Source organism: Carya illinoinensis, chromosome 9, assembly GCF_018687715.1.
Source record: "Carya illinoinensis cultivar Pawnee chromosome 9, C.illinoinensisPawnee_v1, whole genome shotgun sequence".
NCBI classification, from domain to species: Eukaryota; Viridiplantae; Streptophyta; class Magnoliopsida; order Fagales; family Juglandaceae; genus Carya; species Carya illinoinensis.
This window is the reverse complement of record NC_056760.1, coordinates 26,923,987-26,996,075: the sequence shown is the minus strand read 5'-3', so window position 1 is coordinate 26,996,075 and position 72,089 is coordinate 26,923,987. Positions and strand designations below refer to the sequence as shown.

Sequence of the window (72,089 nt, the reverse complement as noted above, 5' to 3'; positions counted from 1 at the left end):
GAGATGTGATAGAATCGTCCATAAGTCAAGGGATTTAGGGTTCTGAAACCCCAAAACTCTTGGCTTCCCCATCCATGCATGTTAGGTTGTGGATTGCCCTTAGGTAAATACCCACTCCATTATGAGATGCACCAAAACTCTAACATCTAGAGTCAAAAGGAAAGAAAGAGAGCCCCATGAACTCTAAACCGAGCATGGCTAAACGCTAAACCAAATAGCTAGGTTATGAAATCCTAAAACTAAGTATGGTCTAAACCCTAAAACTGAGCATGAGAGAGGCCCTAAACTTAGCATTATAGAAGCCCTAAAGGCTAAAACTGAATATGATAAAAGCCGAACCAAGCATGATTCAAGCCTATAACCAAGCATGTCATGAGCCTTTAAACCGAGTATGTCATGAGCCCTAGTCCTATGCATGTCACAAGCACAAAGTCAAGTATGTCACATAGTTAGAAGCCCCTAAGTCGAGCATCATATGAGTATAAAACCGCTTGCCTAGCAAGTATCAAGTAGGTATAGTGATAGGTAAAAAATAGAGACAAACAAAAGATCTATGTACAAAGCATGCCATGCGATACCCCATATGATAAGGACAAATGTAAGTAATATATGTGATCCCATATTGCTTGAGAAGGAAAAGTTCTTGCTCTTTATATGGTTCTAATGAGACTCCAAATTGTATCACTAACTAGTCCTTTTAGAGTATAGACCATATAATTTGGGCCTTCATTGTGGTGTTACAACTGGTATCAAAGTCTATCATAACTAGAAATGTGGGACTTGACACTTCAAGAGTTATACCCTTTTTTGGCGAAATCATATAGCCGGAAAAAGCTACTAAATAGCCGGAAATAAATAATTCCGGCTTAATTTTTATCGCCGAACATTAGCCGCTATTGACTAGCGCCAGAAAGAAAATTTCGGCTTGTTTTTACTGTTATCGACAATGCATTTTACCGGTAGCCAAATCTCGCCGCAATAGGTACACAAAGTAGCCGGAAATAATATGCACAAATATTTAGTTTTATCGCCAGTATAATTGATATTTTGTGGCGATAATATGTTGCCGCAGGAAAACTTTATTGCTTACATTAATATCTGGGATTGAATTGTTATGGCTATTTTGTGTCTCCGGTAAATGTCATTCCCAAAAGGAATCAGAAATCTTTCACGGCTACAATACACACCTCCGTAATAAAATATTTCACCATTAGAATTAGCTTTTAGGCAGCAATAATCATGGCTACTTTTAACGCCAGAATTAATTTATGGTTGCAGCCATGCAGTGTAAAAGTGAATTTTGCTTTTTGATTAGAAATGGGTAGGCGGAAAAAATGATCTTTTTGCAATACCCTATATAATATCATAAAATAAACGCCTGCTGATTACTTATAATTAGGGACCGATACAATCAGGAAATAAGGCATAATATCATCACATTCATTCAAATTGATAATTTCATCGCGCATTGATAATTCTATAATTAATATCCAATACAATATTCACTCCCCATCAACACAATAACAATCATGATGATCAACTATCTATATATCCAAAATACATCCAGGTTCTTCTAATTAACTTATACACATGCCAACATTATAGGTCTGCTGATATTTAAATTAAGGCCATAACTCATCTTTCTAACCAATGTTCCTAAGAGCAAGCCTTCAAACATTGGCATGTTGATGTAGTGTCAATCTGGGAAGCTATGTCCATCCACTTTTGAAATTCACAGCTCTTTACAAACCAGTTTTCCTCTTTACAGCTTGGCAAACAATCAAGCTCTTTATAGGTCCACTTTGTCAGAAATTATGGCATCACAAATTCCTACGTATAGATGATATATAAATAGTTGATGAGTGATATTAACAATTAGTATATATAACTAACAATCTGTAATTAAAAAGGAAGCTATAGAAGGTGATATCTATTGCAATTACAAGATGTAAACAGTTGTAATTAATCAGCATCTTACGTACATACCAATCACCATAACCAGACAACTAATAGAAATGTAGATATTTTCAAACTAAATACTAATATAGACAATCAATGACTACTTTTATTATTTGGTAAATGGATAGTGGGTACATATAGATGGGCCAACCTAACTAATACTATATACTCATTCATGCATAACCAGATATACATATATATATATATGCATTAACAAAAAACACATTTTAAGTCCTAGTTCCAATGCCAAAATTTGCATTCAAATAACTTACCTTTAAACATGCATCCTGCCCTACCAATTCAGTGCTCCTCTTTCGGGAGATCTGTATATACAAATCTAGCCTATCAATCATGTTGTCTGATCTATTGTCATCAAAGTCCTTTGTACCAACGAGTGTCATCATGAAAATTAGCTCAACCAATGATCAGTTTTGACAAGGGAATATGAATATTCCAATATATATATTTATATATATCTATATAAAAGAGGCTAAGGATTGTTCACATGATTGATGCAACTCATATGCAGTGTCTGATCTCATTTCCAGGGCCTCATTTCTTCCTGCTGCCCACATCTCCAAAAAACTCTTACAAAAAATCATTCCAACCTCATTTCTTCTTGTTTCCCACAGCTCCAAAAGACCATTACAAAAGATCATTCCATGTCCCACAATCTGACAAGCATCAACAAAATGTTAGCATATATTCCTATGATTTTTTTTATATTATATTACAATGAATGTAATCTTCTTACCCAAAATCACAAAAAACTTATCTTTAATAAAAAAAGCTAGCTATGCAGGTTCCTAAGTCTCTCTATGAGACTCGCCTTGGTTCTGCCTCTCTGACATATATGTATTCATAAACTTGTCCTATTCTTGTTGTCGCTCCAAAATTACTTCAACATTCCCCCTTAATTCATCAAGCTGCCTCTTGTATTACTTAACATCTTTCTCATGCCTCGCAGCAGTTGTTGATAATTTAGCAACTCTTTCATTTGTGCGTTGTCTAAAAGACTTGGGAATGACCATCTCGCTCAGTCCCCTTGCATATCCTGACCTATGGCCTAGGACCTCCCTAAATACTTCTGCAGCTGCCTCCTTAGTCCGCTTCTCAGGCTCAAGTTCAGACATCTTGGCTGCCATCTTGTTCTAATCATGCACGCAAAAATCACACTTTGGGTTAAAGAACTTTGTACAATACAATTTGATACATTGCATAGCAAAATAGGAAACACACTCACATGCATTTCTTCCGTCATGGGAGTCACAAATGTCCCCTTCTTCTTTGACCACCTCACCTTTTTGAAAAAATCAACCAAATTATCACCATCATTCTCTGACTACAACTAGAACCAGCTTGCATTAATTAAACTAATCAATAACAAATGCTACGTTAATACCAACTTTTAATTTTACAAACCACTATCTAATTCTTACCCTCATTTCTAGTAGCCGCACAAATGAGGTTCTTCCAGTTGTGTGGTTAGTTTGTTGCTTTTCCCTATTACATTTATTTCGCTCAGATATCATCTGCAACTCATAAAATAATTTTGAATAATGAGGAAGACGCACATCCAGAAGTAGGATATAAAACTATAACTAATCCATTAATCATCACATTATGACCAATATTAACTTTAGCTAAAAGTGGACTTACCTTAAACCCCTCACTTGACCATCTACTACATAACTTCACCCAATTTTCTAGGCTCACCAAATGGGGGCCATTGGCTAGCGCTTCTTCATTAGTCGCATACTGCTTGTATTTTTTATGCAGATCATACCGAATGTGATTGAACCTCTTCCTCAAAGCCTTCGTTACAGTGTCGCAATGATTTTTCTTTGTCCAATCTAGGATAAAGTCAGCCTAGAGACAAACAACTTGTATCTATTAATGTTCATTACTAGAAATTAACATTTAAATTAACAACCTCAAATCCATTCAATTAAATTGGAACATGCATGTAGTTGGTGTTGTATTACCTGAACACGACTAATCAACTCTTGCTGTTCATTATCTGGTACATCATGCCAACTAGGATGACTCAAGTCTCCATGGTGCTTCAATATCCAAGTAACCCTCGTTGTAAACACAACATAGTTTTCGTAGCAAGGTGAAGTCTCACCATCTTTTATCTTCAATGTTATCTTCCCATGCTTGCGAAACTTCTCAAACTCCGTACTCTTAGCTAGTCTACGCCCACGTTTTCGAGTAGGCGGTCCTAACATATATATAATAAGCCACTATATTAATTGACACCTTTGCCCAATCAAATATCTCACCAACTTATTTGAACCAAATTAACAAATGTGTATAGGCAAAAAATTAAATAAACCATCACCATTCGTGTTTCCAGGTGAATCAACATCTGGTGGGGAATAGGGTTCTATACTCGGGACGACATCCAGTTGCTGGGTTGAGTCGTCCGAGCTTAAATTACCATCATCTCTAAGATTGAGGGTAGCAATAGGTGTTGTATTCCTTGCTCCAGTTGTGCCTTCTAATCTACGTCGTGTTCTGCCTCTACCAATTAGTAGCATGTTCTACAAGTTGATATAAATATTTGTTATTAACTACTGAGCTATCAATTTGTAGAAATACTGCAAATTTAGAGCATTTAGGGCACCATCTAAGGTGCAAGTCACAACAATAGGAGGTAAGAATTAAAGTGGCTATACTCAAAGCCTGAAACAACATGGAGTCAAGATTTAACCTTTATAGCAAAATTAAAATTTAATGACAAGTAGAAGCATTTAAGAATGTTATATATTTTTGGTATATATGTACGTATATGGACTTAGTGAGGAGCAACTATATAAGTCTATCGGTGATGATCATTATGTAAACACTCTTGATGATAGAATATGTGTTACATGCACGACAAATTATTTACAAGTATTTATAAAATAGGATCTTTAGTGCTGCACAGAATGATATAGAATACAACATCAACTTCATGAAAATTTGAACATGGAGTTACTATATACTAATATTTCTAATATATATAAGAACCACACGCCACATCATAGCACTTTTTATGACAAATTAACTACAAGTATTTATAAAACAGCATCTGAAAAGTTGTATGGCACACAAACTGATCAATCCTAATGTGAGAATGATGGTGAAGAACTCAGATCCCAACCTAGCACTTTGTTAGAAATAGTTTTAAATATCTCATAAAATCACTACCTCAAATTTGCCCAACAAATCACTATAAACTAGCACATAAGTTGAAAGAGAAAATACAATAACTATTTCAAACAAAAAATGAAGAGACAATAACCCCTATAGACTAACCTGACGTGAAAGAGACCCAGGAAATTACCCTATCATAAAGCAATATAAATTAACCTCCTCGTATGGGAAAAACCCTTACTCGACAACAAGGATCAGGACTTCAGTTTCAAATTTGCAGCTTACGCCTAGGCTTTTGTATTGAACCTACCAAGCTCTAATTGATCAGCTCTTACATAGCAAAGTGACCAAAAATTACCGCTCCAAAGATTTAGGTCATCTCATGTTTGGGAACTAAAAGTTTGGAGAGATATGGAGCTGTGAACTAAGTACACGGCCTGCTGAAAGGAAGCAAAATATCCTTCTCCTGCTGTCTCGATCTCCTACATGTATTGGGACTTTGAATCTGAAAAGTGTAAAAATTACCCAGTTGTCCCCCAATCTTGTTACTTCTCGCCTAGCCCATCCCGCCAGATTTTTGTCTTCAATACTTAAAAGGATTATCTTTTTTTTTTTTTTTATGCCATTTTATTTACTTTTCTACTTGTTATAAATTTATGCCCAAGTTCAATCCATGGGTATTCGAACCATGCATGTGCTATACAGATAACTTCCAAAATCCAAAATTGGCATATGATCACTGCAATAATATCCATTTATATATACTTATCAAAAAATAATAATAATATCCATTTATATATATAACCTTTAATCATTCATTTTGCACGAGATTTTGTATCCATCACGAAATATAAAAATTAATGTATGTAGGCAGCAAAGGGTTATCTTTTTCAAATATGGTGGGTTATAAAATTGGCCATGATTATGACTATTTCGGACCATTTCAGGAATTGGACCTGTGCATATCATGTTCACATTATTTTTTATTCCATCAATATCTCCTCTTCATTTAGCTAATAAGTTAAATACAGATAGCAACCCTGCCTTTTTATGCCATTTGACAAATATCATCTGAAATGATTTTTTTTAGAATTTATGATAGCTAAGCAGTAGCTATAGCTTCTCTCATTTGCTTAACACACCTAAAACTTGTATGGAAGAATTTATCCATCATGATTGATGAGCCGCTGGTGACTCCATCAAGCTATGTGGATTTGAGTCTTGAACAGACTCTATCTAGTCATAACCTGAAAAAAAAAAAATTAAAAATCACTAACTATATTTAATACTCAATAAAATAAGTCAAGAGAAGGAAGAACACCCTATAGCAGCAGCTAAAACAGTGTTTGTTGCTTACCTCAATAGTTACAACAAACACTATATCCACATGAAAATCGCCTAGGATGTATTCAGCTCCAACATTTAAGTATACAGGATCAGCAGCATGTACACTTTATAGTTCATTTGAAAATTTACTCAAAGTAACACCCTATATGCACAACATAGAATGGAATGTTAATAATCTTGCTATTTATGTAGGTACAAGAATAAACAAACCAGGGTAGAATATATTTACCTTGTCAATTTCCATCATTAGAAACAGTAGATATTTGCTGCTATTTTAAACTTGTTTCAAGACCTGAACAATGCTTTCTTGGCATAGCACTGAACCATATCTACCACTGGGCTAGTTTGTATCTTCGTCTATTGACAGATTATCATCATCTGTTGAGGGATTATCTCCTTCCGTGCTTTCCTCATGGTCGGCACTGTAAGCCGAACTGGTATCATTGTTATCATGATTGATAAAAGTCTGATCATCATTGTTGCGATTAGCATCCCCCATGATTGACGCATCAATCTGAGTAGCCTCAACATCGAGCCTGTGCATTGGAGTAACAATACCATCGTCATCGAATTGGACCAAGGCATATGCAGCAGATGAATTATCCTCTTCGTATGCATCAACATCACTAGCCTCAGATGCATCATCATCAGAATTAGGTGCTCGTGGAATGTCATATACATTTCTATTTGTAACCTTTTGCACGACATACCAATTACCAGTGAGGCTGCTATTTTTTAGGTAAAACACTTGTAAAGCTTGACACACTAAAACAAATGGCTCATCCTTATAAAATGTTCGGGACATATTCACACTTGTTAGATGATCGCCCACATGAATCCCTCATCTAGGATCAGAGATGTCGAACCATTCCCATGTAGCGAAATTCCAGAATGTCTATTAGTACACCATAGAACTCAACACTTTGGGTGCCTAGTTCACCCATAACTAGGACACCTGAATTTTGGGTTCATCGATGTTTTTCACTTTGCCTCGTGTGAAATCGTATGCCATTCATGATGCAACCAAAATAGGATGCAACCCAAGGATCAGGACCACACGCTAGAGCATATAGATCTTCCGAGACTTCACCAGGATTGGAAACACGCAGATTTTGAATCTACCACATGTTGCAACAAGGAACATCATCAAACAACAACTTTTGACTATTGATAAAACAAAATACTTTTGTTGAAAAATGTTCGGATTGGTATTATAAACTTGCATGACATACACGTGTCTTGAACCAACTTGGAAATTGCGCAGCATCCATACAATCATTATTTTCTAAATACTCTTCACTAATTTGCATATAATGCTCACTGTAGAAAAGTCGAGGTACAGTTAATAAGATAGACAAAAATAATGGTACAATTAAAATAATTAACATGGGTTAGTAGTTGAAGTAACTTACTTGAGGTATTGCCCAATCTCTTCGCAATTGTTAAGCACATACCAATTAGTTTTTATAAAAAGCTGCCTGTCAAGTTGGTGACGTGATGCGCCACCCATGGGTCGTACCTTTTGTCTAAAAATCCGTAAGCCATCTTGTACACCATGTTCTCCCCCATCAAAGTTCCGTTCTTGTGGATTTAACCTAGTTTCTGTGGAGGTACATGGAGCAAAATTTAAGCATTCTACATGGATATACACCTTTGCTATCGACCCTTCTGGACGAGCCTTATTCTTAACATACTTCTTGAATTTGCCCAAATATCTCTTGAATGGGTACATCCACCTATATTGAACTGGTCCTGCAAGTAAGGCCTCACGTGGCAAATGGTAGGCTAAGTGGACCATTACATCAAAGAAGTTAGATGGAAATATCATATCAAGCTTGCACAAAATGATAGCAATATCAGCCTAAAGCCTTTCTAAGACATCAACTGTACACGTTCTAGCACACAACTCTTTGAAAAAATTGCTGAATTCAGTTAGTGCCAATCGTATATCTTATCGTAGGTATCCAGAAATTGTAACAAGAAGTAATCTTTGCATGAAGATATGGCAATCATGACTTTTCATACTAGAGATTTTACAATCAACAACACTAACACATCTCGCAATATTAGAAGCAAAGCCATTAGGAAATTTAACATCATGCAACCAATTACATAAACATGTCCGCTCAACTCCATACAAGGTAAAACATGCATGTGGCATAGTGATGCGCTGTCCATCTTGATTTAGTTGTAATTCCTTCCTTATATTAAGATTGGAAAGGTCATGGCGTGCGTTGACATGATCTTTAGTTTTTCCAGTTATGTTCATCAACGTTCCCAAAATGTTGTCACATATGTTCTTTTCAATGTGCATAACATCTAGATTATGTCTAATCTTTAGTTGAGACCAATATGGCAATTGAAAAAATATACTTTTTTTCGTCCAATTCAACTCCTCAGTGGTATGTTTTCTTTTTTTATTTGCTTTGCCAAAATCAGCATTGAAGGGAATATTTTGTATCTCATTGATGATATCTTCAGCTACCAAGTATGCAGGTGGTTCACGATATTCTACACTGCCATTAAAAATATTCTTCTTTTTTCTCCAATTGTGACCCAATGGCAGGAATCAACGATGACCCATATAATAGTGCTTTCAGCTATATGTCAACCACATCAAATCTATTTCTTGCCTACACGATGGACATGCCATTTTTTCCTTAGTGCTTCAACCAGAAAGGTTACCGTATGCAGGAAAATCATTAATTGTCCAAAATAAAGCTGCATGTAATCGGAACGTCTGAGCTGTCGCAGCATCGTAAGTATCAACACCATTTTCCCATAAATCAATTAGTTCATCTATTAGAGGTTGCAAGTAAACATCGATCTCATTGCCTGGTGACCTCGGTCTGGGAATCAGGAGTGAAGTCATGAAAAATTGATCTTTCATGCATAACCACAGGGGCACGTTGTAAGAGACAAGAATAACTGGCCATATGCTATATGGTTTACTCAAATTATTAAATGGGTTGAAACCATCACTAGCTAGACTAAGCCTAACATTGCGGCTATCTTGAGCAAACCAAGAATATTGTTGATCAAATGCCTTCCAGACCTCAGAGTCAACAGGATGTCTTAGAATACCATGCTCATTGATGCGCTGGTCTCTATGCCATCTCATTTCAGCTGCTATTTTTTGGGACATAAACAGTCTTTGTAATCTTGGCTTCAGTGGGAAATGTCACAGGACCTTCTAAGGAATACTTTTTTGCTTACTTTTGCTGAATATCCACCTTGACACCTTACATTTTGGGCACTCTTCTTTATCTGGATTTTCTTTCTAATAAAGAATGTAATCATTCAGACAAGCATGGATTTTAGTGTAAGTAAAGCCCAACCCTCGCAACAAGCTACATGACTCTAGATATGAGTTAGGCAAAAGGGCATTGGGAAAAGCTTATTTCAATAATTGTAGAAGCATGTCGAACGACTTCACACTCCAACCACCCAATGTCTTAATGTGCAACAGCTTGACAAGAAATGAAAGTTTTGAATACTTTGTACAACCTTCATAAAGAGGACGACGTGCATCAACCAACAACTGATCGAAAGATTTGGTTGACTCAGGTTCGACTGAGCTTGTACCCCCACCATTGAATGACTCGTTTGAAGGCACACCACTAAATCTGCCAGCCTGAATGTCTTCTAACATAATATCAACGTCATGAATGTATTGATCATCATGTGGGGAATCATGAAGATTATCATCATCACTTAAAGATAAATATTCCTCATCGCCGTGAAATATCCACACTGTGTAATTTTTATCAATACCCCTAATGAACAAATGTCTTTCAACCTCGCTAAAAGGTAAGAAATAATTATTCGAGCATAGGTTACATGGACAATGAATTTCATCACTACCGTTAGCATGAGATCGGGCCAAAGTAATGAATTCTTTAACGCCATTGGCATATTCACTAGACCTAAGTCTATTAGTGATTAGCATCCAACTTTTGTCCATCTACAAAAGTCGTACATATGTCAAAGAAAAGAATAGGCAAAAAATGCAACTCAATGCCAAGTATTCAGAATATATATTTTATCAAAATCTTAGCATTTTAAATTTATTTATACCATCATGCCGCAATTTCAAAAGTTTATTTGTTTATTCATTTAATATAATTTAGTTTAATTTAATGTTTCTATTGTGCAAAGAGCATGGATACTTGCAAATATATAACCCATCTAAAGACCTCTTGGACATGGCTAGAACTTTACAGTTGTATAAATCAATGCTATGCATGTTTGACAAGATTGGTTTTTCACCACCTAAGCTGCTAAAGAACTAAAAAGAGCAACTTTAGCTAATTTGGTTGGAAGAAGAACCCACCTAATCAAGAACAAGCAACATTTACCTTGCATCCCTAAACCAAATCACAAGACAAAGTCAAAACATATATGATAATAGCGAGTGCATCAACATATTTAAGTGGTGATTTGGCCAATAAATCTACAACCTTGATTTACTCACATTATCTTAATTTGAACAATACTTAGTACCATATAGCCTGACACAAAATTGTGCTACATGTGCCATATATTATATTGTTTACTGTAATTTTAGATTTAACTTTTAGTATAGATTTCAGGTTATATTTGTTTTTATAACTCTCAGCTAATCTTATGCAAGGAGGCAAGTGTTAATCCATTAAATAAACTCTTCCTGCTCAGTAGCCTTATGATATGTGATTAACACCTCATGATTTATACAGGGGATTGAATCCTCATACTCCTAAGTCGCTTATCAAATGAATAATACAACCCAACAAGTCCACTTATTTGCCTTTTATTTATGTATGTTAAAGAGATGTCATTTATAACCACACTTCACTTCACAGTCCAGGGCAAATATGCAACCAAGTTAAATCATAAAGTGTGGTGTGATAACAAATGGTACCTTATGCTGTATGTAATTTTTTTACAACAAAGTTAATATAATAAATCACATTAAGTCATTATAAGTAGCACAAAATTTATTTTTGTGAGATTATTTTATAGACAAATTAAGCATTTGTCATTATCACTTTTTTAAATAGTACTCTTCCATTGCTTTGCATATACTATATGACTATAATCGATCCATTCATCTTTCCAAACAATCTAGCATCAAAATATTATAAGGACCAAAAAAAAAAAAAAAAAAAACGAAAACCCAAAAGCAATTGCAAAATTCAAGGCTTGCCGTGATTAAATTGCCCAAGTGCGGCTTTGGCTAGATTAAACAAATTGACCCTTGTCGTGATTAACTTGCTAGATTAAAGACATATTAATATTTTTCGCAATCACATGTCATACCAGGTGCGGCTCTTTTGAGAAAATTCACAAACACCTCTGGACATAAACACTTTTCATTAAAGGTTTGTTGTAATCGAAATACCCAGTACTTACTTAGAACAGATCCAAATACACTACGTATCCTAACAATCTTTTATATCTTCACAATAATTTAGCAAGAAATATGGCATATGAAAAGCATAAATATATACCAGAAGACAAAAGCCACTCATATGTTTTGCTCAATAGAGAGAGAGAGAGAGAGAGAGAGAGAGAGAGAGAGAGAGAGAGACTAAGATCATGGTAGAGAGAGACTCACTAGCGTTGTGAGGGGGAGAGAAGGCTGCAGCAGGCTGTGGAACGTTGTGGGAGCGACAATCGTAAGAAATACTCACAGGACAAGGGACAGAGTAGAGGGGAGGCATCGAGGGTCTTGTGTTCTGGGGTTCTTTCCCCTTCATACTATTACACAGGTTTTTACCTTTTACTGTGCCTAGATATTGCCATAACAGGTCAAAACACTAAATCTAATTACTTACCGGTTACAATAATATGCACCGATTAATATTGGCGTGGTTTAAAATCGCCGTAACAATTTCCATATACGTAAAACCAGTTTTTTGCTACTCTTTTTTTTTACGGTGATAAAATGTAGCCGTAACATGTAGTTTTAAATGCTTTTTGTGGCTCGTATATTTATGACGGCATTTTCTCGCCATAAAAAGTGGTTATTCCAACTCATTCAAAAACTCAACAGATGTTTTTTTCCCAAACAGTAAATTGGTGTTTTTGCGGCTACTTTTCGATCGCCAGAAATAAATCTAGCCGCAAAAACAGCTTTTTCTTGTAGTGATGAGTTGTGCCACCTACGACGAATTGGCCCGACGAGGACGTTGAAAATTTAAGGCGAGTAGATTGTGATACCCTATATAATAAAGATAAGAGTAGGTGGTGTATGAGATCCCACATTACTTAAAAATGAGAAGTTCTTGGTCTTTATAAGGTTCAATGGGGATCCAATTGTACCATTGACTAGTCCTTTTGGAGTATAGACCATGTGATTTAAGCCTTCCATTCGGGCGTTACATACCGTGTATAATGCATAAGGATTTAGAAAGTTTACATAATTGCTTAAATTGTTATAGGATCTAATTGAAAGGTTAGGAAAAACGAACAAATAGTTTTTTTTGCATAAAGATCGAGATAAGTGACTATTATCATATTCTTCTACACATCACTTTATACTAAGCTATACAAGTTCTTTTGCAAAAGTATATATGTGTGTGTAGTAAATGTATTCAAAAGTATATATGTATGTATAAGCACTTTCTTTCATAACCCTTTTTTATGAACCTAATGTATGGATGTTAGAGTTTTGCATGACAGATTAATTGATTAAATATTATATTTCATAAGTGTTTATTCCGGGTTATTCGGAATTGCCAGTTTTGGCATTCTGCCCCAAGTTTGCTAGGGTAAGGCCATGGAGGCCACCCTCACTCCTCCTTTGGCAGGGTCTGCTATTGTGGCTTAGGTTATGAAATCGTTTTCTCAAGCAGTTTCTAATCAATCGGTGCAATCCTCGCTTAGGTTGCCGATGAGATATACTGTGAAGGTTGATGGCAAGCAAGGTTTTATTTTCTCGGAGGTTGAAATGTCTAAGGTTGCAGAGGATTTCAAGTTTGCTCTGGTGCTAAAGTTCTCTGGCACGAGACCTTCCATTGATGATGTGCGTTGGCACGTTGCTAAATCGTGGGGTCTAAAAGAGGTTCTTGTGGTCAGCTTTATGGACGATCTACATGTTCTTGACCAGATGAGAAGTGAACGTGATTTTTTGCATGGATGGGCTTAGGAAGGCAGTACAATAGGTGGTTCGACTTTTTGGTTGTTTAGATGGACAAAGGACTTTGACTTGTCAAAGGAATCTCCATTAGCGCCTTTGTGGATTTTCCTACCTAGTTTGCCAATGCATCTATACCGAACGAATTTTTTGCATATTTTGGCATCTTGATTTGGCCGTTATCTAGGAACCGATAATGCTACGCTTTATAAAACAAGGGCATTTGGGGCCAGGATGTGCATTGAAGTCGATTTATCACAAGAGTTGGTGTAGGGTTTTCTAATCGTTCTATCCGCAACAAGGAAGATGTGGCAGAAGGTGAAGTATGAGAAACATGGTTTTTATTGTTCTAAGTGTCATCGTCAGGGTCACACGGTGGTGGTGTACAGGATGAGTGTGAGAAAAATAGAGGAAGACAAGATGGAGAGGAGAGTCCCTAAGCTGGCTTGTAAAGGGAAAAATAAAAGGGAGGTAATTGGGGTGGATGCAGTGAAGAATGATTGAGTTGTTCTAGAAATGGAAAGGAAACATATGGGAGCAGTGCATGTTCTGAATAGCGTAGGTTCTTTTATGGTTGTTGTTGTGGATGTCGAGCTAAAGTCGAAGGATGAGTTGGTAAATGATAGTTAGTTGATTGAGAAGGATTTAGAGGGGGGGAGGTTTGTGGGGAAATTGAGTGTTATGCAAGCCAAACAGATAGTGAGTGTGTGGATGGTTTGCTAGTCGACAATACTACACTGGTTATAGCTGGGGACAGGGTTGAGGTAGTAGTGGTTCATGAATTAGGAGAGGCCAACAGAAGAGAGGTGTCAATAGGTGATGATTTGGTGTGCAGGCAAGTAGCTGATTCATGTAGGGAGGATTCTATCTCGGTTGATAGTGAGTGCGATTTGCAGGCAGCTGTGGTGAGGATGGAATCTGCTGATGTGTTTTTGAATTCTAGTGGCCATGAGGTGGAGCACTTGGAGATTGTAAATTAAACTTTGGCTTTGGAGTGTTCAGTGCATGTGAGACTTGCAACAAAGTCCCCTGGGATAGCATTAGATTATTTATCTGAATAGGAAAATGAGGGATCGTTGAAGTCGCTTGCCAATAACAAACTGTATAAGTTGGACACTGAGGTGCAGGCTAGCTCAAAAAAATCTAAAGACAAACCTCTGTAGGGAACTCGACAGTTAATGCAGGTGTCCACCCACATTACCAAACTTAATTTATGATAGATACAATTTTAGTGTGAAATGTGAGAGGGTTGCGTAGGTCACGAAAAAGGTTGAGAGGGTTAGTCTAGAGGAAAAATTCTTTTTTGGCTGCTATTTCGGAACCATTTACATGTGTTGATCGTATGCCGAGATTAGCATCTTTCTTGGATTTTCCGTTGTTTTGCTCAAATGCGGACATGGGTGGTAAGCTTTGGTTATTTTGGAAGGAGAATACGGTCTCCAATGTTATGACTAAAATGGATCAGATGATTACTGGGTGGTTTTCTTTTTTGGGCTCAAAAGTTCTGGTGACCTTCATATATGCTAATTGTAGCCAGGTGGAGCGTCGGGATCTGTGGCAATCTTTAGAGGATATTAATGTCAAAAGTTGTCCGTGGCTGGTTGTGGGTTATTTTAATATCATCAGGAATGATGGTGAGTAGATTGGTGGACTCCCGAGAGCCACTTTGGCAATGGATGATGTTTAATTCTTGTTTAGAATTGTGTGATTTGCTGGATCTTCCATGCACTTGGGGTTGAGTGTCTTGGTGTAACTACCAGAGGGATCTTCTTGGAGGTGGGCTAAATTGGACAAAGTTGTTAGCAACTCTAGGTTCTCTAGTGAATTTCGGGATGATTGGTATGAGTGCTTGCCAAGGAAATCTTCGGACCATTGTCTGAAGGTTCTTAAGTTACACAGGGATTGACAATGGTATGACCCTTCTACCTTTAGATTTCAAAATATATGGTGTGAACGTGACTCTTTCAGGGAGTGTGTGGAGACAGTTTGGCGCGCACCAGTACAAGGTTTGGGCCTTATAAACCTAACAACTAAGCTAAAAATGTTGAAGGTGGCCTTGCGTACGTGGAATAAATCGGTGTTTGGCCAGGTGGAGGTTTATTTAAAAGAGTTAGAGGGCCGGTTGGAGGGGCTGGAGAGGCAATTACAAGATGGTTTTTCTTCAGAATTAGAGGCTAATTACTTTGCTACAAAGGTTGAGTTAGAAGCCTAGGAATACATGGAAGAATTATGCCTTGCTCAGATTGCTAAGAAAGCTTGGATGTTTGATGGTGATCAAAACTCAAAGTTCTTTCATATTGTTGTAAACCAATGTAGAAAGACTAATTTTATTTCTTCCATGACTCTGGTGGATGGCACGGTCCTTAGCACTCCGCAGCAAGTTCATCATGGTACAGCCTGCTATTTTCAGAATTTTCTTTCGGGGGTAGCAACTAGTGAGGATGATGATCTCTCTTCTCTCTTGGACAAGGTAATTAAGGATGTTGATAATTTTATTCTTTGCAAAGAGCCTATGGAATTAGAGGTCAAGGAGGCTTTAATGTCTATCCCGAAGCAAAATAGCCCCGAACCGAATAGTTTTGGCTCTGATTTTATTAGTAGTTGTTGAGAGCTGGAAAAGGAGGATGTGGTTGAGGCGGCAAAGGTTTTTTTTCCGAGGGTTCCCCTACCCTGGTTTTATATGTCTCCATTCATTATTCTTATTCCGAAGGTGTAAGAGCCAAAGAGTTTTGATTATTTCCGGCCTATTAGTTTATGTTCGGTTACTTATAAATTTTTTTCTAAGATCTCGGTTTGTCGATTGACGAAATTTATTCCGTTGATGATTTTACAAGAACAAGGCGCCTTCATTCCAAAAGAGAATATATTTGAGAATATTATGTTGGCGCAGGAGATGGTCCATTCATTGAATAAAAAAAAGGAATGGTGGCAACCTTATAGTCAAGATGGACATGTCCAAAGCCTATGATTGGGTTGATTAGAATTTTATTTTACACGTGCTTGAGTGTTTCGGATTTTCTTCTCAATTTCGTGTTTTGGCGGGTAATTGTGTGCGCTCACAATGGTTCTCAATTATGATGAACGGTTCTTACAAGGGTTATTTTCAATCGACCCGGGGGCTTCAACAATGTGATCCCTATCTCATTATTCATTTCTCATCATGAAGGAAGTGTTGTCACGGCTTCTACGAAGAAATTTTGAGAGTGGAAGGATTAAGGCTTTTTCCCATCCCTCGGGGGCGCCTTTGATTTCCCACCTTCTATATGCCGATGATCTTTTGATTTTCTTAATAGGGAAAAGCGATCCTTGTGAAAACTTATAGAGGTGTTGGGATGCTATGAGAGGTGGTTGGGTCAGTTGATAAACAAGGAAAAATCAGCGTTGTTCTTCTCTGATCATATCACTAGGGGAAGGAGAATTGGATTGAAGAGGTTATCAGGTTTTGTGGAGGCAAAGTTTCCGGTGGTTTATCTTGGTGTTCCCCTGGTTGTGGGGTGGCTTAAAGTGCAGGACTTGGAGCCTTTAGTTGCTAAAATTAGGAGCAAAGTGGTTGGATGGAAGTATCAGTTACTTTCGCAAGGGGGTCGTCTTGCGCTCCTTAGACATGTTCTATCGAGTATGTCTATGCATCTTCTAGCTGTTCTCAATATTCCGAAAGTGGTGCATCACAAGAATTCCAAGTTATCAACATTCTTTTGGAGTGCTTCGGATGGCCATCGTAAGAGGAAATGGCGTTCGTGAGGTCATTTTTGTAAACCAACAGGAGAAGGGGGTTTGAGTTTGAGGAATTTGTTAAAGGTTCAAAGGGCTCTTTATATGAAGTTTGCATGGCGTGTATTGTTTGGAGATAGCCTATGAATAATTTTTTTCAGGCCAAATACGTCAAGAAGGGTCATGTGGTGCTGTCTAGTAACAGTGGTTCGTGTTTCTGGAAATCTATCATGGAGGTCTTGCCAGAGGTACTGGATAATGTTCAGCTAATGGTTAAGGAGGGTTAGGGGTCGTTTTGGTATGATCGTTGGCTCTCTAGTGGACCGCTTAGTCTACATGCTAATGTGAACATGAATCCAGCTTTGTGTATCAAGGATTTATGGGTTGAGAATAGATGGGATAGAGATACGTTGGTGGAGCTAGTGGGTGCTGCCAAAATAGAGGAAATAACTCAGACTATAGCAACGAGTAGAAGTGGTAAGGATGTTCTGGTATGGATGCCAAGTAAAGATGGGAAGTTTTCTTCAGTGTTCGCATGGGATCATATCAGAGTCAAAGCCCCTCAAGGTCTTGAAATGACATGGATTTGGCATGGTTTGCTACCTAAGAGAGTATCAGTTTGTGTTTGGAAAGCCCGGTATAATTGTTTGCCAATGGATGAAAATATTCGTTGTATAGGGATACTGCTTGCCTCCAAATGTGATTGCAGTGCTTCAGGGCAAGAGGAAATGCGGGACCATGTGTTGAGCTCTAGTGAATTTGCAGGAAAATTGTGGGCACTTGCAGAGGCAGTAGTGGGATTTCGATAGTGCCTCATTCATGGTGGTTGAGAGTCTCTCAATGGTGGTCTTTTGTGAAAACGTCTTCTACATAGGAAAATTACTTGGAATCCTACCTCGTGTGATAACATGGAGGATTTGGATACGTAGATGTAAGGCACGAATGGAAGGTAGACAAGAGACTGTGGAATGTGTGTGGCTAGCAGTAAAGACATGGCTTAGAAGCATTTCAGAAAGTATGAAGAAAGGGGGAGCAATTGCTAGTGTTGATATTGCAATGTTTGAGGCTCTAGATGTCGATTGTCCTCTAGTTGTTGAACGAAAACCTCAACTGGTAAAATGGAGGAGACTGATGATAGGTAGAGTGAAATTAAATTCAAACGGCAGTTGTAGAGGGAATCCGGGGAGGATAGGTGGTGGGGGAGTTATCTGTGATTGCAATGGCCAGTTTTTAGCCGCGTTCTTAGAGCATTTTAGTCATGACACTAACAATGAAGCCGAGCTAAGGGCCTTGATGGAGGGGGTGATGCTGTGAATGGATTTGGGTTTTACACATGTTGAGATTGAATGTGATTCAAAAATTGTGGTTGATTAGGTACAAGCCAAATGATGTACGCTTTGGTATTTGTGGGATTTTTGAGAGGTGTTTATCGCTGCTGCTAATGAAATTTCTTTCTCTATCTCTCATCAATTTAGAGAAGGGAATATGGTCATCGAATTTTTGGCATGGAGTGGAGAGGGAGGGTGTAGTAGGAGGTATGAGGCATATGAATTGCTTCCTAAGGAGTTGAAGGGAATAATGTGTTTGGAGAGGTTGGGTTTGCCATATTTGTGATATTAGGCTGGAAGGGTCACGTTTGGTTTCTTTGGATTTTTATATTCATTTAGTATTTGTGTGCATTCTGGTTTGGGTTGAGATATTTTACTCATTTGTTTACACAGTTTTCCTCTGCCATAAGTGAGGTTTTTTTTTTCAATAAATTTTGGAGGTGCCGCCCTCCTTCTTAAAAAAAATAAAAAGTAAAAATAAAAATAAAAAATAAAAAGGTTAATGTAAAGAAAAGAGAAAGAAAGTATGAATGCTATAAGAAATCTAAAATTGAATGGAAAAATGGTAAGAATTGAGAGGCCAACTTACCTTCTCCTTCTACTTCATTTGATTTAAATAGTACAGTATCAATAGAGAGATTACAGCTTTACAACAGTAAATATGGAAATGTACAGAATGGAAATAAGACTTTTAGCATGATACAAGTGAAAGAGCAAATCAAGGAATATTGATCACACCGGTTCTGGAAGAGATTGGGTTGCAGCTATAATTTTGGAATGTCCATAAATACTTGGTCTAACACCCCCCCCCCCCCAAAAAAAAGTGATGGGGGTCAAAATCACCATTAGTTTGGACCATAGGAAAGCGAACCTAGGAGCAGTTTGGCCCTTGGTGAAGAGATATATAATCTAATCTTGTGTAGAAATGTGTTTCACTTGAATGTCATTGTTAAGAAATTTTTCTCTGATGAAGTGGTAGTCTACCTTAACATGTTTGGTCCGAGCATGAAACACCGAATTAGATGCCAATGCAATGGCTCCAATATTGTCACACTGCCAAATGATTGTAGTGGAAGGTAGGAGAATGCCAAGCTCCTTCATAAGCGTCTGTATCCAATATATTTCGGCAGTAGCAATGGCCAAATTACAACACTCCGCTTTTGTACTACTCTTGGATACAATGGGTTGTTTCTTTGCTGTCCATGTGATGAGATTATGTCCAAGAAATATGTCATAAACTATTGTCATTCGACGGTCATCCAGATTGTCTGCCCAATCAGAGTCACAATCCAGGAGTAAAGGCCGTAGTCAATACTACCCTTAAGGTAGCAAAGCACATGCTTTATAGCAATCCAATGGAGCTCACGAGGATTATGCATAAATTGGCACAATTGGTTTACAGGATACACAATATCAAGATGCGAGATTGTACAATACTGAAAAGCCCTAACTACACGTCTATATTCACTAGGATTAGACAATAAATCACTATCTTCAGAAGAGAGTTTCGGACTTGAGTTTGTTGGACAGCTAAGAGGCTCAACATCTACCATTTTGGTGCTTTCAAGAAGATCAATTATGTATCATGTTTGGCATAGGTGGAGCCCATGTTGATCACAGCTAGCCTGGACACCTGGAAAAAAACTCAGGTCACCTAGATCTTTAACAAGAAATGAATCATTGAGAGATGAGACAAATGAATCAATTGTAGTCTTGCTAGAACCAGTGACCAGTATGTCATCAACGTAAACCAACACATACAACTTCACAGAACCAGTAGCATAGATAAAAAGAGAATAATCAGTAGTAGACTCAATGAAACCATACTCCAATAGGGATTGTGAAAGGTGTCGAAACTAGGCACGTGGTGCTTGTTTGAGGTTGTATAGAGGATTATGCAATCTGCAAACATAATGTGGATGATTCTCATCAACAAACCCTTAAGGTTGCTCCATAAAAACTGATTCATCTAAAAACCCATGCAAAAAAGCATTTGAAATATCTAATTGGTGTATATTCCAATTAAAAGAAACTGCTAAAGCAAGAATCATGCGAACTGTGGTGTGTTTCACTATTAGTGAAAAAGTTTCTGCATAATCAATTCCATACTGCTGATCAAAACCCTTTGCAACTAGATGCGCTTTACAGTGTTCAACACTACTGTCAGAGAGCTGTTTTATCTTAAAAACACATTTATTTCGAATAATATGCTTATCTGGTGGGTAAGGGCAGAGTGACCAAGTCCCATTGACCATCAATGCGTCAAATTCAATTCCCATTGCAGCATGTCATTGTGGAGAAGAAGTAGCTTGTGTGTAGGTGGAAGACTTAGTATCGGTGATGACCGTGGAGAGTACCTGCAGGGGATGCTAAGTCGAGTACAAGACATTAAAATCTAGGAAGGTTTTGGGTTTGAAGTTGTCAGTCATTGAGCGGGTTGTGACACGGCGTGGGTTATGGGATTGGATGTTGGGTAGGTTTGATACTGACGTATTCGGTGGTGAGGGGATGGTAGTTATAGGTGGATCAGTTGGGGAAAGGGGCGGACTCGTAATTTCTTCGTAGGGGACAACGTGTTCATTTTCAGGGGTGGAACAGGTTTGGAAAAATGTAAAGGCCGGAACTAATAAAGGAGGAGGAGACATACCTGGGGAAAATTTACTCGGCGACGCAGGAGAAGACCAATATTAAAAATTAAAAATTTTGTTCATTAAAAATTACACTGTGCAACCCACACACGACCAATATTATAGCCAAGACATCTATACTCTCGTTGTTGGCTAGCATAGCCGACAAAAATGCATTCTTTACTGCAAAAAGATAGTCTGTGAGGTTCATAGGGTTTGAGTAAAGGAAAACATGCAGCTCCAAAAATTTTAAGGTGTGAATATTTGGGGACCATTTTATAAAGCATGCAGAAGGGTGTTAAATTGTGTAACACTTTGGTTGGGAGTCGATTTATGAGATAAATAGACCTGAGAAAAGCATCGGGTCAATATGTATTCAGCAGATGGGACCGAGCTAGAAGTGTTAACTTGGTTTCAACAATATGACGATATTTTCATTCAGTGATCCAATTTTGTTAAGAGGTATGAGGGTATGTTAATCGTTGAAATATGCCATGTTCTTGTAAAAAAGATTTGAAGGCGGTGGAGATAAATTTGCCACCGTTATCGGTTTGTAATTGTTGAATTTTACAAGAAAATACATTTTTGACTAGAGCCTTAAATTGTTTAAAAATTGCAGAAACCTCATTTTTAAACTTAAAGGGATATAACCAAGTGAAATGAGAAAAGTAATCAATAAAAAAAACATAATATTTGGATCCACCAATTGAATACATAGGGGATGTCCATACATTTGAATGAATAAGTGCTAAAGGCCAATTGCTTTGACAAGTTGAGTCACTGAAGGGTAATTGTTTGGATTTCCCTAAAGAGCACGATGAACAAAACCCTTGTTTATTGGATGTGGAAACATCTAAATATTTGGAATGAAACAATTTATTTGAAATAGCTTGAGAGGGGTGGCCTAGGCGATCATGCCACGTGTCAAGAGTGGTGGACGCATTAAGTTTGGTTGTAAAACAAGAAATTTTATTTGAACAAAATTTATTGTCTACAATTGGATAGAGTCCGTTCTTAACAGAATTCACCCCGTGTTGTTCTCCTTCATTGAAAAATCATTTCCAGTTAATACAAAATAGAAATCATTATCCAAACGAAAACGGTTAATAGAGATCAAATTTGAGGATGCATTTGGACATGGATAGAGTAAAATTGGAATGATTTGTGGTAAGAGATGTGGTACCCATATTTTTATTACCAAGCCTGAGCCATTTCCAACCATGATAGTTTCTTCTCATTCATATGGCTGCGAGGTGGTGAGATTTACCGTATTACTGGTAATGTGAGCATTGGCCCCATTGTCCGCATACCACATATGTTGAGCATAAGAGGTATTACCTTCAGTAGACATAGCAGCTAGGTTTGACGGTGGGTGGCAGCCTTGATAGGAAAAATCAAACCGGTGATAGCAATCAAGAGTTGTGTGGCCCTTTTTACCACATATTTGACATATGGGCCGGTTGTCAAGGGAGTGAGGTGCATCGGGCTTGTTGTTGGAGGAGACCACATGAGTAGGGGACGATTATATTGGTTTGGCAAACGGGGTTGGGATGAAAAGCCGGGCCCTTTAGTTTTCTTTAGGGATGTAGTTTTGGAATGGGTTGCCACAAATGCAAAATTAATCTCGGTAGGTACTGAGGAGTTTGAGGAGTTTGAGGCCTCCATTAACGTCTCAAAGCTCAAAACTTCTGTATGAAAATCATCCAAGGTAAACTCTTTGTCTCTAGTTGCAAAGGTGAAGGTAGTGACAAAAGGCATGACCTACGGCTTGAGCCTACTCAAGAGGTATGTAATGAGATCTTGCTCCTCCATGGGTTTGCCAATAGCAGACAGTTGATCGGAGAAGAGCATGGCCTCTTCAATGTAAGAGAGGCAGGATTAGTTGCCCTATGAAATGGTTTGAAGTTTCCTTTTGAGAAAGGCAATGCAAGACCATGAGGTAGAGGAGAAGCGGGCTTGAAGGGCATCCTAGACTTGCTTGGAGGTCTCCGGATTGAGAACTGTGGAGACAAGTTTTTCAATAATAGAGACATAGAGTCAACTGAGAACACTATTATCTTGTTTAGACCAATGGGTGTACTCTGGATTTGGACAGTCATCAAGCAGAGTCTTGGCTGGAGTAGGGTTGGTGCCATCAACTAGTCCAACCATGTCATGACTCTTCAAAAAAACTAGAAATTGGATCTGCCAAGTAAGGTAATTAGGGCCATCCAATTTTAGAAATTGAGGTGTAATTTGTAGGAAAGAGGCCATTGTGTTTTGTTATTGTGGTGTGGAAGTGTGGTTGTAGGATTGTATTTGTTGGGCGTGAGCCTTAGAGAGCTAATACCATGTAAGAAATAAAAAATTGAATGGAAAAATGGTAAGAATAGAGAGGCCAACTAACCTTTTCCTTTTACTTCATTTGATTTAAATAGTACAGTATCAATATAGAGATTACAACTTTACAAGAGCAAATATGGAAATGTACATAATGGAAATAAGATTATTTAGCATGATACAAGCGAAAGAGCATATCAAGAAATATTGATTATGCCGATTTTGGAGGAGATTGGGTTGCAACTATAATTTTAGAATGTCGAGGATTACTTGGTATAACAAATGCATGAGGTTAATGAATTGAACATATGAGGTTAAGGACGGTGCCATAAGGTTGGGATGGATGGTGACATTGGAATTCATCAATGGCAGTGCACCTAGTGATGACTTATTTATTAGGTTCGGTTCTTAAGCCGGTCGCTCTGGAAGAACTATCGATCGCGAGTTGCTAACCCTAACACATGGGGTCAACAATGTGTAATGACCATAACGATGAGGTTAAGGTATCAATTGATTAATAATATCAAAGAAAATAAATGCTTATGCTTGACGATAAGGTAAAATAATGTTTATTAATGCTTTAAAATTATTGTTTTTATTTATGATGATGTTTTGTTATACTTGAGTAAGTTTTCAAAATAAAGATGTTTTAAATGAAAATCCTATATTTGTAGTTGACGTGGACATAATAATTATAGAAAGGAAAATTATATGTACCATATCATCATTCAACTTGCATCATACTAAGAAAAATGTGTTATAGTTACTACTATTGAAGGATCATTTATTACATACTTCTTTATCATCAAATGGTAATAAATGTATCATATCATTTATAGTAAGATGCAAGTGAGATAGTGGTGTGATATATAGTATAATCATATAAATTTTTAATAATATATTCATTCTCTTTTTGAAAAAGAAAAAGCTATATTCGCACAACTCGTAACTGTCTAACATTACTATTTTGTTTTATTAACAACATAATTTTAAGAAAATGTGTTTATATTGTTTATGTGCTCTCTTTCGTGTATCTTTTTCGGAAAAATATAGTTGCAAGTATAATTGTACATTAATCTGTATACCAATATGATGTAATTGGTGAAAAAGTAGATTTTATTAAAAACAGTGTTAATTTAAATTTTAAGTATGAATAAATTAGTATTGGTATATAAATTAATACGCGACTGTACTTATATATAGCAAAACTCATCTTTTTCACAACGTATCTATCTATTCTGTGGTTATCAAACGGATCTAGAGCTCAACCCGCTTCATACCCAAACCCGCTCGAATACCATACTGGGTTACTTACTAACTTAAGTCAGAGATAACGTCCCCTCCACCCCTTGCTCTCGAACTCTTTCTGGACGCTAAAATGGCGACTTCGGCTCCCCTTTTCAATCACGTTCAAATCAAAGGTATTTATCCGTTGTTTTATACTTTTTGCCTTTCCATTCTGCGAGTTCTGCCTTATTATGTTCCTAAGATTTTAGTGGTTTCAATTAGCTTCCACTGTTGGTTTTTCATGTCTTTTATTTTTGAGTTGTGTCATCAATTTTTCCTAGGATGGCCTGCAGTGTTATCTAATCGAGGAAATTTCCATATTTCTGTAAGTGCCAGTTTTTTTTTTCTTCTTTTATTCCCCTTCTCATACTTTATATTAAATTGTGAGGAGTCTTCTAGAAATGGACATAAGAGAATAGGTAACAAGATAGAGCTATTATGCAGAGTTTCAGTCTTTCCTTATTTATTTCCAGCTTCGGCGATTGGAGCCTGCCCTTAGTGATTTGTTTATAACTTATCTGATTGAACTCAAAATTCAAATGGGCATGCTTTTTTGTTTATATTTTCACTGAGGATACATTAAACAAGCTGTAGCTCGAGTTTTCATCCCTAGGCTTTGTGCTAAGCCAATTTGGTATCAAAACGCAGCTTTTGCCAAAAAACTTGTAAAAAACAAGCGTATATAGATAATTGTTGAACTGCCAATTTTGTGAATTGCATGTTGTTCTTGATTCTGCCTTTGCATGGTTTATAAGTTGTTTCATTCTGCTAAGCAGATGTGGTGAAATTTTCTATGAACTTCTTAATTTGCATCGATGTCACTGATAAAAAAAATTGCATCGTGGTGAGTGATTAGTACTTTATTTCCAATTCCATAAGTCAAGTTTTTATGGATGTCTAGTAATATGAATATACATATATATTTATCCACTCGTTTTGTCCTCTAGTTTTTTAGGGTCTTTCATATTTATATTTTTGAACCCTAGGCCCCGTTTGGATGTTGGAATTTTTCATCTCATTTCACCTCAACTTCCAAACATCTCTCAAACATAAGTACTTTTTAAATTCAAATCTTTAACTTTTTTATTTAATCATTATAACTTTCCCAAACTTCCACACAAAACACAAAAAAAAAAATAAATAAATAAATAATAAATAATAATAATAATAAATAAATAAATAAATCAACTTTTTCAAATCTCCAAACAAAAATAATATTAAAAAATTATATTCTAACAATATTTTAACTTTATAATATTTTTATTCAACTTTTTCTATCTCTTTTCCCAAAACCCCATAAAATATCTTAACTCAAACTATTTCACTACTATTCACAAACAATTTCACTACCATTCAAGATTTTTCATCTCATCTCAACATCCACACAAATTGCTAAGTTGCACCATCCACTATAATTTTCATTTTATTGGCATTGGGTGTCGAGAAAAAGGTCCCAACTAATCCCAAGGGTGTATAGGCTCTTTGCAAGGAGTTTTCCACTAATGCATCTAGGGCAATTTAGGGGGAATTTCCCCCAATCCGATGGTCCCTATAAATGTTTACACCCAAGTGGTCAAACCCCTGTGGGTTACTTTCTGCTATAATTCTGTCAGGCTTTCTTTGTTTCTTCTTGTTTTACCTCATGTGTTCAACATAGTGTAATTTCATTTGGACAATTGTAATGTAAAATTATGGCTGCTTCATAGTCGGCTCAATGTGAACCTAGGGGTTTGACTTATGAGGACAAAAATATAGGTCCTGATGTAAGACACTAAAATGGTGCTTCCAATACCACTAATGAAAACTGAAAGCTAAACCATAAGGATCAAATGCAGAACATCGTGTCCAATATTTGCAATTTTTTCTAGAGAAATGAGACTTATGTTGTTCAATTTCTCAATAGCGTATTCTTAAGTTGTGGCTTGTAACATTTTTCCTTAATAGATGAAAGATTATTTCGTGATAAATGAGTCTGAGCAAGACAACATCACATAAAATTCTTTTTAAAAAAAGAAGATTTTTGCTATGTTGAATAGTGCCCAAGGAAGCTCAAAACTCGTGTACAATTAAGCTTATATAGGTAGGGCATAAGGATAAAATAGGATTAAGAAATCTTGTAAAACACACAATCAAGCAAATTAACTCAACCACATTCTACTGCATCTGGCGAAATCCTCTAAAAATGTCGCTCAACAAAGGATTCTATATGCGTCTAGCAAATTCTATATTGCAAGTGTTGGTCAGCTGAAGGGTGCATGGAAGGTCTAGCGTAATCAATTTGGCATCTGACTAAATTTCTGTCCAAACTCAATCAACAGGTGTCTCATGGGAGGTGAAATGTTTTTACATTAGCAATATCCCCTCTTGGCATTGAGAAAAAACATATATAGAAATGCCCATATACCAGCAAAAATCAAAATATCAATCTAAAAAGGATATCATGATGTCAATAAATACATTAGATCGAATTAGTTTTTTTTTTTTTTTTAATTTTTTATTGGCATCGATTGTCCGGGAATAGCGTCCCATGGTGCACAGGCCCTCAGCAAGGAGTTTCCTGCAAGTGCACCTCGGTAATTCAAGGGAAAAATCCTATAGTCTGATGGCCTGTAGAGATTATTTGCACCCAAGAAGAGGATTTGAACCTTAGACCTAGGGGAGCATACCCCTAAGCGCAAGACCTTTAGCACTTGAGCCAACCCCTAGGGGTTTCAAATCAAATTCTGCATGACGAAATATTAGAACAAAAAATATACATGGGTACACCAATTGTCAGCTCTCATCTCTCAACTCTCCTCTATTTGACTCCTTTGTACAAATCATAGTGGAACCCTTTTGGTCACAAAATGACAAAGGGTACAATCCAACAATATTAATCATTAGCATCAGCAAAATCAACGTCAATAGTATTTCCGTTAGCCTCCTACTAGTCATGAATGTCAAGTGACTGCTCCATATTATACTAGCTGCTTCAAACTAATTAGCTTCTGGTCCATACAAGCCAAAACATCCATTCGAGAGTCACTGATGCAGGTCTTGCAGAAGAAGATGAGCCAGAAGAACTTGATGGAGGCATCTTAGGTGTAGGATCAATGTGATCTCCTTGTCCTGTGTTGTAGCCTTGGGAGGTACTTGCTCCAAAGATATGAAAGACTCAGCTCAAGGGTGATGTACCTAATAGCTTGTGGATGTCTAGCTTGGTAATTGCCGCAAGGAAGATGGACCTGATGTGCTAGAGCTATCTGGATGTAAGATATTGAAATGGAAGGCAAGCGTATGTAATGTTTCTATGAAAATCTTCTAGAATGACAATGATCTTATAGAAATCTATTCCAAAATCGATAGAAACATCCGTCAGCAAGGCATAAAGGAATCTAGCACTAGGCAGCCCGATGTCACTGATGTATCAAATCGAGTATGGTTTACAAAACATTACATGGCCTGTTGCAAAAGTATTGTCTGAAAATTTGGAAGTAAAAATAATACAAGTACATGGAGAACCAAGATGTGTCACAATGACAAATGGGAGTAGCCTGATGGGTTTGGTAGGATGGCTTCGATCATGCAGCTTACTCTATGCATAATCAACCCTGGGGTGAAATAGATGTCTGATTGGATGTGACCCCGATTGGTTTAATCTGGCTTTCATCTTCACTTTTCTTTCCGAATTGAGTTAATATGGATTCAAAGTATAGTTCAAGTTCATTCAAAATTTTGATTTCCATCACAAGTTTCATTCAGTCTTCATGAAGTGATTTCTACATCTTAGGTGTTTGGTACTCTAGAGATTCTAATGTTGACCTTGGTGGCTATTCTAATGTGGATTGGGCTGTTAATGCTAGTAATAGATAGGCAGAAATCTTGTGGCTTGGATGAGTAAGAAACAAAACTCAATATCCTTGTCTATGGTCGAGGCATAATACATACCAGTGGGAAGCTGCTACACTCAATTGCTTTGGAGGAAGCTAATGTTGAGTAACTATGGGATTTAACAAGGCACTATGTCCGTGTGTTGTAACAACACATGTGCCATAAATATTTTTAAAAATCCCATTCGACACTCTAGGATTAAGCACATAGATGTACAGCATCAGTTTATTAGTGAACTGGTGGAGACACAAGACTTCTCTCTTGATCATGTCCACACTCATTGTCATATATGTTTAGATGCACAATTCACAGTAATTTAGGCATTGACTGATTTTCAGGAAAAAAGCTATTGACACTAACTCATTAAGGGACCAGTTAGTGGATCAATTTGAAACCAAATTGACAGCGTCAATGTGTTTAACTGCATCAAAGCTTGTTTATGTCGATGCAATAATTATACATATTCAACTTGGAAGTTAAAATGAGAAACCAAAAGTGCGATATATGATTTTTAAAGTAAACCTTGTTAGATGAATTAGTAGATGAAAAAAGAAGAGAAAACTGTTTTAGTTGATCATTGGTTACTTTTGTTTTCACTAATGATCAACCAAAACAGGTTTCTTTTGTCTTCACTAATGATCATTAGTTACTTTTTTCTTCATAGTTCATAACCCCTAAGGTTGGCTCAAATGGTGAAGACTTTGGGCTACTTGCTCCCCCCAGGTCTAAGGTTCAAATCCTCTTGAGTGCAAACAATCTCTAGGGGCCATCAAATTGGGGGATTTTCCCCTTGAATTACCCGATGTGCACTTGTGGGAAACTCCTTGCTGAGGGCCTGTGCACCCCCGAGATTAGTCGAGATGCTGTTCCCCGACACCCGGTGCCATTAAAAGAAAACGTTACTTTTGGCTTCACAAGACCTTATAATAGATTTATGTAGAAAAACAACACACAAAAATTACTTGACGAAGCTTGTGGGGCGTCTGGGACCATATTGTTTTGTCTTGTATCAATAATTTAAGATCATGCTAATTTAGTTACTATATTAGTTGCTTGGTTGCATATGGAAGCAAACTGTAATTGATTTCAAATCTAGTGTCCATTTGGTTTCATGAAAAGTCTTAAGGGTTTTATTATTAGGATGGCATTTTTTGGTTTTATGATGACTTTATCTCAAATTATTGACCATTGTCTCATACTGTAACTTTATTTTAAGACACAGAAATGCTGGAATTTTTGCAGTCCCCTAGTGTACCTTCACATTACAAAGAAATTGCAGAAGTATGTCTGCTTGTTTGCCCTCAAACAAAACTTGTAGTTTCAATGATTTATGGCTATTTGATCCTGGATGCTCCTTAACTTTGGTACCTGTTAAGGGGATAAAAAATATATAAAAAAAAAAAAAAGAAGAAAAAAAAAAAAAAAAAAAAAAAGGAAAGAAAGAAAAAAGAAAGAGGCAAGGACCCCATCCTGCTTACTTGGCTGTTTCTAGCACTGTTAACAGAACTTTTGTGAGGCATATAAAGTGTTTTCTTTGGACGAAGAGGTCAGATATACCCATTGTGGCTGTTACAAACCACAAGGGCAAGATACCCATGGTGGGACATTGAAGGTTGATACATCCCCAAATGTTAAAAAAAGAACACTGTCCTTTTCATGCTGTTTGTAATTGAAGTCCTATCCATATTGGCTATAACTTCTCTTGTGGCAGGAACACTTCAGGAGCCTAACCAAGAGAAAGTCAAATCGGGTTTCACAACTTGCTCGATGTAGCTCGTGTTTTATGAAAGTTGTCGCTTTCCCCAGCAATGAATTGTCACAAATAGATGCATCTCTTTCAGGAGTGCCATCCGATGTGTACACAGTTGCAGAACTTCTCAAGATCAGCATACCAGAGACGTCATCATCAAATGCTGCTATAGATTTTATGCAGAGATTGATATTAGCTGACTTGGACCCCGCTACAGCAAAACTCGCCATTGCATTTCTAGGCCCCTTTCTTCCAGCATTCGGCTTTCTGTTCATTATTAGAATAGTGATGTCCTGGTACCCAAAGCTTCCTGTTGGAAAGTTCCCCTATGTAATAGCCTATGCTCCCACTGAGCCACTTCTCATCCCTACCCGAAAGCTGATACCACCCCTTGGCGGAGTTGATGTAACTCCTGTGGTCTGGTTCGGATTGATCAGTTTTCTTAATGAAATATTGGTGGGCCCACAAGGGCTTCTTGTCCTTCTTTCTCAACAAGTTAGCTGACATTTTCGAAAGATGTAGGAATGAAGGATGCTTATATATTAACTACTTTTCTCTGCTGTGAAATGAGGGAGTTTTTCACCTTTTGGAGTACAGTACTAGGAAGTGTTTTTGGTTTCTTATCCATTTATACGTACTCTAATGGTTTCCAATGTTTGGTTTAATAAACCATTTTGGAAATCAAATACTTGGAACTTTTTAATTAGATTTGGTGAAATGTCTTCAGTTACAATCAACATGAACTCTTTTATATTCTCATAATATATGAGGAGAATTAGAAATGACCATGGGAGTTTTCAAAAGAACAACATGAACTCTTTTATATTCTCATAATATATGAGGAGAATTAGAAATGACCATGGGAGTTTTCAAAAGAATTGCGTGACGCTTGTGTACTCAATAACTGTAATTATCATTTTTCATATCTATTTGAGCCTTTTAAGTGATGATCAAAGTTATTGTGATATTTCTACTATACAAATAGCTCGCGGTCCGTCTCTTGATCACTCAAATAAAATTTATGAGGTTTCTAGTTACAATCATAAAAATAAAGAAATAAATAGATATAATATGTGGATATGATTTGTCTCAACTGCGAGACAAATGAACCCTTTACGTTGCACAAATATGTACCTAAAATATCCTTCCGTTCTATCCTTCCAAAGAGCCAACCATCGGAGCCTGTTAAGAAAGAAAGAACCCCCCATTTTGGATTATATAAGAAGATAAGGTTGTAAGCAAACGCCTAGTTTTGAGAGAGAGAGAGAGAGAGACAGAGATGGCAGAAGCTTGCCGTCTGTTATCGGCAAGAAACATCAACCCAGGTCCCAGTCACCACCCAGCTGCTAAGGCTAAATCCCTCAAGTCCCCCCCATCTCAGTTTTCCATAACCAGAGCTACTTCAAAAAGAAATGACATCTCCCTGGTATTCTGAAAACTCTATAGATTCAGTTACGTGTTAATAATACTTCTTCTTTATATGAATTCGCTCACTGCAATCTGTTAAGAACTTGCGAAGTATCCCAGAATCATCTTCCTCCTGTGTGAGTGCGTGTTTCTGTTGCAACTGCAGATCCAACATCAAACCAGCATAAATACGTAGATACGTACATACATATATATAGCTTGATAATTAAAACTGTTGTCTGTTTTTCTATTTGAGCAGTAATGTTTCTCTTCTTCCTTTCTTCCCTTTCATTCTCTCTTTTTCTAGTCTCTATCATAAAGCAATAGTTTTGCTCCACTCACCTGACCACTTTGTACTGGACTTGTTTATTCAATTCTCAACAAATTAAGAAAAACAGTAGCAGGGGTTCACGCCGTCTGATCAAAATATCAACTTCAAATGGGAGATGGCAAGGGAAATGGAACTGCGACTACCTTCTCTCTCTCCGGGACTTGCGGTTGCAAGATTTGGTGGAAGATGATGAACATAAAGATGCGCAAGTTTTCATCAACCTCTGCATCCAGAAGGTGATACTCTTCTCACTCCTTTCATCTTTCTTTCTTTTATTTGTTTTAGTTGTATGTTCATCCTAAATTTAGGTAGGGAAAATTTTAACTCCAAACAAGAAAGCAATGTCAAATGAAGCAGCTTAGGGTGTATGTGTCTGATGGTTCTTCCTTTGGGCAGATCAGTTAGGAAAATTTGAGGGCTCTGCAATGGTTTTATCCTTTCTTTTCACCAATTCCAGTGTGTTGGCATTCTTCTATCCACCATTGTGGTAATTGTTGTTATTGCAAAAGGTAAAAGGCAAGCAAGAACATTATATGGATTATAAGCCCTTAAATACTCCTTGATGCTCAATACTACATATTGGAAAATTATATTTGCAAGCCTATTTATTGATACATCACACACACTAGTGATATGGAAACCTGCAACATCAGCTGGCATAAAAAATATTTATGTTTTGATATTTTTTTTTTGAACCCAAAATGCTATATCATGGTAGTCAAGGAATCTATCTAATAATTCCCCCTTTGGATTTACCAGCATGCCAGCTTTGGTCTTTCAGTCGATGGAAGGATTCTTACATCCTTCGGTAGAAAATGTAGTATCTGCTCTTCACCATACTGCAGAGAGGTACGTATTCACTCTGTTAAGAAAAGAAGATGTAAAATTTATTTGGAGAGGAAAGATTATGCCACGCTTGCATGACACTAACCTGCTGCTGCACATGCTGTAATAGATTGACACAACCTTCAACGTATGGGTTCTACCATCAAGCAGGGATAATAGTGAAAATCAACTACCTGAAATTGGGGGAGATGATCCATCATTAAGTCTCTAAGCTCTCTCTCTCTCTCTCTCTCTCTCTCTCTAATACAATTTAGTGTAAAACATGAGGTATTTAAGTGATTTTTCTTTTCAACAAAAGGTGAAATGATCAAAATATTTCATATTCTGCACTAAATAGATACAATCAATTTCACTCAAAATGGAAATGATCCTTTTCCCTCCTTATTTTTCTCTTTTTGACTTTTGAATATATGATTTAACACGGCTTTCCTTAGCAGGTGATCTATGTTAAACCTGGAAACGAAGTGGACCTGGATTCACTAGTACAAGACTCAATCCGTCTTACCACATCAGTAAAAGTATGATTTGCATATGGAGTAATTTTTTTATTATCAGAAAACTTGCATTGAATTCCAAGTCATTTGGGAAAAGATTCTTAAAATCTATGCTACAGGATACTTGTTCGGAGTTATGCGAGAGATCAGAACCTACATTGCATTGTAAGTAATGTAATCTTGTTTTGTTTTGACAACTATTGAACTATAGGCAATGCAATGCAAGGCAGGCAGTCACTTAATGAACTCTTTGCAGGTATTGATAGACAAAATGTGGGTTCTACTGATAAGAGGTGGTCTAGACTCTTGGAGCTGAGGAATTCATATCCCAATTTAAAGAAGTAGATGCTTAATTTAGAGATTCTGATCATGTTTCAGAACTACATGCTTTGAAGAATATTTGAGTAAGCAGCAGCAGTCCTAATCAGTGTAAACAACCACCATAATCAGTGCAAAGAATTGGCACCAACAGTCTGATCATGATCAAGGCTATTACCCTTTGTTTTCTACTATAGTTGATATATTTTGACTGTAAGCTTGATTCATATTTTGATTGTAATTATAATCTTTGATTGAGTGTAAACTACCCTATAAATAAAGATCAAAGGTGCTATGAAATGCAAGAGAGAGATGCCGGCCTTTATTCACTCTTGGCTCTCATCCTCCTCTTTTATGGTCCCAGAGCCATGAAGTACCTATCAAAAGTCGATTGTTGAGAAAAGTTCTAACAAGCATTACCCACCTAAACCTGTGTTTTGCTCTCCCACCGATGGCCAATGGAAGCATTGTTTTCTTTAGTTGATTGCCACCTAAATTTTTGGTTATGTTCTTGCAAACTGCCTATCAAAATTCTATTCTAATCTTTCTCAAGTACAATGTGATCTTTCTCCATTTGTCTTTGTCAAAGACAACCAGTATGTGGCAAACTAACCTCCATTTTTCCAGATCTTCCTCTTCATTTACACTCTCAACCTCTCAGTCCTAAAGCAAAACAATATACTTACTGATTTTCTATGTAGCAACATCGACTCCAAAATGTGAGCCTCTTTATCCTCAACTCAACCACTCTTAACACCTCTTCCTATTACCAACATCGTAATCTATCTTAATAAAACTCAAAGGCTCCAATTATCATGTGCGGAGACCAAAGAGAATTAATACTCTTTTTAGCACATATCTGAGTAGCCATGTCCATGGATCAGTTTTTCATCTTTCTAAAACCATCAAAACTGTCAAAAACACTAACAAACAAAGTACTCTTTTCCCCAAATTTTCCTATCGTTTGTGAAGGTTTTATAGTCCAATATCTTGGTCAGTCAGCTTTAAAGTAAATGCAGGTCAAGCCTATAACTCAATGAATCAATGAGTTCATTCTTTAATTAGTATTAGGAATACGTAGCTACATCTTTGAGAGTTCTTTATACCCCACCTACCACCTGCCAGCTTGCTATCCATCTCCCCAGCCCTGCCCACAAAATTTGAAGTAGTAAGAGGAGAGGGGGGTGGGGTGGCTAGGCCTAGGCTCGCCCGCATTATACCCCAACCCAATATATATTTATATATAGGGAAATGCTTGTCCCACCGAGATTGGGTACCAATAAAGGGTACCAATTGTATTTTTTTGTACTTTTGTTTTTCCTAAAATGACTTCATTAGTGAAAAAAACATTACTTTAAGAGGGTAGCTAAGGGATTTTTCCAAACTTGTTGTTGGATTCTGCCCATTGGCAATTGAATGAGTGCATCGATCCCAAATCAATGTATTTTGACTGCTTTCCATTCTTCTAGCTCCTTCAGCAAAAATTTGGCATCTCTTACTACTCCTTTTGATTCCTATTTTCTTACTTTCTGGGGGTGGTTAATATTTTTGATGACATCTGATGAGTCCCCTTCGATGATAAATTTTCTAATCTGTCTTGTACATGCTTCTTGGATTCCTATGTAAGCTGCAATTGCTTCACTTTGGTTAGGGTCAATGCTCCATACAAATCTTGTCACTACAAACTAAATTGCTCTATTTTTTTATCTGCAAAGTGCTGCTAATGTGCCGCCTTCTTGTCTCACTGCAGCATCAAATGTAATGGAGAAGATGTCCTCTGATTTTGGTGGGTTCCTACTAGAGTTGGATTCTGCAGATTTCCACTCCCATGCTTTGCAATCTTCTTGATACATATCTAAGGGCTTTTTTTTTTTTTGACAAACTGTTCTACTACTATGCTGCTATTTGTATGGATTCTCTGATTACTAGTGAACCAAATGTTATCCATTGCTACAATAGAAAAAATTTGAAAATGATGTGCTTTTTATCTGAGATATTTAGCTTGTTAGGGTTAAGGATATTTTCAATCCAACTCCTAATGCCTAAGGGTTTGAATGCTGATATATCCAATAGACAAGGTGATTGTCTCCAGAGTATTCGAGTAAAAGAGCAACTTGGAAATAAGTGCTCAGTTGTTTCCTCCTGCTTGCTGACAAATATGATAGGTCTTTTGTTTTTCTAAAAGAGTAATATATCTACTAAGAAGGTCCCTAATAGTTACAATGTCATTTAACACTTTCCATAGGAAAAGTTTCAACGTATCTTAGAGTTTTAGAAACCAGAGTTTTTTCCATGTATCAGTGGAGTTTGTTGTGTTTTGTTCATTTTGTTGGAGGACAATAGCAACATAAGCTAATTTTACAATAAGGAGACCTAATGAGTGTTGAGACCATCTTGTAGTGTCCTGCTGATTATGATATTGGTGCTCAGTTAGATGAGTTTTTTGGATCCCAGTAACTGTTCCCTGAGTGAATAGAGCCTGTAGCAGAATTGTGTTCTATCTCCTTGGTTCCTCAAGAATGAGTTTAGAGACTTTTAGTTGAGAGTCTTGCCATGTATCAAGTGTTTAGGGTTTAGGAGTGAATCTATTAAGAAAAAATACCCATGGGTCAGACCAAACTTTAGTCACTGCCCTAATGTTGATATGGAAGCAAATGTTCGAGAGAATGAAGTCTTTTTGTATGAGAATGCTTTTCCAAAATCTTAAGTCTGTTGGTTTTATAGGGGTAGTGTTCCAAGATAGATTTCTCATGTATTTTTGAATGAGCATTTCTTTGCTTGTGCTTGTTTCCTTGCTGATAAGGTGTCAGACAGTTTTACTCAAAAGAGTTTTTTTGAAGTTAGTAGCAGTTCTTGTTCTAGGCCCTCCTAAAGATTTAGGCTGACAAATAAACTTTCAAGATTTTGGGGTAAGGTTGTGAGTTTTGTTAGCTTTAAATCCCCACCAGAACTGCATAAAAGCTCTATCAATTTGTTTGATGATTTTCTTATGAAGGCAAGTGGTAGACATGGGGATTGTGCTGGCTACTGATTTGATGAGGATTGTTCTACCAGCTTGTGAGAGAAGCTTAGATTTCCATCCAGCTAGCTTATTTTGGATTTTCTCTAGTATTTCTTGACAATGATTTTTCAGAGACTCCAGCATTGAGTGGTAGACCTAAATACTTGATTTTTGAGGGGGACAACTTAAAGTTAAAGATTTTTTTAACTTTTCTTATCAAGTTCTGCTTACTGTTCTTACTAAACTAGATGGAGGACTTGGCTGAGTTTATTTTTTGGCCAGACTAGGATTTATAAGTCTCAAGACATTGTTTGAATGCTAGAGCATTTTGGGCTATGGCTGTGACAAAGAGAATTAAATCATTTGCAAAGAGTAGATGGGAAAAACAAGGCCCATTCTTACTGATTTGGATCCCTTGAATCATCCCATTTTGTTCCTGCTTGGCTATTACTTTAGAGAGAACTTCACTGCCTAATATGAAAAGAAATAGAGAGAAAAGATCACCTTGCCTGATTCCTCGATCTGGATGCTCAAAAACATGAGGTTTCCCATTTATCACAACTGAATAAGAGATTTTTGTGATACATTCCTTGATCCAATTTATCCAAGTTTGATAAAATCCAAAATAGTTGAAAATGGTTAACAGAAAAGTCAATTCCATAAAGTCAAAGGTCTTTTCCATATGACAGTCATGAGTCCTTTTCTCTTTTTTCTTTTTTTTTTTTTGTGTTTCAAAACATGGAATACCTCCTGAGTATATATGGTGTTTTCTTGGATTATCTTTCCTAGAAGGAAAGCATTTTGAAATGGAGAAATAATTTTTTTTCATGACTCTTTTGAGTCTGTTAGAGAGAATTTTGCCAATGATCTTGTAGCTGACATTAAAAAGGTTGATTGACCTAAAATGATGGACAATGCTTGGAGAGTCAGTTTTTGGAATGGGTACAATATTAGTATGATTCATCTCCTTTAGCATATGCCCTGAAGTGAAGAAACTCTTTATGGCTGTAATGAGGTCTCCTTTCACAATTTTCAGTACTGTTTATAGAAAAAACCAGTTCAACCAATTGGACTGTTGTTGATTAAGAAACTTTAGAGTTTTGAAGTTTCTAACTCTCTTTATGTTGTGATGATGGCTTCTGATAGGGGAGTATCGCTTTTTGCTGCTATTGATTTTGCCATGACTGACTGCCTACTTTCTTGATTTTGTACAAGTATAGTACTAATGGTTGATCTTCCTCTTTATAGCTTCCTGGACTTTTTGCTAGTGGACTTGCCTTCTTTTTCCCTTCAAATACTGTTGGTGTTATATCCTTCTTCATTGCATAAGTTTCTCTCTTTTTCAGTGGGACATCTCTTTTAGGATGTTCTGATACCCTCTTCTTTGTAATATTTCCTGAATTGATTGAGGTTGGTTGGTTGTCTTTTGGTTTATTCAACTTTGTTTTTGGTGTGTGAGATTTGTTCAAATTGAGTGAGATTACTGGTCTTATATCTCTAAGTGCACATGGCCGTGCTTCTATAAAGAAGAGAGGCTTCATGTTCTTTCTTAGTGCATTTCTAACTTTGATGGGGATGGGTTTGATTGGGCCTTGGCTTTCATTTGTGGTTTGATTTTTTGTTCTCCTGATTGCAATGCATGCCTTTCCTGAGGGACTTAGCAGTAGTGGAAGGGTTGGGCTTTGCTGATGGATTAGACCAGAAAGCTACTCAAATTGGACTATGATCCTTTTGAAAATAAAAGGACTTGTTTGAGGCCCAACTTCTTCCTCTTCTGGAATTGACGGTTTGTAGCATGGGGAATAGAGTGTGGGCTGAATTAAATGTGTTTTGGACTCTTTTGAGGGTGGGGGCTCTATGTGGCTGAGTTTAAAATGATGTGAGTTACTCTTGGCTCGAAGGCAAGCCTGTTTGTACTTGGCCTTCCTGATGTTGTAGATTGCACTTGCACTGTATGTGGGCTGCATTGAAGACTTTTGTTTCCTTGTCCCAAGCATAAGAAAAAAGTTCTCCACATGTCACATTCCTCTGCCTTTGTTGACTTTCTTGTATATGTTGACTTTTTGGTTGCTGACTTGAATTCAATAAGTTGAGAGAATTCTTTTGTTGCTTTCTGGAGATATTGCTGATGAAGATCCTTATTCTTGATACATTTTCCCTTTTTCTTTTGAGTTTGGATTGCTTCTGCTACTTCTTTCCTAGTTGATCTTTGCTCTTCTCTGTATAATTCTACTTGACTATCTACGCTTGAGTTGCCAATTCTTACTGGAGGCAGCACTTGTCTCATGCATATAGGAGTGGTATTCTATGCTTGATATTGAAATTCAAAAGGGTTACCTCTTTTGTTTCCTCCATTAGATACTCTCATCCATTGACCATATTGTCGATTGTCTTGCTTGCTAATAACATCTGGACAGGCTTGTTGAATGTGTCCTAACCTTCCACACATATAGCAAAGTTCCGATAGCTTTTCATATTTAAAGAAGATCCTATTTATTGTGCCATTTGGTCTAGGTAGATTAAAACCTTCTGGTAATGGCTTGTGGACATTGAGTTCCACTTTGATTTTGATGTATCTTCTTAGAGCTACCCCAAACACTAATGCAAAATCCACCTCTATCAAGTTCCCTATTACTTGTCCTATTCTTGTTGTATTGAGCTTGGTTAGCATTTCTAATAGTAGGGCATGTATTTGTATCTAAAAGATTGATAGGTATAGGGGGATCTCATTGATGCTAAGCGTGAAGGCCAATGCTTGAGAACCATATGGAACCCCTTGAAGTTTCATGGCTTGTTCTCCAGCACTCTCTCATTTTCTAGGTTTGTAGAGAAGGTAGAAAGGAAAGTGTTTACCTCTATATCTTCGATGATGAGACCAACTGCAAAGCTCCATACTACTTTATGGTGGCATGAAATGTCTATCTATTGAGGGGCTTGGAGGATACTATCTTCCCAACTAGAGCAAGATTTGAAAAATTCCTAGCTGCTTTTGGTTCTAGTTTAAGTTTTAGATCATTCCATGTTAGAGCTACAACTTGGGAGATCAGTTTGTCTATTTCTGGGTACTGTGATGACATTGTTGTTTTAAATTCTGGGTGGTTTTGTGATTTTCAGAGAGTTGGTGTTTGGAGAGGTTCTGATTTGGGTGTTTGGTGCTGGTTTTGTGGTTGGATGATGGTGTTCTTCGCGTTGGTTGTTTGTGTGTTGATTATCTGTGTGTTGGGTGTTTGTGTTGACTATTCTAAAGTATAAAGTTAATTGTTGATGTTGAAATAAAACGTATAGGAAATACTATGAAGAGGAGGTTATCTCACCTATAGGGAGAGATAGAAAGGAACTCATTTTAGATAGAGAAAGAGTTGGTGTATTTTTTTTACTTAATGATTAATGAAGTGTTTTTTAATGTATTTGTTATTTTTATTTTTTTTTAAATATTTAAGGGGATTTAAAAAATGTTTGAAAAAAAGATTTTACACATTAGGTGGCTTTTTTCGGTGGATTTAGCATGATCCATAAATACCTATGTGTGTGTATATATATATATAACAAACTCCTAAGTATAAAAGTAAAACCCTAACCCTAAATCATTTGTCCTCACTTCTCTCTCTCTTCTCTCTATCTCTCTCTCCCTCTGCTGCTTCTCCTCTCCTCTCCTCTCTTTTTTCTCAGTCTCTCTCATTCCGCTAATTCTTCTTTCTCTCCTCCTCCTCCTCCTCTCCTCCTCCTTCTCCTCCTCCTTTTCATATTTTTAATTTTTGATTTTCTTCTCAACGTCTCATTCTTGAAGCGTGGCCATGGAACCACGACCATGAATGGCCATTTGTTTGTTTGCACAGCCATTCATGATCTAGTTTTTTTCTTAGACCCACGATCATGTTGTGGTATTGCCATGTATTGTGGCCATAATTTTATTTTATTTTTCCATGTGCCATCCTGTCTGTACTTTGTAATTTCTTAGATTTGTTGTTGGATGATAAATTTGTGGATTTTAGGGATGGATCTAGAGATTTGTTGTCGTTTGTTACTTGTTTTGTACTTCTTCTTCTTTTTTTTTTTTTTTTTTTTTTAATTTTTTGGCTTTTTTTATTGTTTTCCAACTTGGGTGGGATGTGGATGGCGGGGGATCGATGGATTGGGGGTCCAAATCCACCCTCTTGCACCTGGACAGAGGTCCCGTTCCCAAGGGGTAGGGCCTAATCCCGAGGGGGCAAACCCCACCCCGCGCCTCGAGGGATGCAAGTAGCACCCCTAGGGAAAAGAAACCTAGCCTAGGACCCATGGGTTTAATCCATGAAGTTGACCTAACTTGTAAACTATCATCTTCTTCCTTAGGGTTGCCTCATTACCTATATACACACATTCATCATATGCGCACAATGCAAACAAAAGCAACAACCCCTATGTATAGTTGCACTGAACTGTAAGTCCCACTATGACTCTCAACCAATCTAACACGTTCTCCACTATGAGCCAACCAAGGGTGGCTCAATAGCTACCTAAGAGTACTGGCATTGACTTAGCCAAATGCCATTGTATCTCCCGCTTGAGCCAATATCATCTACATTTGGCCCATATTGAATGAGTCAAACTAAAATCATCTAAGATATGAGCTACAGTACTTCTATTATACTAGTCAAATATGAAGTGCACTGTAGCAACGTCAAATATGTTTTTTATTATATTCTAGAAACCCTGCGCACAAAGCTTCTTTCCTACAGCCCTTTCTTCTTCTTCCCTCCTTCTCTCCCGCACGGCTGCTCCCCTCTTCTCCTTCTCTCCAGTACAGCAAGCCCTGTCGCTTTGTTTATTTAGTTGGTGGTAGAAGATAACAATGGTTTAAGGCCTAGTGGATAATCACTCTTAACTTTCCTATTATAGGAAGGAAATGATGTACATAGAGATGGTTTGCACAATAAGGTTGTTTAGATTAAAGTGGCTATACTTTTGGAATAAGAAAAGATCTTTTTAGATTGTTGTAAATAAGAGAGGATTGTTGTGCCAGATCTGTCTTCTTAGATTTCATTCACAACAATGCTTGTGATGATAATGGAAAGGTTTTATGCAATTTAGTTGGTTTCCTGCTAAATCAATTATATGATAAATTTGAAGCTTAAAAAGCCTTTACCTATTTATTTTTGTCATTGATATTCAAAAAAGAGTGATGGCTCTTGCTCAACCCAACTTATCAATGGGGATGGCGCATTCAATGTCACTGGAATTGACAAATTTTTCATGGAGGTGAGATTAGATAAATGTTGTATTATAAGCAGTGTTGGATTGTATATATGATATTTTTATTTGCAAATGAGATTTTACCATCTATATACATATATAATTTTTATTTTATAGATTGTTGGATTATGACAATGAAAATGAATATGATTCTTGTAGGTTATCAGAGATTATGAAAATAAAATAAAAAATTAATTAAAAAATATAAATGATAAAAAAATAATATTTTATTATTATAGAGAATGTGATGGTTAATCTAATATAGATTTCAAGTTTTGAGTGATTGGCTAAAAATAAAAGGGTTACATATTAATCAAATTTTAAAGATTGAGATGGACTAATCTAATACCAATGCTTTAGGCCACTACCCCAAATAAGGCCCCTCAAAAAATGTTTTGTTATTTTCTTTTTAAAAAACAAAGAAAGGAGGCCAAAGTTAAAAAGCAAATAAAGAATGTTATGGATTTAGCTCTCTGACTCTACCTGTGGCATTGTAAAAGGGAATATATATATATATATATATATATATAACTTTGGACAGACACATGAAAATAAAATATTCTGAAAATTACTTTTATTTTGATTAACTTTTTTAATGGAGAATTAGAAAAATGATTATACTTTTAAAATTAATCCAATACAAAAAATTGATAACTAATTATTTTATCTAACAAGGTTTGAATAATGAGCAGTGCTACATCCATTGGGAATGTAGCACAAGCTGAGTTTGAGAAAAGTCAATTTTTTTTATCTTTTTGAGTTTTTTTTTCTTAAATATTTTTTTATAAATTCACAGTATCACTAAAAAATAATTCCTTAATCACTAAATAAAAAAAATTAAAAAAAAAATTTGAGATACACTATCGGGACCCGTCTATCGAGGGGTTTAGTATTTCTCTTGAATAATTAATTTTAAATGTTTTAAAACATTTTTATTCAATGGAGTATTTAATTGTGATAATAAAATATAAAAATGTTTTTGAAATTTTCGCCTAAAGGCCACCTTTGGCATTGAGCCGGCCCTGGAACCAACCAAGGCATGCCCTTCATGGCATCATAAACCATCCGATTGCAGTGAGAAGCTCACAGCCCACGTCCTAGACACATCCAAATTGCGTGACGAATCCCTCCACGTCGCCACCCTCGGCGGGAAGCAAACCGTAGCCCACCGTGAAGCACAGCATCTTTCCACCGCAGCCAAGTTACCAAACCTGTTGTGCCATCTTTGCACCACTACAATTAAATGCATCGTAGCCAAATTGATTCATATAGTTTAATACTTATAACTTATCACGACACACGAATTGTCATTCCTCAATGCAAGTTAGAGATGTTTTTAGACCACTCGAATAAGCAAAGATTAGAATATCCGAGTAGTGAATTATCACACTTGTAGCCTTGGAGACAGACACAAAATTTAACATGTTTAATTGTCTGAATTCGTGATTTATCGTGTTCTGCATTAGTTTTGAAGTAGAGTAGTTATTCCAAATGATGGCATACAAATAGACACATAGAAATATAGCAGAGCATTCACAGTGGATTTTGTAAAATATAATTTTTTGTAGAATATAGAGAAAGATGATCAAAAGTCCATTCCAATATATATCTATCGAGCTTTGCTACACATAAGCTCACACTACATTTTTTTTTTATTTTTTTAAAATATTTTTGAGTTTATTCTTCTTAAACTAATTGAATTCTTCTACTCATTATACATATACCAAACATTTTCTAAAAGAAAAAAATAAAAAAGAAAATGTGGTGTATTGTGTGTGGACTTATGTTTAAAAATTTTCATATCTATTCTATTTCTATTTCTATTTTTCATTCCGCTATTGTAAACTCGCTACATGTAATGCTTAATGTTCATTCTTCTAAACAATTTTTTATTATTTCTTTCCCATCTCATCATCCTTTTCCTTTTATCTTATTTTCATTTTATCACTTTTATTACTTTCACATAACCCCACTCTCTTGTTTCTCATTTACACTCTAGCACTCCGTTTATATTGTCTTTGAATTTGATACAAGCAGAAGTTTTGGATGTCAATAATAAGACTAGCCTTTCGATCAAGTGTGGGGCATCTGGATCAAATAGATGCATTGAAAGATACTAAAAATTAAATTAATTTTCTCTGAACAAACCAGGTTTGTTTGGTTTAAACTAAATTTACTGCCAGTGAAAATGATCAAGACATCATGCATTATTTCATGGTTAGAGAAAAAAACACTAGCCAAAGTCGTTGGAATGCGTGTATATATATTTATAGCTTTACTCTCATTTTTTAAAGTAATTTAAATATGACATTATATATAGAAAGATATTACAAATATCGTTTATCTGAATATATTATTAGTAGTTAGAAGGAATATTTGAAATAAATAAAAAAATTAAAAAACACATTTAAGTAATATAAAGAAAAAATAAATAAGTTAATATATGGTGTATTGTAAAAATCATAATGTAAAATAAAATAAAAAAATTTTGGTGATGTATTTTGAAGAATATAATAAAGAAGCCGTTGTGAATTCTAAGATGTTGGCATCTCTTTTCTTTTCTTTTTAAATGTAAAATAAAATTTTATTAATAGAGGTAAATAGACGTAATTGAGAGACCAAGAAGTATACAAAGAGAACAACTAGAAACAGTTAGGACTCCAAATGGACAGAGGAAATCAGGAAAAGTAGCCCCGTTGAGAACAATTACAGATGCACAGAAAAATGTGTTGGAAGGAATAAAGAATCTCTTAAAGCTCATCCAAAAAAGGTTCCCGATCTTCAAAGCTCTTGCCATTTCTCTCCATTTAAAGGCAGCACATGAGACATATGGGGATCATAACGATTACTGATGACAAAATTGTTTCTATAGAGAACACTATTCAGCATACAGGAAAGCACCACTACTTTTCGTGCGAGTGCTAAATTCTTGTGATATGAACCATAAGAAAACCCAAGAAGATGTCACGAGTTAACCAATGAAATTAAGAATACAGGTTCTTCAGCGCCAAACAGGTGTTTAGGGAAACAATCAGGAGATACCACTACATCCAAGCCAAATAAACACACTTGAGACAAAAGAATTCAAGGAGATGCAACTTACCAAAATCGATATTTTTCGCGGGGAGTAACTAGTCGTATTAGGTGGTCCATTGTTTGAGGCAACCTTCTTGAGGTCCACGAAGGATATCATCTGACTCATTTAGAGAGAAGAAGACCACTTGCCATGTATTAGTAAATGTCAATCATCACATGGTTAAATTCGACTAACCCTTAATGCAAGTATCACTTTCACTACCTCCAGTGAAGTGCTTCTTCAAATTTAATAATTGATTTCGCCTGCACTATTGTAAGGATTTCCTTTGTCAAAGACTCTCCACAATTGGAATAACCCAGTCTCCGTCTCTCTCACCTTCACCATCAGCTCTACAGACTAAAGAATCATTAGCCTCCTTGACTTCCTTCTCAGCGACAAATTCTCCAGTACTTCGACACCCTTGCAAGACAAGGTCCAACATCTTCCTTCGAACAACATATATTGGGTTGGGCTCAATCAGATATCCTTTGCAATATGCTTCTCTAAGAAAAACCATTTGTAGATTCCCTTTCGTCGATATGTAAAAAATTCCAGGATGCTCAAGAAGTAGTTCGCGCACATTAACTTCCATGGCAAAATCCCTTCGGAAATGAGCTAAGCGATCAACTTCAACCATTTTCTCCACCGTCAAGCTCAATAACTCATGAAGAATTCCGACTGCCCTCTTCTTAAACCGCTCCATCCCTCCACAAGTTCGAACCCGAACTACCTCTTTCCTCTCATACGGCTTCAAATACGGTAGCCTTTGCCAATTCTTCAACTTGTCTCTAACGCCTGCCTCGATCTTAAACCCAGTCGGGAAATTAATAGGAAATGCGTATTTGGTCTCGAACTCACTCAACCACTTCTCTCTATACTCTTTCTCCCTCCAGGTCTCAACTTGGGCAACTCCCGAATTCTCATCCCTGCAAACCAATCCCACTACCTCCAAACCAATTAATCTAAAATCAGCCGAATACTTTGCAAGAATCGAGTCACGAAAATCCCGGGGCAAACCCAATTCCGTCCTTACCAACCTCAAAGCATGAAGACGAACAGTGCCACTGACCGACATCATTAACAACTTCTTCACGCGGCATACTGCTTCCAACTCACATTCTTTAACAGCATTCTCTTCCTCCCTGATCAAAACTCTTACCTTTTGCCTAATCCTGCAGCATAAATTCCTCCTAATTGGATGCGTAAACAGCTCAAACACGTGTGGGTATTTTTTAATAAAACCGCCGAAGGCGATGTTTAGTCCAACGATGTTCCTCCACCGGGACATCAACTGTACGGAAACGAAGGGACCGCGTTTTCTTTGCAACATTAGCTCAAGCAGGTTGAAGATGGTTCTGAGTTTTTTTATGGAGGTGACGAGCTTGTCAAGTTTGGGGTCCCTGACTCGGTCCTCCAAGCGAGTTCGGGCAGAGATTACTGGTTTCTTGAACCTCTTCTGAGTGAAAGAATTGAATGGACCAAATTTGAGCTTTTGCGGCCACGTGAAAGGCAGAGTAAATGGCGTAAATTGCAAGATGGTGAGCCTGTACCTATCTAAGACCCTCATGATATTCGAGTATACTTTCGCAGTCAGAATGGAGAATCAACGGGAGAGAGTGAAACTAAGCTGAGGAACCACTGATCACTATTCCATTCATTCAGGGACTTGAGACCCCGTTTGGGTTTCTAGCCAAGAAACTCTTTTTAGATTGAAATTGGTTCATTATTGGGGCGAAAATTCTGTTCTTCAGCGGCTCAGCGAGTTTTTTAACGCTCAGGCCACACCCTCCATCCTGCAGTACGAAATGACCAAAGAGGGCATGAATTGGCTTTAGGAAGAAATTGGCCCCCGTGAACCCCTTCTTCAACTTACGAGCTGGCTTTCCCAAATCATATGCGATGAGCTCACCCTCATTCGACGGCGACTTCTTCAAACCGACTAACAGAATGTTGAATTTGGAATTATAGGATTACGAAAGAGAGAGAAAGAAAGCCAAGAGAAAAATGCTCTGTACGTTGAAGTTCTCGACTTACAAGTAAAGTTATTTACTGTACATAAAAAAAAATCTAACTTATATACTTTGCTCGAGACTATACACGTACACATTATAAAATATTAATTTCTATATAAAATATAATAAAAAATTTAATTTTTTCAAATCCCAACATACTCATAATATTTAAAACTAATATTCTAATAATATTTTATTCAATTCAACTCAACTTAACTCAACTCAACTCAATATCCAAACCCAACTTAGACTCTCTCAAGTTGGACTATACAAACTGAGGAGACCCAACTTGCTAACAAGAAAATTTAATTGTCATGAGCAAGAGATTTAGTAAAAATGTCAGCTAACTAAAACTGTGTAGATACATACAAAGTTGTGATAAAATCGACTTGAAGCATGTCTCGAACTAGGCGGAAATCTATCTCAATATGCTTTATTGGATCATGAAAAGCATGGTTTTCAGCAATGTGCAAAGCAACCTTATTTTCACAATACAACACAGCATGAGACTTTACTAAGATTGGAAAGGCTTAAAGTAAAGTTGTAAGCCATTTGAGTTCACAAAAAGTAACAGTCATTGAACAATACTCGGTTTTAGCAGATGAACGAGACACTTTCACTTGCTTCTTTGATTTCCAAGCAATAAGTGAATCACCAATGAAAATAAAAAAACCAGTAATTGATCTTCTAGTATCAGGGCAATTACCCCAATCTGAATCATAAAAGGCTTTTAACCAAAGAGAAGATGAGTTGGAAAAGAAAAGACCTTGTCCAGGTTTCAGCTTCACATATCTCATTACCTGAGTTGCTACATAAAGATGAGATTGACATGGCTTGTCTAAAAACTAACTTAATGTATTCACAGCATAGGAAAGATATGGCTGAGGTATTGTCAAGTAAATAAGAAGACCAATAAGCCTTCTATATGAACTAGGATCAACCAACACATTATTATCTTCCTTCGACAGCTTGCAAGTCTGATCCATAGGAGACTAGGCAGGTTTAGCAGCCAATAAATCTGAATCTGAGAGAAGTTCCAAAGCATATTTACGCTGACAAATAGATATACCAGTGGAACTTCTAGCAACTCAAGTCCTAAAAAATATTTAAGATTTCCTAAATCCTTAAGCTTGAACTTAGAATCTATGAAGGACTTGAGGGCAGAAACTGAAAAGGAGTTATTGCTAGCAATAACAATATCATCCACGTAGACCAAGAGAGCCATAAAAGAAAAACCCGAGATCATAGTGAAGAGAGAATAATCTGACTTTGATTGAACAAATGCATAAGCAATAAGGTAGTGGAAAATTTGAAAAACCACTGCTTAGAAGCTTGTTTTAACCCGTATAGGGACTTATTAAGCTTGCAAACCCTTGTATCATTGGGTTTGGCAAAACCAGGGGGCATCGCCATATACACTTCTTCATGTAATTCTCCATGAAGAAATGCATTATTGACATCAAGCTTCTGCAAACACCAATTTTGAGAGGCAGCAAGAGCAAGTAAACATCTAACAATACTGAGTTTTGCCACAAGGGAGAAAGTATTAAAATAATCAATCCCCTCTTATTGAGTGTAACCCTTGGCTACTAATCTAGCCTTGTATCTCTCTAAAGTACCATCTGACCTAAGTTTGCACTTATAGACCCACTTACAACCGATAGGATGTTTTCCAGGAGAAAGTGTAGTTAAGGTCCAAGTGTTATTTTCATTAAGAGTAGAAATCTCAGCTTACATAACTTTTTTCCAATGAGGAATTTTAATGGCTTGAGAAAATGATTTAGGCTCAGAATGAGATGAAGTACCTAAAGTAAAAGCTAAGTGAGATGGAGAAAGTTTAGAATAAGAGATACAAGAAGAAAGAGGATATTTAATACCTATTTGTGCAGAAACAGTACCATCATTCAGGGAAGATTGATGAAGTGGATGCTGAAATGAAGCCAAGTTAAAATGATAATCTTGCAAGTATTGTGGTTGCTTATGAGACCTTGATGACCTTCGAAGAGTATGGGATGGGGCTGGAATTTGAGGATATGAGGAATTATTTTGATGGGAATTAAAATCTATAGATGGAGTAAAATCTGTAGAAACAGATAGAGGAAGGGAAAAAGGAATTGAAAGAACAAGATTAGGTATGGAAGGTTTAAAAGGAATAGAAATAAATGAGAAATCTGAAGTAGTGGATTTAAAAGGAAATGTGTTTTCATGAAAAATCACATCTTTGAAAATATGGACAGTATGGTGAAGAAGACTATAAACTTTATAACTTTTTACACCAGTGGGATAATCAAGAAAGATACAAGGCTGAGCTCTAGCATCAAACTTGGTTTTATGAGTAAATGAAGCATAGTAGAGGCAGCCAAATGTTTTCAAGTATTGATAACTTGGTTTAACAAAGAATAAAATTTCATGAGGAGATTTGTGATCTAGCAACAAAGGTGTAAGGAGGATATTAATAAGATAGACTCCAATTATTATACTGTCACTCTGGAATTTTAATGGTAAATAAGATTGAAACATGATAGCTCGAGCAATATTAAGAATATGCTAATGTTTTCTCTCTACAACAATATTTTGTTGAGAAGAATAAGGACAACTCTTTTGATGTAAAACACCATGAGTACTAAAGAATCGTTTCATGTCAAACTCAGGTCCATTGTCAGATCTAAGGACCTTGATGGTGCATTGATATTGAGTTTGAACAAATTGGAAGAAGGATTGAATGTAATTTCTAGCTTTTGACTTAGACTTCATAAGATAAACCCATGTACATCGACTAAAATCATCCACTAGAGTGAGGAAATAACTGAAACCATTATGTGAAGTTATTGAATAGGGTCCCCAAATACCACAATGCACCAAATCAAATATAGAGGAAGATGTTGAAGTATTAACAGAAAAAGGTAATCTTTTCTATCTTGCAAGAGGACAGATTTTACAAGAAGAGTGACTTGAAACTAAAATGAAAGATTCCTTGAAAAATTCCTTAGGAAACTCATGAAGTAAAAATTTTATTCGAGAATGAGATACATGTCCTAATCTATGATACCATATTTCAAAGGCATTATTATTGACAGTAGAACTAAAATTACAAGAAGAAAAACAAATTGAAGAATCATCAATAGTCTTTTGTGAACCTTGCAATAAATGATAAAGGCCTTGAGTTTCTTTACCCACTCCAATCGTCTTTCAGCTGAGAGGTCCTATAGAAAACAAACACAATGAAGAAATATGAAACAACAAGGGATTTGAGAAACTAATTTGCTCACTAAAATGAGATTACAATGAAAGGAAGGAACATAGAGAACATCTTTAAGTAATTAAGATGTAGAGAGTTGAACATTACCAATATGAGCGACTGGAACAAACTTACCATTTGGCAAATGAACTGAAATATTGGTGGAAAAAGGAATAGACGTAAACAAATGAAGGGAGCTGATCATATGATCAGTTGCACCCGTGTCAAAAATCCAAGAATGAATAGAAGATTCCTTAGAAATATTTTTATTCACAGAATATATAGATGAATATGAAAGAAGAGGAATTTTTATCGAAAAATGATGGAACATTGGAACTTGAAGTATTGTCAGATGATGAAACAATACCCATATGTTTAGCAGATGGTTGATTTTGTGGATTAAAGGATGAATTATGAGAAAGAGATTGAGATTGAAGCATTGAGATAATTTGTTGACATTGCTCCTGAGAAAAAGGTATGATTAGACCAGAACTAGGTGTAAGATCACCAGTAGAAACTTGATTGGCTGAAGGAGGTCCAGATACTTGTTTGTTCTTGGTGAATTTGAAGCCAGGGGGAAAGCCATGAATTCGATAACATTTCTCAACTGCGTGACCTTGAATCCCACAATGGCAACAATAAGGCTTATCCTTGCGTGAATTGTTCTATTTTCCAGTGAACTTGTGCTAAAATTTAACTGGCTGAGACTAAGTAACCATAGCAATAGGTTCAGAAGCAAAATTTCTAGGAAGGGATTGGCTGATCGGACATTGTCTTTTTTCTTGAAGGACAAGTGAGAAAGCTTTGTTGATAGGGGGAGAGGATCAGATAACAAGATCTAACCTCGAATATGAGCAAAAGAGTTATTAAGACCCATTAGAAATTTTAAAACATATTCTTGATGATGAAACTCCACTACAGCTTTCATAATACCACAGGAACACGTTAGTAGTGGATGATAATTCTGCAATTCATCCCATGGTGCCTTCAAATGAATGAAATACTCATTGACAGACAATTGTTCTTGACTCGGACTAGAAATAGCCTTTCGGAGTTGAAAAATACGAGGGCCATTGCAATGAGAAAGACATTCTTGAAGATCTTTCCATACATCAGCAGCAGAATCAATGAAAATAATACTAGCAACAATATCTTTGCTCAAAGAATTCAAGATCCATGAAAGGACCATTGTATTACAACGAATCCAATAATTGAAGAGAGGATTATCCTCAGAAGGTTTCAACAAAGTACAATTGACAAACCAAATTTATTTTTAGCAATCAAAGCCATAGTCATCGATCAATTCCATGTATGATAATTTTCATTAGAAAGGGGTTGAGAGATGAGTTGAGCATCTGGAGTATCACCATGGTGTAAAAAGCATGAACTGGAGGCATCTTGATCTAGAGGAAGAGGTAGAGTGGAAAATCTAGAATTCTCTCCTGATACCATAACAGAATGTTGAATTTGGAATTCTAGGGTTATGAAAGAGAAAGAAAGCAGAGAGAAAAATGCTCTGTATGTTGAAGTTCTCGAGTTACAAGTAAAGTACAATTGTTTACTGTACATAAAAAATCTAACTTATATACTTGGCTAGAGACAGTACACGTGTACATTACACAAATATTAAGACTGACGACGACACTGGCCATTTAACTCAACGGCAACATTGGCCAGGGAGGCTTCCTTTCTACAAACCGTACCAACCCAAATCGCAAAATCGAGGTCACTTAACGGTGACAAACTCGAACTGCGGCAACAACGATGACTTCTTCACTGTACATAGTTGCAGGACACAGTTATCCTCCATTTTTTTTGAGTTTTTTTTTTTAGAATTTTTTATATAGATCTTGCTTTGGAATTTATTTCTACTGATTTTTCCTTCTTGAGGCAACAATGATGCCAACCTTGACTTTTTTCACACAGTAGACTATCCTATGTTGTAAAAACTTCCTATGTTAAAAATAACGCTGTTTAAATATTTCTGTCTGAACATAAACAAGCGAAATATGTAAGTATTGGCAAACGAACATACCTTGTTGGTTCTATCAGTAGGGGCCACGCTATGTTGTGATTCACTTGTTATGTAAGTCTATACAATCATGAGTTGGATATAATTTTTACCTATCAAACTAGGAAAAGAGAAGAAACAATATGAATGCTAGCACAAACTAAGGCTATAAGTTTTCAAACATGATAGAAACAATTTTGCAAGCCTCAAGATTTCTTCTACTTTTGATTTTGTTATTGCTTTCACTTCAGTCTTTTTTTGACTGTTTTCATTACCTCCCTTTAAAGGATCAAGTGATGTAGTAAATTTAAAGGTCACAACTCTTTAAAGGATCTCTTTAATAAAAAAGACTAAAGAATAGAACTTTTGCTAATAAAAATGGGGATGCTAGTAACTTGGAAGAAAAATTTTCTAATGGTGGTGGAAGCTGTGATGCAAATGGAAACTATGGCATCAAATGCATGTCTCAAAAAGGGGTCATGAGGAGTAGAGATTCTATAAATCCAAAAGCATGCAGCTGATGACCAAGGGCAGCTAGTCCATACGCATATTGGACAACGTTTGTGCGATCTAAGTAGTCCATGTTGCTCATTTGGCAGGGAACTTAATGATCGTTTATAAGGCTATGGGTGACACACTCACACTACAATATGGTGGTTCCCAAGCACACAATAAGGTAATCCTTCACAAATTTTGTTTGCATTCGAAATATTAAAAATGATTACATGTCAATAGAAATGAAATTTTTTCTGTTTGCTAGTCGAAATGATAACATGTGAATGTCCAGATTAAAAAAAACCAAAACAAAACCAAAGGAAAAATAGAGTTCTTCAACTCAAAAATGAGGGAAGACCCAGAAAGGCAAAGACATGTACCTTTTAACATTCTTAGCAGAAACTCTACAAAGATTTCAAAATGTAAAGTAGAGAACCTAAAAAAAAAAAATCACAAAATCAAATCAATAAGAAAAAATCGAAATGCAAATGCAAGCGTTTCAGGATCGAGCAAGCGTTTCAAAATGTCATAGAAGAACTCTACTTTTGTGGGTTGAATCTTCACTTATAGGCAATGAGGATGCAATGCAAGAGTTTCGAGATCGAGCAAATGGGAAAAACTTGTGGTTGCCCCTTACGGCTATTTTAGTCTTCCGAAAGATAGAAGAGGTCAACCAAATGGGGCATTTGATGCTAGTTTCTTTTTCACTTAAGCCAACTCAGTGTACATGCTGGCTAGTGTGGCCAGAGTATTAAAAACCAAGGTTGAAACATAGCAGAACTCTTATTAGGGTGGTGCAGGTGGTGCTTGAGCCACCCTATTAGGTATCGACTGTGTAATTTTTTTAAAGCATTTTTTATATATTTTTTTTAAATAAAAAAAAAAGTAAAAACACAATACTAAAATATAAACGAACTCGAATCCTAAAAAATTACAAATCTGTACACTTTGTTGGTAGAAAGTGTAAGTGGAAGTATCATTTTTCTTATTATTGATGTAATATTCATGGTTGACTAAGATGAGGTTTGAATAGTGAGATGAGATAATATAGTTTTAGATGAAAGTTGAAAGTTGAATAAAATATTGCTAGAATATTATTTTTAACATTATTATTGTTTTGGAATTTGAAAAGGCTTAATTGTTTATTATATTTTGTATGAAAATTTAGAAAAGTTATAATGATGAGATGAGATAAATTGAAACCATCTTTGTATCCAAACCTAGCCTAACATGTTCACGATAGAAATAGGGGCTTCCCTCCTTTTAAGTCTCACGTTTGATTCTAGCAAATAGAACTTAGTTAAGGAAGCCACTTCCTACCCTTTCAACTCAAGAAAAAAAAAATTGTACACGATAGAAATAAAATGTACTAATCAAATTACAAATAAAAACCATAAGGCTCTTTAATATCATCTCGTGCAATGGTAATTGTTGATGCAATTACTCGTGAAGCATTCACGTACTCTACCAACCTGCAACCATAATAAGATTCTTGAGAAACACAATGGAGAATGCCTTTGATAATTAAGTTAGATAGGAAACTACTTGTCTCATTAATCAACTTAGAATACATTTAGAACGTACCTGGAAGGGTATTTATAAGGGCTAAGGTATTCTATTATGGAATTACTATTTCGGGGGCATGATTCTTGGTATTCAGTTAGGAATATTACTTTCCTAAGCGCAATACTACCATTGTAGCACTCTTTTGGTGAAATTACTCGCTTAAACTTATTCTGTGGATTCTAATCTTACAAAGATACAATTGGTTAAGATTTGCCATAGTAAACATGACATCGTTCTGGGCTTTATCTATGGGCACATACAATGATTTTTGTATAACTTTATCCTTTGCTAGTCCTTAGTCACTTGAACCCCTTGTCACCATTCTTTGCTAGCTAACATTTCCTCCCCAACAACATATTTATTCACACTCAACAGTTACCCCGTAAATTCTTACAGACATGTAGGTGCAAAATTTTCTTTCTGAAGTGTACCCTTTTCGAATCTGCTAGGCACTCCCATGGACACGTGGCCCTTTCCGTATTCTTCTTAGTTTGTTTTTCTAGATGTTGTGCCTGCTCGACATCTCTTCTAACGCCTTTCTACCTACTTCATTGTGCAATGTGAAATCTGGTGATTTGTCTAACATACGTCTTACCAGTCAATTCATTGAATGCAAAAGTGAGATTTTGTTCGGCGTGTTTGCCTTGACTTCAACACGTGGTGCCCTCTTCTTGGCTCAGCACCTGCGCGCTCTTGCTATTTCATCTTCCCATAATTTATGTTCCTCTTCTACTTTCCTTATTTCTTTCCATCTGCTCTAATTCTTTCTTTTTTCTCTTGCTCACTTTTTACATTCTACCACCTCTTCCTATTTCCTATCTTCCTTTACCCTCGAGTCTTTGTGCTTCTCTGTCTTGATGGCTTCCAAAAAAACCTTTCCATAATACTCCCCATTCTTGCTGCTCATGCCGGCCACTGGTCAATTCTCGCGAAGTCTACTCCTTTTGCCATGTTGCCTTTGAGGGGATCTTATAGACTACTACTACCACCAAAGTGAAACTAGACACTGAGAGAGAATAGTACGGCATTTCTAAGTTAGGGAGGTCTTTTTTTATTCTCATGGTGACATTGTCAACTTAGAGGGGACTACGGAATATGTTGGGCTCTACATCAGCATGTTCTTGATGAGACTGAGACTCCACTTCTATTGCCCAGTTCGCGACATTTTGGACTTTTGGGCCTAGCTCCTGCTCAACTCTTGCCCAACTCTTGCTGAACGCTTATAGGATCTTGTTGTTCTATTGTGTTATTTGGAGCTATGCCCCAGAAATAGTGGGAGAAGAGAACCACAACCTTACTATCCATTAAATTTTCCACATCCATGGTGTTAGGAGGCACAAGTGAACCAAAGCAGTTTTAGTTTGCACATCAGTTAGCGAGTCATCCACTTGGAGTCCCGCTACTCCCATGTCAAGATTTGGGATTGAGAATTCTTTTTCATTTTTGGAGTTGGTTGGGAATTTCCTGTCAGCAAGTATGTTTGCCACGAATTTCTTATCAGGGCCTCTTAGAGTTCTATCCCTAACAGTCGTAGCTTTGAAGTGACCCTCACCAGGGGGAACATGGCATGTTTGGATCTCATCTATGCATGGGTTAGGAGAACCTAGATCATGTTGGGATGTCAAGTCTCGGGCGCAATGAATCTAGGGCATACCCGTCAACACAAGAGATCAACCCTTGCTCTTTTTAAGGGAAGGAGAACTCGGAGGGCGACAAAACCCACAACAGGTCACGTGCTTATCTCTACCCTACTTACCCAAACTCCTTCTATCCCTACCTCTAGGGATTAACGAGAAACTAGGCATTTTCCACCATCATTGCATAATTATCACCTCACAGATGTAATCAACCATGGGGCCAATGATCTAGACTCGTTGTAAAATTTCAACGTCTTACATAACTCCTAACGTCCTCCCAGGCTCTTTGCCTAATGCACTATTCGAGAAGTTTTGCTCTTTGTCCTCCTCATCTTTGGATCCGAGCAAAACCATCAAGGTGTTAGAGGTTGGCGATGAAAGGCTTCCTCCAAAAAGGCTTGGGTAGAAAGCGTTCAAAGTTCAATCTGCCCATCCAATCCTCCCAGCCTGTAGGGGCCCGTTACCTCGAGAAGGTGCCCAAGTTTCATTATAAATTTCATGAAAGTTAGCGAGGGTGGGTTGGGCTTTAGCCCATCCATGTTCTACTTCCCCCTCCCCCCTACTTATTACACACACACACACATATATACTTAAGAAAAAACCCTAAACCTGACTCGTCTTCTCCTGACTGCCATCTCTCTCCATCTCTGCCTCCTCCTCCTCCTCTTCCTCTTATTCTTCTTCTTCATTCCTTCTCTATCTCCTCCTTCTTTCTTCTCTTCCTTACCCATGCAAAGAAGCAATCATGGCAATGTACAAATTGAGCTTCAACATCCAAGGATGACACACACCTTGGCAACCATAATGATCAAGGAAACCTCCCGCACCCATGATGGAAACCTAGAACAACACCCCAACGCCATAGTAGATTTATGACAAGAAGGCCAAACGGAGTAAACCTTGGGTGATCAAGCACATAACCTAACTAGACCAAAGGAGAAGAAATAGCCAAAGGAGGCGTAGCTCTTGGGAAATGCAACACGAACAAAAAGTAAAAGAACAACAATAGGATTGGTGGCAAATGTAAAAGAAAACTTGCAACAACCATTAATCACAAAAATATATCTATTACAAAATATATCCCTTACAAAATAAGTCTTTTATTAAATATCCTAACTAGCACTGCAACCAGTGTAGCCAAAGGGAGGAGCTATCCCTGAGGCTAAGTTTTTGGGTTGTTAGTAAGAGGATGGGGAAGCAATTAGGCGAAGAAAGTGTTGGGCATCACATCGACTCCTAAAGAATCCAAGATAGCAAAGGTCACTGTGTTGGGGAGGACATGACGCAGCTCTAAGGCCCTAAAGTCTTCTCCAAGATGAGTTAACAGGAAGCTTCTCAATATTCAGAGGCCAAGGTTATATCCAATTCTCCATGCTCACATCGAAAGTCCCACACCTCTACCCTTAGCACGATAATCTGTACCTCCTTCACAACCGGGTGACCGCCCAGGTGGGAGTAAGCCTCCTTCCACCATTTCCTCTCTTCTATTGCCTCAAAAACAACTTGATGGGCTCATTCCATTAATGAATGGAAAGACTGGACTTGCTCCTCTATACCAGACTGGTGTCAGGTGACCCATTGAGCCAAAGAAGATAAGCCCTGCAAGGAACAACCTAGGACATTTATAACAAGCAAAAGGAAGATTACAACATGCTAGTAGAAGATTTACATACTAGAGAGAGGAGTTGTTCAAGTTCCTTGGCCATTTTGGCGACCAAGGGATCAAAAGACTCGCTTTTGGGTTTAACGAAGTGGGCAGAATCTTGGAGCAACCGAGATCCTCTGAACTAGGACTGAGGAACTACATCAAGCAAAGTAACATCCACCTACTCGGTAGGGGCCACCAACAAGGCCATCCTCGAAGGAGACACCATGGGAGAGGAGATTTCCCTGCTTGGAGAAGGAACCACTAGTCGAGGCTCTAAGGGGTCAGTAAATGTAGCGTCACTCCCACCAACTCTCGAGCATTGCCTAAGCCAATTGCAATAGCAATCTCAAGTACTATGGTTGCCAAGGTGTGTGATAGTTTTGGTCACCAAAGCTTATTGTGCATGTTGCTAGGCTTGGCTATTTGTGTGCAAGAGATTTCCTCGACTGCTATGGTTGCTTAGGAGTGTGTTAGCCTTGGTCACCAAAGCTCAACTAGCACTTTGCTAGGCTTGGCTTCTTGGGCATGGGAGGTTTCCTTGACCGCTATGGTTGCCAAGGCATTTGTTAGCCTTGGTCTTTGAAGCTCAACCTGCACTTGGCCAAGCTTGGCACATTATGCATAGGAGGTTTCCTCGACTGCTATGGTTGCCAAGGTGTGTGTTAGCCTTGGTTGCCTAAGCTCAGCTTGCACTTTGCTAGGCTTGGCTATTGGTGCATGAGAGGTTTCCTCGATCGCTATGGTTGCCAAGGCGTATACTAGCCTTGGTTGCCTAAGTTCAACATACACTTTGCTAGGCTTGGCTCTTTGGCCTGGGAGGTCTCCTCGATTGCTGGCGTGTTGAGGTCGTATATATGCCTTATGTTGTATTTGCTTATGCAAGCGTTTATAGCTCCTCACTAGTTTTTCTTTATCATTCGAAGAGTCATGGGTGTGACTATTTGAACAAGAGTGATTCTTATTCACCATTTGTTTTGGTTACATAGAGTTATTAAATTAAACACTTCCCTAGGTGCTCTACGTTACACTAGTATGACAACTTCTTTCATATCTTCCAAATGGTAAGCACTAGGTCTGCTGCTGGCTACAACAACTCACAATCCCTCCTAACTTGGCCCAAGAATTCCTTCCTCCTCCTTTGAATGCTCTGTGTTTGACCCTCCTATTGAAGCAATCTGCCCCCTTTCTTATAGGTTGATGCTCTTACCTTAGCCTCTACTCTCTTCTCTTCGCGCAAGCTGAGGTTTCTTTCCAGGCCCTTCTTGTTTTCTTCTTCACGATATTATTGGACTCGGTCAAAGAACAAAATGTACCAACCAAATTACAAATAAAAACCATAATACTCTTTAATATCATCTGGTGTAATGGTAATTGTTGATGTAATTTCCAGCAACGCCCTCCATGTACTCTTCCAACCTGTAACCAAAATAAAAGCCTCAAAGAACACAACAGGGGATGTGTCTATTGGTTAAGTTAGAGAAGAAACTTATTCTTTTAGTAATCAAGTTAGAATAATACATTTAGAGCATAACTGGTATGGTATTTATAGGGGTTGATGTATTCTACTGTAGCATTACTCTTTCGGGGGCACGATTCTTGGTGTCCAGTTAGGAATGTTACATTCCCAAGCCTGATTCTGCCATTGATAGCTCTCTTCCAATGAATGAACCTAGTTCAAACTTCTTTTGTGGATTTTGATCTTACAAAGATATGATTGGTTAAAATTCGCCATGGTGAACATGATGTCCTTTTGGACTCTATCTATGGGCCCATATGGTATGTTTTGCATTACTTTATCCTTTGTTCACTCTTGGTCATGTGAATCCCCCGTGACTTCACCATTCTTCGCTAGCTAGACTTTCATCACCAACAACATATTTATTCACACCCAACAGTAATAATAGTATTCATAGTAAGATATGACTCAAATTAGTTTTTACCTGAAGGAGTCACTATGTGCTACTCGGCAATTATGCCCTTGCTTGATCATTCACGCGAGATAGACAATCTTGCTTCCTTGTCAAGATTTTTTTCCAAAACTTTCATTCCTATTGATATATTTTATATTCTTTAAATTATTGCAATTTATTGAATCATATATGAATGGACTCGTATCAATACCCAACCAGATTGAAGCTAGTTATTGGTGAAGCCACCATGTATATTTTTTTAAGTTTAAATGTGTCCAGGGATTAAGCATTGAGCCTCTAGAGGAAAGAATTCAAGGAATAAGGATTTCATTCGGATTCAAATGAGTGAGCCAAATTGCTGAAGGCCTTGTTGGGCTAGTACAGGACAACAAAGCCATGCACAATCTAGTTCCCGGGCAAGACATTAAAGACCTTGTACAAGTTTGTATTTTGAAATAGCATGAAAAGACCTAATCCAAATCATGCTCTCAATAGCTTGGACTAACCCTGTCATGGCACAAAGGACATCACTTGGAACAATCGAGCAAAGCAAAGAAATTAAGGTTTCACTCATGCTTGGTAAGAGAGCGAATCAATCTTGGAATTGGTTGATTTGTAATATTTAATGAAAATACGTTATAAAAAAAAATCTTAATATATCGAGATTGCCTTAAGTAATATTCCCTACTAGGGATGCAACATGATAAGATGTTAGTTGTCGATTGAGAGCTCACACAAGATTCTTATGCCCAATTAGTTTAGCCACTCAACAATGAGGATCGGTGGATAATTGTTGAAAATAAATTATCTAATGGGTCCCTCTCACTATACCCATGAAAAGACGACTTTGCAACCCCACCATCTTAGGGGATAATATTAAAATTTTAAAATGTCATTAGAGAATTTCACACATTACAATGACCTTCTTAGACATTGAAAAAAATGTAAAAAGATGAAAAAATTGAAAATCTCAAAAGCTTTTGGCAATCAAATTAAAAATTAAAAAAAAAAACCATCGCATCCTCAATCTAAAATCTTTTTTTTTTTTCTCCTTTGCTCTCCTGGTTGAATCAAATGAGGCATGGCTCTCATTTCCAACTCCAATCCTTAGGCCATTTTTTAAGTTTTCTCTTTAGGGGTGTAAAATTTTTAGTTTGCATCGAAAAAATAGATCGGACCGAACCAGGCGGAAAACTTGTTTGGTCGATTTTGGTCCTCCATTTGTGGGATCGAAAGTGTTTCTGTTTGGTCCTGAGGTGAGATTTTTTCACCCCGAACTACAAATATATATTTTTAAATAATTTTTTATAAATTATAAATATTATTTTACATAGTAGTTATATAAGTGAATTATGTAATTTTCATCTAACCTATGACGATTGACAATATAAAATGTTAAATATATAATTATTAATTAACTAATATTAATTAACTAATATATAATTATGAATTTTGATAATTTGAACAACTTTTTTTAGACTGTTTAAGTAAAAAACGTGCAATTAAAGTTTAATAGTTGTATTATTCAAAATTATAAACATTGTAGACTTTTTAATACTAATGGTCTGAAAATACATATTGCAGGTTTTTTTTGTATCCTTTAACAATGATGTTCTTATTTGTATGATTGAGCCTGACTCAGTCTCAAATGTGTTCTTCTAAGTGTAGAAGTGTCAAATTGTATCAATGATAAGTCTAGGATCGTATTCCATATGGACAAAAGATTATCAAAGCGATTGTGACATTTTTGTTGTAAAAGATGTATCGATTATGAGAGATAAAAATAAATGTGAATCTATGTTTATAAAATTACCAAGAACCAAGAGATTTAAGGAAAATGTGTAGAAGTTGAATTAAACTTGTAAGAAACAATAAAACAAACACTTGGGATACAATTTTCGCCCATTTCTAATTTGAGGTTGGATTTTTCTCTAATTTTATCTTCTTTCAACCATTTTCTCGTTCCAAGAGATTATGATCGGTTAATAAAACAATAAGCACACTTTTCAATATAATCAAGGTACTTGACTGATTTTATAATAAGTGTAAAAGTGAGAGAAAGTCATCAAAATCTTGTTACAAGTTCAAGTATCAATCGTGCCTTTATGTCTACGATTCATCAAGTTCAAGAACATAGAACTTTAATCCTTTCCATAGGCAAAATGAAATACAATCTATCAAGTTAATAATTCAAAATTCCATAACTTTGAAGAAAATCCAACCCAAAACAGTCATGGATTACTCATTGAATCCCAACCTAAAAATTTAGCCTATCATTTCTAAATTAGCAAAATGTCCAAAAATGGTGAACCCTAACATTTCAAGTTGCTGTATAAAATAAATGCAGAAGAATAAAAAAAAAAAGCTAAACGACCATAAAAAAAATAATAATAAAGATAGAATGTCGAAATGCTCTTGGCTGAAAGTCTAAAACAAAAACTTAAACTAAAATGCCGAATTCCAAATATCTAAGATGAAACAAAAACTTAAAGCTCCAAGAAAATAAAGTAAAACCAGCCGACAGCAACTAAGAACTTGAGAAAGAAAGCTGGAAAGTACTGAAAATGTAAACAAGACAAAAATGAAGATAACCAGCTGCCAAAACCATTAAGAAATCCGAAGTAAAGCTAGGAAACGAAAAAGAAAAAGCCCCAAAAAAACCGAGATAGAGCCCAGGCCTCGTCCACATTAGGAAAATGAAAAAGAATGAAAAAATTAAAAGCCCCCCCAGCGTGAACACACCCCACGCCGTCCTCTAACTAAAAACAAGAAAGAAAAATAAAATAAAATAAATGAATGCCCACCGACTTGCAACCCCTGGGAACTCACTACCTCTCCAAACCAAAACTAAAAACAAGTAAGAATAAAATATCCCGTGAGTCAGGCCTTCCCACGCCATCTGCACATAATCCGTAAAAGCTAAAAAGATGTCTGCGTTGAGCTCATGCTTTTGGTCTGCTGCTCCGTTCGGCTACCAGATAAATACAAAATAAACATGCAGAATAAAATCCCATGCCACCCAAAATTGCCCCTGCATCTTGTGCTGATTTCCTTTGCTGTCCTCCTCCACGTCCAATCGAGTTTTATTTTATTCTAGTATTTTCATAATGCCCTTCAGTAAATTAAAAGTGTATTTCTTTTAAAGGCAAATATAGAACTTTATGTGTGTAAAATATTTACATCAATTAATTTGACATCCAATACTAGAATTTGATGTATAATTAAGTGCTCAATTCTCATTTGATAAAATAAATCACTCATTTAAGCAACTGAATTACTCAATTCTAACCCTTTATCACACCCTCAACTAGCTTTTTGTTAGACCCTAGCAAATAAAGCGAATGAATTCATGCAAAGGTAAAATTACCAACTACAATTTTAGAAAATTTGAGAATCACATGCCATGAAATAGACTTGTTTAGTTTAAGAACATTGAAGATAGATTAATCTGAGTTTTGTATCAACTGGTTGATTTATATACTATTTAGTTAATCAACCAAGGGAATTACATGTAACAAAACTTGCTTTCTTTCAAGTGCAGGGGAATGGGGTTAGAATTCCAAGATCGACTACCAAGAAGCATTAACAGTTTCAATCACAACAGCTAATCTGAGAAAATCACATGGTATTACTCTAATTCAAAACCATTGTAGTGGCGGCTTTCACGCTATTACACTTTAAAAGGCACCTACTTTCTTATTTAGTAAGGACTTGGTAATAGGCAACATTTTCCAATACACAAATGTAAATCCTTTTTTTTTTTTTTAAATTTTCCTAGTGGGGGAATCAAGCCTATGAATGTGCACCTACCCACACTTTCACAAGTCAGCCCTTACTACTAGTCTACCTAAAGGATTTTTTTTTTCCCTGGCTTGTCCCTTTTCTCATTTAATTCACTTTAGATTCTTCCTAAGCCATTAGGATATGGTTCATTAGAGTCCCAAACAACCGAAGTGTAAATCAACAAACAATGTAGTCTTTCTAGGCATTCTGGGCATGTGTTGTGTGTGTTTTAGCAAAACTTTTAACATCTTTCCCTTGGTTTAACAACTAAATAAAATGGATAAGTCCCTCTTTTGACATATACTCATATTTGCACTACATTCCACATGTTCCATAATCTCAACAAATCATTTTTTCAATTCACTTTCCAGCATGTAAAATTCAAAAATAGGGAATTTAATCTGTTTTGAACTCAATACCAGCACTCCCCCAAGGTGAACCAACATAAGTGTAAGGCATGCAAACAAAAAATAAATTCGCTTTCACCCCCAACTAGATTGTAGCATTATCCTCAATGATGCAAGAGAAACAAAAGAATTTACACAAAGAGAGTAGTGAAGGAGCAAAATAGCTATAAGAAGAACCAAATAGGAAAAGAAAAATTTGAAGGCAAAAGGAAGAGGAATTACCTGGGCAGCTTTGAAAGGAATGCAGCCAAACTAAAAAAAATAAAAACTGAAAAACAAAAGAAAACAATGAAAATAAATGGATAGATCAAGAACCATCAATTACGATCAAGCAAATGCAAAGTAGATTCTTCAGGTGCAAAATTAGAAATAAAAGGCTTGAGCCTTTGACCATTAACCTTAAAAGCATTTCCATTTTGAGGATTGACAACCTCAATAGAACCATGAGGGAAAACTGTTTTAACCAAGGCCCACTCCACCGAGACCTTAACTTACCAGGATCAAAAATCTTACTTTGGATGTGTTTGTTCGGTATACATCTTCAAAAAATTTGGTCAGAACAATATTTAAACAAGTAAATGTCTCATAAAAAAAAAAATGATTTAACCTCAAATTTGAACTTTCGAATGTCCTAAATGCTCTAATGAAATGGTGTTTGTCATCTGAAGATGGCTTTATAGGTGCTGCCCAAGGTGGCGACTCTTCAAATATTGGTTGCCAAAGCACCCCATGACCAGTTCTTGCAAAAGAAACATTAGAAGTATCATCAAGTAGATTTACATCACTTAGAACACTTTCTAATGACAATTGTAAATTAGTGGAAGGAAGATTCAAGTGCAAATCATCATCAAGGATATTTTCCAGCAAATTAACTTCCTAAACTTCTTCTAAATTCTGAGGTTGCCTGCAAGTATTAAAGATATTCAGCTCCAATGTCACGTTTCCAAAACTCAATTTCAAAATTCCACTTATACAATTAATTAATGCATTAGATATAGTAAGAAATGGTCTACCAAGAATTACATGAGCTTGGAAAGTAGATGGAGTCGACAAGTTCATATCAAGCACCACAAAATCTACAGGATAGTAAAATTTATCAACTTGAACTAAAACATCATCAACTATACCCCCTAGGCATTTTTATAGATCCATCAGCAAGTTGCAAAATGATAGGTGTGGATTTCAGTTCACCTAAACCAAACTGTTCATACACAGTGTAAGGCAATAAATTGACACTTGAACCAAGATCCAACAAAGCGTGACCAATTTTTGAATTTCCTATCACACAAGCAATTGTAGGTGCTCCAGGGTCCTTGTATTTAGGTGGTGTATTACTCTGAATGATAGCACTAACCTGCTCAGTAAGGAAAGCTTTTTTATGCACATTTAATCTTCTTTTCACATTGCATAAATCCTTTAAAAATTTTGCCTAGGCAGGAATTTGCTGAATAGCATCTAACAAAGGGATGTTAATCCTAACTTGCCTAAAAACCTTAAGAATTTTAGCAAGATGCTTATCTTTATGCAACGGAACTAATCTCTGAGGAAAATGAGCAAGTGTAGGACAATCAATTTTTTCATGCTTATCAATCACATGCTTTCCATCTTTATTAGAAGGGTTAGAAACCTTACTAGAATTGTATGGCTCATGCGCTGGAATGTCTACCACCTTACCGCTTCTTAAATTAGTCATCGCTTTGACCAACTTTAAGTTAGGATCGTCACGTACTACTTGCACTTGATGAGGTTGCACTTGTGGATTTGATTGTGACTGTGCAGGAAATTTACCCTTCTCTTGGGTACTAAAAGATGTAGTCAGCCTTGTGAGGGAACTCCTTATGTCATTAATTGCCAATGAATTCTGGTTGTTGAGTGTTGCTTGACCCTGCATGAACTGTTGAAGTGTCACACTCAGCTGTTGAACCATATCTTCAAGTCCCTTCTTTTGCATTAGAGGTGCTTGAATTGCGAGTTGAGAGGGCCCCGGAGCCAAGGTTGTTGAAGCTACATGCTGGTCACCCCTCCAACTAAAATTTGGGTGGTTTCTCCATCGTAGATTATAAGAATTAGAGTAAGGACCAGAATATGGTTTATGTATCATGTTTCCAACAATACTTCTTTAAAAGCAGGGATCGTGGGACATTCATTAGTTGAATGCCCATGATCCTCACATATGCCACACTTCTCAGAAAATTTAGGGACAACATGCACTTCATTTACTTTCTTCAATTCCATGGCTTCCATTTTTCTAGACAGTAAGGTTAATTTAGCATGTAAATCATCATCTTCCTTTAAAATATATTTTACATGACTAGAATCAACTTGCCTAGACCTATCATGCACATCAGTTGTGTCCCAAGATTGGGCATTTTTAGCAAGATAATCAAAATATTCAAATGCTTCCTCAGGTTCTTTGTCAAAAAATTCTCCATTACACATTGTTTGTACAAATTGGCGCATTTTAGTTGTCAAACTTTTATAAAAAAAACTAACCACATGGTAATGTTCATAACCATGGTGTGAGCATGAATCTAAAAGATCTTTGAACCTTTCCCAACATTGATAAAAAGTTTTAGAATCATTTTGAGAAAAATTCATGATTTGTCTTTTTAAAACATTTGTCCTATGTATTGGAAAGAATTTTTTCAAAAATCATGTTTGCATCTCCTACCAAGTGCCTATGGTTCTAGGTCTTAATGAATTCAATCATGTTTTAGCTTTATCTTTCAAGGAAAATGGAAAAAACATTAGTCTAATAACCTCCTCAGTGTAGGTCCAGTCCATGAATGTAGAACAAACCTCTTCAAACTCTTTGATATGCAAATAAGGGTTCTCAGATTCGATGCCATGAAAATGTGGAATTAATGGAATCATTCCAGATTTGAAATTAAAATTGTTTGCATTCAAAGGTTAAATTATACATGAGGATATGCTAGTTCTGACAGGTTGCAAATAATCCCTAACTGTCCTATTTTGATTCACCATTTCCCTATCATAATTCTCATTTTGATGACTTTCTCTCACTTTTACACTTGTTATAAAAATCATCTTTAATCAAGCATCAATCGTGCCTTTATGTCTACGACTGATCAAGCTTAAGAACATAGAACTTTAATCATTTCCATAGGCAAAATGAAATACAATCTATCAAGTTAATAAAATTTCATAACCTTGAAAAAAATCCAACCCAAAACAGTCATGGGTTACTCATTGAATCCCAAGCTAAAAATTTAGCCTATCATTTCTAAATTAGCAAAACGTCCAAAAATGATGAACCCTAACATTTCAAGTTGCTGTATAAAAATAAATGCAGAAGAATAAAAAAAACAAGCTAAACGGCCATAAAAAAAATTATAATAATAAAGATAGAATGTCGAAATGCTCTTGGCCGAAAGTCTGAAACAAAAACTTAAACTAAAATGCCGAATCCCAAATATCTAAGATGAAAGGAAAATGTAAAGCTCCAAAAAAATAAAGTAAAACCAGCTGACAATAGCTAAGAACCTGAGAAAGAAAACTGGAAAGTAATAAAAACGTAAACAAGACAAAAATGAAGATAACCAGCCGCCAAAACCACTAAGAAATCCGAAGTAAAGCTAGGAAATGAAAAAGAAAAAGCTCCAAAAAGACCGAGAGAGAGCTCAGGATCCGTCCACCTCACGAAAACGAAAAAGAACGAAAAAAATAAAAGCCCCCCAGCGTGAACACACCCCATGCCGTCCTCTAACTAAAAACAAGAAAGAAAAATAAAATAAAAAAATGAATGCCCACCGACTTGCAGCCCCTGGGAACTCACTACCTCTCCAAACCAAAACTAAAAACAAGTAAGAATAATATATCCCGTGAGTCAGGCCTTCCCACGCCGTCTGCACCTAATCCGTAAAAGCTAAAAAGGTGTCTGCATTGAGCTCGTGCTTTTGGTCTGCTACTCCATTCGGCTGCCAGATAAATACAAAATAAACATGCAAAATAAAATCTCATGCCACCCAAAACTGCCCCTGCATCTTGTGTTGATTTCCTTTGTTGTCTTCCTCCACGTCCAATCGGGTTTTATTTTATTCTAGTATTTTCATAATGCTCTGCAGTAAATTAAAAGTGTATTTCTTTTAAAGGCAAATATAGAACTTTATGTGTGTAAAATATTGGCATCAATTAATTTGACATCCAATACTAGAATTTGATGTATAATTAAGTGCTCAATTCTCATTTGATAAAATAAATCACTCATTTAAGCAACTTAATTATACAATTCTAACCCTTTATCAGAACCCCCTTTTGAAACTGGCCCGGACTGATATGGATTGACCGGATTGATAACTAACGGTCCAGTCCTATCCACTAAGGGTGATTGGTCTAGAAAAATGAGTTTTGGACCATCATACCCCCAGACCATGCCGGACCGATTTACAGCCCCACTTTTCTTTTTCAGTTAGAAGAAGTGGGTCAAACCATGCCATTGCTTCTTCCACTTCACCTCTCATGTCACAAAATGCCTCATTCTACATCGCAATCTCCCAATCCTTTCGATGTTAGATCAGATCCTCATGCTATTAGACAATCTTGTAGAGCTCAAAAGTAGCCCTCTTACTTACAAGTTTATCATTGCAAGTTAGGTGCTGCTCATACATTACCCAACTTCTTCAAAATCAAGTGCAGTCTACTTCACTTCCTTATTCTATTACTTATTTCCTTTCCTATTATAAGTTGTCATCTTTATATAGATCTTTAGTTCTTTATGCTTCAATCCATTATGAACCTAAAAGTTTTAAACTAGTTGTTTTGCATTTCCATTAACGTGAAGCCATGATAATTGATATTCATGCTTTAGAAACTAAAAAGCATTGGACTCTTACCACTTGATGGAAAGAAAGTCTGATGGTAGTATTGAAAGGTATAAACTAAGATTAGTAGTTAAGGGTTACACTTAAATTGAAGATTTTGATTTTCTAGAGACTTTCTCACTTGTAGCCAAACTTGTGACTGCTAGATGTTTATTAGTAGTAGCTGCATCTGGCAATTGGTTTTTACACTAATTGGGTTTTAATAATGCTTTTCTTCATGGTGGATGAGGATGTCTATATGGAAATTCCTCCTTGTTTAATAGGGGCAGCATATTGTTTGCAAGTTAATCAAGTTGTTGTATGGACTTTAGCAGGCTTCTCGGCAATGGATTTCCAAATCGTAAGAAGTTAAGAAATTGTCATTAGCCTCAACTTCTTACTATTGTTTATAGTCATAGACAAATCACTCTCTCTTTACCTTGCATTCTTCTACTCATGTCATTGTACTTCTAGGGTATGTCAATGAAATAATTGTGGTTGGCAATGACCTTGATTCCATCATAGTTTTAAAGACATTTCTTGATCAGAAATTTAAGATTAAGGATCTTGGTGATGTGAAGTTTTTTCTTGGGTTGGAAGTGGCTAGATCCTCTAAAGGCATTATTTTGAATAAAAGAAAATATGTTCTTGACATTTAAAAAAAAAAATCTGGTTTTCTTGGCTCCAAACCTTTGTCGCATCAAAATCTCAAACTCTCTAAAGATGATGGCCCTCCTTTACAAGATCACTCTCTCTATCGAAGGCTTATTGGTCACCTTATTTACTTGACCATAACCAAACCTAACTTAGCTTACTCAATTGATGCTCTTAGTCAATTCATGGATCACCCACAACAACCCCATTTGGATGCCATTCATAGAGTATTGCAATATCTCAAATCTACTCTTGGCTAGGGTCTCTTATTTTCTGTTGTTAATGATCTCCATCTCAAGGTGTAACGTTCTAAAATAAATTCAATAGATGTATTTTTTTAGACCTTAGAAACGTCATGAAATCCTGAAAGGATTTCACAAATCAAGTGATCAATTAGGTTTTAGTTAGTTAGCGTATTCGGATCCCGGTCCAATATCGTGACAGAATTACCTCTTCTTTTTTTAAATTGAAGCACTTAGTAGTATAATATTACAAAATAAATTGTACTATTAGACTCGTATGAATATTTAGGATTTTATGGTGCAGTAAAATATTTCTAGATTTTGGGGTGATTATTAACCTTTTGGAAGAGCATTATGTGACATATATTTCAAACAATTATAAAATGGCTATGTAGGATGCACAAATCCACTTAGGATACAATTCTTGAACACATGGTTCAACTCTAGCCATCCACTTGGAAAGCCATTGGACACTTGCCAAGAGGAGTACAAGTGTATAAGTGATGGAGTGTAAATGAAGCCTTGTCATCATGTCTCTTACACCATTCTCTATTCCATCCAACCAAGCACTTTTTGACCAACCAAAAGAGGGTTTCAACCCCAATGAAATCCTAAACCTAGTGATACAAATTAAAATAGTTAGGGTAACCAAACCCTAAGTGCTTGCACTCTGTTTTGACTAAGTGTTTTCCCACTTGGTTAACTCACTTTCACAAGTAATCAACTACTCAAGTACATACTCTTACACCTCATCCACTCTCTTACACCTTGGTAATGTCACTTAACCAAGAAAAATTATGATTGGACTAAACCCTAACCGGAACCCCAATAAAACCCCAAATGGACTGCCATTCGGTTAGCCTCCCTTAGTCCCACCAAAACTACCTAGTTGCACCAAGCTTTTTCCACAAGCTTCTACCCTCTTACAAGGCCATGCCTTGGCTGCCACGCCACCTCATGATTAGCCCAAAATAGTGCCATTTATACAAGCAAGAGTCAAGTCCCTCAAAGTCACCATTCGGCCAGCCCATCAAGCCCTAACTTCCATAAACTTTTCCTTCTTCTTTTCACAAGTTAACTTCACCTCATTGTTTCATAACTCAACCACCAAGTCAGCCCCTCCTATACACCCCACGCCACCCTCACTTTCCTCTCAGACTTGTGTATTTTCTTCATCCATTTCTAAGAGCAAACCAAGAGAGAGTTAGAGGAGAGTTTTCGGTAGCCTTGTGTTCTTGATTTTTTAAGTTATTTTCCCTAGCTAAAATCTTGTGTACCTTTTTAGGCAGTGAGTCTAGTTTACTTGGGAGTGTTATGGTTAATTTTTCTTGGAGATTTGTTGAATAAAAGTTTGTGTTGTGGTGGAATAGTTCGGTTATGATGATTGATGATGAACTTTTGAAGTTTGTGAACTTTTTATGAGAATTTGTGTAGATCTCGGTTTTATGATATTTTAAAATGATTTTTATGCAATTTATGTTTTGATTTGAAGCATGTTAGATCTTTTATAAAATGGTTTTGCATGATCTATGAGTGAAAGAAACTGATTGATCTAAAAAAGTTTTTTTGTTCGGTTTAGTTTGTGATTTTAGCTTTAGGATCTTGATTCAATGGCTATGACTTTTGTAAATCTTGTTTTTAAAGCTTTGATCTATGGATTTTTGGAGATCTATAACTTAGTTCTTTGTTAAATTGTTGATGAACACGCAAGAGTATGTTTTTAAGCATGATTTAGAGGCTCTCGGGTTTTATGTTTGTTTTGATGGATTATTTGCTATGGTATGCTAGATTTGATTCTTAGATCTATTTAAAATTTGAATGTGAGTTATATGGTTGAATTATTTAAATATTTATTGCATGAAAAGCAAGAATCTAGTCACTGTGATTCAAGTCAAGAGCATACATGATTCAGTTTAAATAAATCAATGCAAACTGATTCTTGTTATGTTTTGTGATTTTTGAATTTAGTCAAGCATATTATCACCTAGGTTTTATTAATGAATTAAGTGTCATTTATGGACTTTTAGACTCCTTGGAGTTTATATGAAAGTGTTAGATCAAGAATATCAAAATTTGGCTGTATTTGACCTAGTCTTGATTTTTTGGGCATTTCCTTGAAGTTTCCTTGAAGTATTGAGTTTAAGTTTTTGTTTAATTCATGATTTAGTGTCTTTGCATGATTTTAGAACTAAAGATGTGAGTTTTGAGAGTTGTTATATTCAGTTTAAGCATGTTATTATGTTAATTGGCCAAGTGACAACAAAATCATGGATTTTAGCCTTGGAGTGAATTGGCTAAGATGATTTTTCATACTTGGGTTTGATTTTTAAAAATTATAAGTTCATATTTAGAATTAGAATGAAATTTACATGAGTGTAAATTTTGATGAGTTTTGGAATCCATTTGCAATTTCCTAAAATTTAGAGGCAAATTTATAATTTTTCAAAAGTTAACGGGTAACTTTACAGAATACATAATTTTGTATTTATAAGGATTAAGTGAGAG

General features: G+C 36.5%; 3 protein-coding genes across 5 annotated transcripts; 2 read left to right on the top strand and 1 right to left on the bottom strand.

Annotated features, from left to right (window-relative positions):
• Positions 1–24,853: 24,853 nt before the first annotated feature.
• LOC122276287 (protein COFACTOR ASSEMBLY OF COMPLEX C SUBUNIT B CCB3, chloroplastic) lies at positions 24,854–31,038 on the top strand. Its single transcript, XM_043085894.1, has 3 exons — positions 24,854–24,970; positions 25,118–25,161; positions 30,418–31,038. The coding sequence occupies exons 1-3, from the start codon at positions 24,928–24,930 to the stop codon at positions 30,958–30,960; spliced, it is 630 nt and encodes a 209-aa protein (XP_042941828.1). The 5' UTR covers positions 24,854–24,927; the 3' UTR covers positions 30,961–31,038.
• A 574-nt stretch (positions 31,039–31,612) lies between these two features.
• On the top strand, positions 31,613–34,181 carry LOC122276286 (large ribosomal RNA subunit accumulation protein YCED homolog 2, chloroplastic). 3 transcript variants are annotated; one of them, XM_043085891.1, is made up of 7 exons: positions 31,617–31,882; positions 32,254–32,430; positions 32,954–33,043; positions 33,150–33,239; positions 33,478–33,558; positions 33,654–33,699; positions 33,791–34,181. In XM_043085891.1, exons 1-7 carry the CDS (start codon positions 31,736–31,738, stop codon positions 33,877–33,879), a joined length of 720 nt encoding a protein of 239 aa, XP_042941825.1. In that variant the 5' UTR covers positions 31,617–31,735; the 3' UTR covers positions 33,880–34,181. The 3 variants fall into 3 exon arrangements, with proteins under 3 accessions (XP_042941826.1, XP_042941825.1, XP_042941827.1); XM_043085893.1 differs by having other exon boundaries at positions 31,739–31,882; positions 32,262–32,430; XM_043085892.1 differs by lacking the exon at positions 33,150–33,239 and having other exon boundaries at positions 31,613–31,882.
• A 10,875-nt stretch (positions 34,182–45,056) lies between these two features.
• Positions 45,057–47,182, bottom strand: LOC122275253 (protein ROOT PRIMORDIUM DEFECTIVE 1). Its single transcript, XM_043084234.1, has one exon. It carries the CDS (start codon positions 46,726–46,728, stop codon positions 45,451–45,453), a length of 1,278 nt encoding a protein of 425 aa, XP_042940168.1. The 5' UTR covers positions 46,729–47,182; the 3' UTR covers positions 45,057–45,450.
• Positions 47,183–72,089: the final 24,907 nt, after the last annotated feature.

Bases quoted from the DNA above. Each gene is read 5' to 3' on its own strand.
- LOC122276287 (XM_043085894.1), top strand. From the start codon at position 24,928: ATGGCGACTTCGGCTCCCCTTTTCAATCACGTTCAAATCAAAG. The intron at 24,971-25,117 runs GTATTTATCCGT...AATTTTTCCTAG, and splicing joins CAATCACGTTCAAATCAAAG to GATGGCCTGCAGTGTTATCT. The intron at 25,162-30,417 runs GTAAGTGCCAGT...CTCTTGTGGCAG, and splicing joins GAGGAAATTTCCATATTTCT to GAACACTTCAGGAGCCTAAC.
- LOC122276286 (XM_043085891.1), top strand. From the start codon at position 31,736: ATGGCAGAAGCTTGCCGTCTGTTATCGGCAAGAAACATCAACCCAGGT. The intron at 32,431-32,953 runs GTGATACTCTTC...TGGATTTACCAG, and splicing joins TCAACCTCTGCATCCAGAAG to CATGCCAGCTTTGGTCTTTC. The intron at 33,559-33,653 runs GTATGATTTGCA...TCTATGCTACAG, and splicing joins GTCTTACCACATCAGTAAAA to GATACTTGTTCGGAGTTATG.
- LOC122275253 (XM_043084234.1), bottom strand. From the start codon at position 46,728: ATGAGGGTCTTAGATAGGTACAGGCTCACCATCTTGCAATTTACGCCA.